This window comes from Magallana gigas, chromosome 6 (genome assembly GCF_963853765.1).
Source record: "Magallana gigas chromosome 6, xbMagGiga1.1, whole genome shotgun sequence".
Classification (NCBI taxonomy): Eukaryota; Metazoa; Mollusca; class Bivalvia; order Ostreida; family Ostreidae; genus Magallana; species Magallana gigas.
This window is the reverse complement of record NC_088858.1, coordinates 33,881,808-33,948,246: the sequence shown is the minus strand read 5'-3', so window position 1 is coordinate 33,948,246 and position 66,439 is coordinate 33,881,808. Positions and strand designations below refer to the sequence as shown.

Here is a 66,439-nt window from a genome sequence, read left to right as displayed (position 1 = left end):
TATACTCATGTTTCTTGTATCGGAATTCCGATGTTAAAATAAAAACAAACCAAAAATACATGTACAATGAGTCTTTCCATACAATTATACATTCTCTAAATGGTTTTTGTCCTCAACTACGCATTTACAAGGGATCCAATAAAATAAGCATTCTGAAAATGTTGCAAACAAAAATCAATAATTCAAATGAGACTTTCAAGGATCACAATTCTTGATTGTAGGGCTTCGTATTTATTCCGTGTTTGTTCTGGCTTAGTTTCAATTCATAAACGAAATATATACATGATATGGGTCAAATTTGGCCCCCATATATATTTCGACATTTTTAAAATTGTTTCTGGCACTTTCGATAGTTTTTTTTAGAAGAGTTGATGACTATGCAAGATATATTTTGTACACACTTTTTTATTCATTTGCTCTCGCTGGCAGTATATGGCGTCAGAAGTTCGGTAGAAACTAATAAATATTAAATTATCCTATACAATAGATATTTATAGTTCCATCTAATGGTATATCATTTGAAAAAAAAAACCCATTGCAAAGCCTGGACATAGACGTCGACAGCATATCTCTAAAATATTTTCTTCCATAATCGTTATTCAAGAACATACAATTGTTTCAAAATTTAAAGGATAGCAAAGCTGACGGGTTTTACTACAAATCGATTTAAGCTGAGTTTGTAGCAAAATATAATATCAAAATGAAATCTTACTTAGTTGTAAGTGCTTGTCGAATATCAGATCATTAATTAAATTTTCCTTTGTTATTTAACCTGTAATCTTCATTGAAGCAAATTAAACAATCATGATAATTATACTTTTCAAATTATTCAAAGAATGTTTTAATAATTATGTATCGTCCAGACTGAAGCGGATTTTAGCAAATCAATTGTTTTCTTTTTGGACATCGGTAAAGTTGAAAGTCATCTAATTCCATGAAAGATTTTCACACTTGCATCTTATCAACAATGAAAGCCTTAATATGAGGTATATATCACCAATGTTAACCCCTTGAAAGCGCTGAGCATCACTCAGCGCTATATTGTCGTTATTATTAGACTTCTACTTCCGGTGCATCGAATAACTGCCCCTTTTAGCAGAAATATAAATCATTTAAACTAGTTAGGGAACCAGTTTCAATGGTTTACACGCATAACTGCAAGGGCTTTTGTGAATCTAATGTGCAGGGCTTACTAACATCATTGCAGTGGCTGCTACGCAGTGATTAGTCACACCGAGTGCTGATTGATTAAATTGTGATGAAATTTCAAATGCACTTGTGTAAATTGGAATTCTGGGAAGGAATTACTAGACAGTCCGTGAATTCGAAGAAGTTATGAAACTGGTTAGTTTTTTTTTAGGTCAAAGTGTCCATCGTCGCATTGTATACATGTACACTGCTACACACTTGTCTCCTCACATCCAGTTATAAAAATATATGTATATCGGCATATTATTATTGAAACTATTTATATCCTGTTTTTATAGAGGGGTTTCTGGTTTATGTGGGGGTTTCTTGTAACCTAAAATTTATATTACACTGGCTGACTTTCTAAGCTTTTAAAAAAGCTAATCTTGTGAGAAAATATAGTGCGTAAACAGAAGCTGAAATATAGAAAAGCTAAATTCAGCTAAATGCAGTACATATGTACAAGAAGATTCAGAACATCAATTATTATGGTCAATGTATATAAAAAATGTATATATTTAAAGATAATAAACTTACAACAACAATATAAAAGTGCAAACATTAGGCAAACAAACGTATTTGTTTTCCCTCGGACTGAAATGTCATACTTTCATTGGATTAAACATGACACGTGATTGCCTCATATATCTCTATGTAAGTTCTTTGAGGATTTATATTAGGCAATATGGCCGTCATTGGCCGCCGCCTCACCTACTCATCTCGATATATCATATTATTTAACACAGAAGTCGTGTTCAGTAAGTCCTTAAGATATTTAGAGTAGTTACCCTTTGGAATTATTTTTAAATTAGAGTAGTTGCCCTTTGAATATTGACGTCACATTATTATGTCTGGAGCAGAGCAAAATGGCAGCGTCGAAATTTGCTCAAATCTCTGCGGAGGTTTAAAATTGAATGGCAACAAAACATTGTTAGTAATATGGGTGAAGCGAAGATTTTTTAAGTGTATTTGAAAGGTGGTATTGATAATTTTTAATAGTTTAAATGAGTTTAACTGGACGAGATGTAATACATCTTGTACATGGCTTTGCGTAGATCACCGCTATTTGTGAATGAATATGTCGCTTGATAGTCCGAGGGAAAACAAAACACTTATTAGGTTACATGTAGTTACTGACTCACTACGAAAATATATTGGGTTGATCAATCTCATAGATGGCTCGGCTTCGCCTCGCCATTTATGAGATTGATCAACCCAATATATTTCCGTAGTGAGTCAGTAACTAACCTAATAAGTAATATTAACACGTCCCACACAAGGTCCAGATGTAAAATAAAGTGTAACAAATTAAGGGCTTTTATATATCATGATTCAGACAAGTGTCTGTTTACAAGTCGTAGATTCGATTTAAATAAACTTAAGTGTATATGATAAATCATACTATACATGTATATTTAAAGGAAACCTAAAATCGACCAAATTTTCTTAATCAAAATTAATTTAAATTGAATAATGATACATTTGGATGAGTACAACTTCAATGCCATTTTGACTCTTCTGGGCTTGGATACTTTCAATTATTATACGTTATACGTTAGATAATTTAGTATCTATACGTTAGGTACTTTCAATTATTATACGTTATACGTTAGAATCATTTTACAGATTAAAAAAAAATCCTCTTTGATTAATCATGAAGTAAGGAAGGAAGGAATTGGTTTTTATTTTGTACTTACTTGATACAGTACAAGAAAGTCCTCCCGTGGTTGAGGAAATACAACTCTGACCCAAAGGACACGGTGTATTGCCACAAGCTCCGGCCAAAGAAATGGTTTCCTAACAAGCAAGACGATCTTGATGTAGATGATTAAAAGAAAACTTTGCATTGCAACTGTTTTTATATTTTCAAATTGCAGTTTCCTTTCTACGTGTATATCATTAGAAACATATTACAAAATTTCAAAAAAGCAATTGAATTTAAGAAACACAGATTCATATGCATTTCAATACAATAAAGTTAAATTATAAAAAAAACGTGCCTGTGAAAAAGAATTCCTGGAGATATGAATAAAATCGTCCGTTTCGCTGGTATTTTCCATAACTTTGACTGTGGCGGTCTCTGACTGTGAATTCAACTCACACAATAGTTGATTTTTACTAAAATTGATCGAGAGACAATCAGTATGAACAGAACACAGTTTTAAACACTGTTTCTGTCCAATTGGACTCTCTCTTCTAAACTCATAACCAATGAGTCGACGACCGGATTGAACTGATGCAATCCAAATCATTAGAATAAAATTTTTGAAATCCATTTTCTAATAACCTTAGTTTTGTTTCTATCTTATTTCCTCAATCCGTGTCACTCTATATCCTATGAAATTTTAAATGAACTATATATGTATGCTTCCAAAGATACAATCGATATCATTCTATCTTTATAAAGCATGTCAGAATGCTACAGTGACGAGTCCAGTAAAACGATTTGAAAAATAGAAATTGATTGTTCTACTCTGTATTCTGCTAAGTCATTAATTACTTCTTTTGAGTTAATCGAGCATAAAATTGACCAAATGCATAAACGTAAAATAACTAAGCACTTGATACCCGGTCACCCTGTGTATAAACGCAAATTCAAACTTAATAATTTACGTAGTTACTTAAAAAAAAATTCATAATAGTCATTAATTCGCATATTTGATTTATCAATATTACTAGGTATCATATAATAACCCATGAATAATTTAAGAGACGTAAAGTTATAACTATCGAACTAAATCATCATTGTATGAACGATTTATTACCATTAAAATCATTTTGATAATACCTCAACAGAGTGCATAAAACATAACACGATAATTTGAACCGAGAGGTATCCGTAAATGTGTACATAACCCCCCCCCCCCCCCCCCAAAAAAAAAAAAATTCTACAAAAGAATTTTTTCCCTTACAAAATCAATTTTACCTTTATTAGATTTACCTATATTTGATTAAAGTGATAATGTGATAGTAAAAGTATTATGTCTATGTGCAGTTATTTGTTTTTTATTTTTTGTATCTTTCGTTTTGTTCAATAGAATCTTAAATTCGTATCATTCAAAGTTTTACTCTGCAAGTTAATCGAGTTCTTTTTTATCTGTAATTTCATTGGTTCATATTTACCAATTATATTGAAGCTATATGTATTTATAAGTTACCTTCTGTTCTTATTAAGTAAGAGCAGTACACCGTTTCTAGAATATATTATCCAGCCAATATTCGTTGCATCTTATGATATGTAAATTTCATATTAACTTATGTTTCACTTCTCGGTGTAAATGCTAGGGTCTGGTTTTAATTTAATTGCATTGTCAATACTAAAGTGTATTTTTGTAATTACAGTTACAATACTTGGAATGTGTCTGTAAAGTTCAAAGTTTATCTTTTTACAGTTTGCGCTGTTATTGATTTTTTTTATAGAACGTATAATGTACTTGTGGTAATTTAAAGCTATTGTCTTCTCTTTCATTTTGTCAGTTTTCTCAAATAATATATTATTTTGTAGGTCAATGCATCTATATTTTCATTCTACAAATAAAGTCATCAGATACCCAGTACTCCATTTTCATTTTTCCTTGACTAAGGTGACGTGAATGAATTATAGTTTGAATATTTTTATATTCAACCAAACAAATAGAATTAAAATATGCATCCTTACTATAATTTGGGGATAATGAACAAAAATATTAATACTTATTAGAACACTAATCTACGTCTTTGAATGTACAAAAGAAAATGTTCAATTAATCAATTTCTTTCTCTTTAAATTCCTTTTATTTGATTTGATGCATGTATTTATTTTAATCATCTAAGTAGTAACTTTTGCATCTGCAAAAGGAAAGGTCCGTATTGAAAAGACAAAATTCAAACACAGGTATCAGACACAATTGAATGAATATGCTATAATTCGTCTTTGTCCCTTTTCAAACTTTGGAGGAGGTTCTTAAGTGTATTTATTTCCCTCATAAGGATAGGGGAATAGATGGACGACTGTATTTTCTTTAGAGTTCTCTCTGTCACATCATAATTGTTTCGAAGTCTAGCATCACGTGCGTCTGTAAAGTAGTAAAACATATCTTTAAACCGATATCAAAGAAGCATGGATTAATTTTTCTTTAGAAAATTCAACTTTTCACTAAGTGTATTTCCTGTTTTGAAAGGAGGATGTCATCGTATTATTATTCCTAAAAGAAATGTTCATTTATTATATATATCATTTTTTTCTGTTTTCTTTTTTGTTTCTATAAAAGGGATTATAACATTTAGGGCTTTTTACATGCAGGATGGTAAAGAGAAAGGACCAAAGAAATCTTCAGTATAAATCATTTTGTCATCAATATTTTATGATCATCGTTGGTATTTGGTTATACAATATGATACTTAAGAAATTAAAGGAGGTGATGAAATTAAGAAATATTTAGAAAACAAAAATTACCGTTTTTCAAAGTGAGAACCTCCACTTTAGCTTTAGCGGAGACAATGTCATTGTCGTTTTCGCTTATGTTTTGCTTGATACATCTTTCCACGGCTTTATGAAACTCGTCCACGGCCTTGCTAAACAATTGTCCAACCTCAATGTGCGATAAAGCGATTTGTAGTTTTTGTCTGGCAATTCTCTGATTGGTTTTCTGAAATAGATAACAAACTTACAAAGCTCTTGATTGTACAGGTATGATTGTACTATTTTTTGTCTTTTTGTCGTTTCAAAATAATTAGACCTACATTTCTTTTTTTAAACAACTAACTTTTTACCATACAATTATATTTCGGGTAGTCAAATATCAAAAAAATACACGCACTTGGTCTTTAAACTGGTTTCATCTAAATATTTGAACTGAAAAATTCTTTATTAATTTTGGTGTTCGAAACACCAGTCGATAAAAAAAACTTTACAATTCTGATAAATATAAATAATTTAGTGCAAAGAAGAATGACCTTAAATCATAAATGAAATAAATATTGTATTTATTTCATGTCGTTTTAATTACGACGTGAAGACTGTACGTAGACATTTATGTAGATGTAAATACCTCAGGTTTCTTTAAGTAAGTGCTCAGCAGGTAGTTACAAACATTAACTCCATGCATATGATGAGCGATGGAAGAAAGAGATGAAGTGTTGGTGCTTTCTTGTTTTTTGCAGGAAAATATTGTCAAAGCATACTCTCCTTCCAAAGGGACCTCAGTTTGAATGACGACCATGCATGTACTACTTATCATTTCAACCCGAACGTGACTTCCCAGATCCTTGGAATCGGTGTCATTGTGATGCAACATTGCTATAATTGATTTTTTCTCAAAAACACTTTGAATTGTAGTGAATGAAATGTCAAGTTTAGTTTTAGGTTTTACAGGAACAAATCCATCAGGATGCGACGGTGTAAACAAGTTGGCCTCTGTAGTTGCTGGACCTGGACCAAATCCGATACGTCCAGGGTCAAATGGTAGAATGTGGAAATGTTGCTTTGGAGATCGATTGTCGATGCGGAACTCTGCAATTCTAGATAGCGTTGAGTTATGGGGTGCACCGTAGCAACATAATTTGAATGTTCCTTTCATTGGTAGGCTTATCTTAAAACGCCACAAGTCACCACATCGCACCATTGCAACCAGTTTGGGAAGGGTTTTATCTTTAAGCAAAAATTTGATGTCCTCATCAGTGTTTTCACTGCCTTCTTTTAGATATAATTCATACCATAAGTCGATTGTGTTGGCGTTCTTTATCGGTGCTTGAATTTCTATTATCACTTCTCCATTCGTACTTTGTAATAAGCAGGATTTTTCAGAAACCATTTTCAAACCTAATCCAAAAAATGTCGGAAATAGGTAGGGCATCTCAAGAAATGATTCTCTGTTGATGGGTTTCTTACCGAATTGCCATTTGTCATTATTTGGATGACATAGGTATATGAATTCTTCAGGATCTGGGAAAATATAGTATTCTTTGAATGCCTTTTTTAAGACTCCAACTGATTCTTCAACCTTTTCAAGGACCGATTTACCACTCCCCTCAAGCTTCATCCATCCCCCTGCATTATAGCCTACTAAACTTTTGCAGACCCAATATGGATGCACGATTTCCCACCTTTTGTCTACAAATACGGATGCCCAAGTGTCCCTGTACTTTGTGTCATATTTTCCAGCATCATCATTCAAATTTAGTCCATCCCCTGGTTGGTATTCTCCGGCTTTTGATATTCCGGATACCCTCACGCATTTTAGCCCAAACGCTCTGTAAAATGAGTATTGGATGTAACGTTCTCCAATTAAGAACAAGTCGAAAACACATATTCTTTTCTGATGTTTTAAACAACATGATTCATATTAAGTTGACATAAGGTCTCTATGAAGAAAAAATACTCTTCCAAAAAGACAATTAATTAAAAAGAATCAATGACAATATCCTTTTGTAGCTAATGATTGATAAGAAAGAAAATGAATGGAATGCAATTGGACCAATTTTATAAAAACGAAAGATTTTTTTAAATTTGAAATTCTTTTTAAGAATTTTAAATGTCTTTAACTTTAATTTGAATTACGTCTAATTTACCTGCAAAGTACAGTAAAGAAAGTGACAAAGAGTGATTGTTTTTTTGAAAGTAAAGAAAGGAACCCCTCAGGAGTGTCTCGAGATGGAGTTCGATCAGCAAAGTCATCAGGGTTTTGTTCTCCTAGCCATACAACAATTGCCCGGACGGTCAACTTCTGTTTATTCTCATGTTCTACTAAACCATTGAGAAGATAACTTTTCAAGTTTTCAAAACTGCTAGCACACGCTTGAGAAGCCTGAATAAATAAATAACACTCAAACTTCATGCAGAAAACAGACCTCTTGACAGACATTAATTTGTAATACTAAATTTACGACGTGGTGAACAATTTTTTCAATTGATTTGATAAGACGTTTACATACATTATATGACTTCTTGCTAGATGTAAACGAGAAAACCAAATGATTTATCATCCTTTGTTATAACCAATAAGAGTATTTACCTCTTTTGCTCTTGTATCTATGTCTTTCACGGTAAGTTTATGTGAAACAGGTTTGCTAGGTCCTGGAATTTTTTCACCAAAATCCTCGAATTCTGGAGACCAATTATCAAAAAAATGTGCATACTTCTTTCTATCTTTACAGACGTTTATTGCATTTTCATGTTCCAAGTCTTTGTATTCTTCCAATTCATCTTCAATTTTTACCTAATGTTTTAATTAGAACATGTATTAGTGACGAATGCATCATATATGTTAATGAAAATACTATAAATTCATATTCAATGTAATTTTTTCAAAAAACAAATTAATGTTAATATTATCCAAGAGTTTTTCCATCATATTTTTATTGTTACTTACAGTTTCGTTTGCCTGATCTGTTCCTATAAAAATGCAATCTAAACCTAGGTACTTCTCGGGTTCTTCTTTGACAAATGGTGAAGGAGATGGCGATAATACCATTGGTATATTGCTGCTTGTGCAACCCATTCTACGCTTATTTTCACCATGTATGTACCGAAAGGTAAACTTCCTTAAAGTGGCGCATCGTCAGTCTAGTTGATTTTAAATCCACATATACATGTTGTCGACAGTATATACAGGTGTTAAAGAAGGAATAAGGAATTCCCAAAACTCATGTTGTCTTCAATATATGCAAAAAAAGGAATTCCCCAAAACTATTTGTTAAAATAAACTGTCCTTGAAAATTTTTTATAAGGATCTTCTTATCCAAGAATCAATAATTTGCATAAATTTTTAACATTAGTTTACATAGTATGATGAATTGATTCATTCAAAATATTAATATTTTCTTTGAAATATTTCCTGTCTGTTAGCTGTTCATCTAGATCTGTATACTATTACATCGACTGTTAGTACAGACGATATTTGAAAAGATTTAATATTCATTTGTTATCTTTCTATTAATAATCATACATCAACAACTGCTTAAATTCAAAAAATGAAAAATGATTTTTATAATTTATGATTTTAATTTATACTTTATGATTTTAATTCATATTTATTTTAAAAAGAAATATATCTATGTGTACTGCAGACAATGGACAAAGTTGGAAAAGTTTCAAAGGTTTGATCAATTGAACTTGAGAGTCTTGAAAGTAGTTTATTATTTTTTCAAATGGAAAATTGACAAGAAAAGATAAACAAGCATAAAGCGTCGGTAAGCAACGAGCTTTCTCAATTGCTCTACACCCGTTAAAGTAAATAATTCGATGTTTCAAATGAATAACTCATATCAGTTAAAACATCCAAATTACAATTGAAAAGATTACAAAGTAAATTTCACAACGCATTTGTGATACTTTAAAAATGGGTTTGAGGTTCGTTTTATCATATTTATAATACATCAAAGGTTTGATATTTTGAGATAAGTTTTAAAAAATGTTTTAAGACTTAAGATATGATTAGATTTGAAATTCATAAGCTGTTTGTCTATCGTAAGATTATCACATTTACATTATTTCTGGTCATTTTGTTTGTAAAGACAAAATTTGCCAAAATAAGAGGTTTTATATAAAATGCACTTATTATGCGGTTATAAAAGACATTATATCATTTGTAAATAAATCAATTTCTGTCGATATCATGCTATTCGATTGTTTAAAAGAGAAGTTTATAAACGTTTATTATCTACTTACAGTAATAAATTAAATGCAGTGAGTTCGTGCATCGATACAGCTAACTGTACATTACCTCTATCAGCGTTCAAAGCTATAAAACAAATCTGTTTCCATCCTTATAGGTGAAGAACCTAGGCTTGGCTTATCAATAAACCTTTTTAAAGGCACACTTTTTAGGGGTTTCAACTAATTGTAATTGTTCATGGATGTTTAAACTATATATTAAAATTTGGATAGGAAGATATAATGAATATATGATAAGTAGGCCATTACTTAGCATATTACATGTACAATATATTTATATCTACCGCGTACTCTCTTCTTTATTTCTTTAGAAAACCGATTATGATTCATGGTTCTACAGAAGCTTACAGAGCTGAAATCTACAAGATCCAAATTTTACCAATTTGTCGATTGGTTAAAACCTTAAGCGACGTAAGAAAATCACGGACTGCACGAATGACGTCGGACTAAAATTTCCATATATAGAACATTATTCATTTGTTCTCCCTAACGCCCGAACAACGCTTCGGTGACTTTATCTACTCTTATATACTATGTACGATTAATTCAGTATATCTATATGAATAGCTAAATTCATAATACGCAATTGCTTACATGTACATGTGGTTTCAAAATATTTTGATGTACATGTATATATGACATACACTGGGTTTCGAAACATGTTCTATCAACTCACTAGGTTCTCACTCTAGATGTACAATGTACATGCATATAACTTAACTCTTACTTTTTTAACTTTCAAATATCGTCTTTCAGCTGCTATCATGAATGAGTTCAAATAAAATAAGATTTCTTTATTTAAAAAGTGTTTCTTTTGTTCACAGGTTTTGGAACAACATTAACATAGGTGCAATTTTTGTTTACTCAATTTGTGTTTTTAAATAAAGAATCAAATTAAGGAAGTTGGCTCCTAAAATAATAGTAATGTCAATCATCCGAAAACCACTTAGATATAAAGATGGAGACCTAAAAAAGTTCATTTATTTTTTTGTGACCCATGTCACATGCCATTTTCTGGAAATATAGGGCCAAATACAGTAATGATAATTTTTCTGAAATGTTTGCCAAAATTTGACATGAAAATTAATAGTTTGAAGAAATCAAATAAATATTTATAGTTGAACAATTATTTAGCGATGGTTTTAATACAATATAAAGTTGAACACATGTAGTGACTATAAAAATAAAATTTCAGTCTAAGTTTGAAATTTCTCGCTTTACTGGTGGCTTCAAAGGCAAGTACATTATGAACATAACAAGAGATGTTACAAAATTTTGAGTAATCTAATTATAACGCAAATTAAACAAATTATGGAAATGTCATCTTTCCAAAACTTTGCATACAAATAGACATACATTTAATGTCTCATTTAAATTAAAACGAGTAAGGGTCGCATCTCAAAAATTGAGATATAGCATGAAAAAAGCTTATTTTAGGCCTAAATTGGAGTTAATTTTTTCTTAACTTCTATGAAATATAAGCTAATTATTCCAAAATATATAAAACAAATATCAAAATATTGCTTAAATATGTTTTAGAACATCAATAATATATCGTAATACACAAACTATTCAGAAGTTTGGTCTGCGATGATAATTAGGAAGCTAATTAAAGAAACAGTACTCTCAAACTAGTGAGTTATGAAAATTGCTCATTTCCTTCTTCAAAACCTTCCGCCATAAAATATAGTCCCTTATTTAACTATGTAAAAATGTAATTTTTTAAAAACAATTTTATTCAATAAAGTTTATTTGGCATCGTAAAATATAAATATACTAAGATAATTAATATGCGATGCAGAATTTTCAGACTAGAGCTGACCTAAAATGGCTACCCAAAACCTAAGGAGTGAACCCTCTTAAAGACGTGGCCGTCTATTTCAGTTATAGAATACTCGATTGTAGGCATATTAATACCCAGTATGAACACTCCAAATAAAATCAATAGTATATTTTAGGTCAAATGAAACAGGAAGAACGTGCGATTTCGTGAAAAATTACTCATGCCAAACAGCATGCTTACAATTTACTCAATGCGAGATAAAATACATTTCGATTTGATTGTTATTTTTTAAATGCAACAAATTGAACTTGGGAGTCAACTTTATATAACACCTCTATTCAAGTGTGGGGCTTTTATAAAATTATTTTTATTACCCTGCTTTAAAAAAGTGAATTGGATAAACCTTATCACGTAATACATTATTACGTTAAGGATATCGTTTTTTATATTATGGTAAATTGTGTTCATGATTGTCTCTAGTAATAATAGTAAATCATGCAAATTTACTTTTAAAAAACCTTATCAAATTAAACATTCAATTGACGAAGGGTTTTCTTGGTATACAGAGAAATTATTCATGTTTGCAGTTACGTTAATAGGCTTTCATTATATACAAAACACACAATTCAGCAATATTTCTTTAAATATTTCTCTAAATAGATAAAAACCCTCTCCCAAATAATAGATCATTGGTAAAAAAAAAAATAAAAGGTTTAAATGTTCGGTATTATATATTCAATACTTTTTTCAAATTTCGTTTTAAACTAACACACGAATTTAAATTTGACTCAATTATAAAGAATGATTGACTGGAAATTCCAAATCTAGATACAACAGTGACTGAAAAAGTCAACAGCGATCAATAAAAATGTGTCTTGAATAACTTCCTAGCTCTTAAAGAATTTGTTTTCTTTACCTTTGTAAGATCATACCTAACACGTCGATTTAGATAAGAATGAAATGCTTGATTGTATGATTTTACGAGGTCTCGATGGTCTAAGACATTTTTCATTTCAATTCAATGGTTTACTGACATCACCATGTTGGCATACAGTCAAAATGAAATCAAATGACTGTAACATAAGGGCTACAGCATGCAGGACAGTTTTATACAATACTTTATAGTCCCTGGAACTGTTTACTCTGCATAAAACATTTATCCGAGTAGATACATAGACGTTTTGTAGTATTATAATCACATGGATTAACAATTTCTTTTATGGGATCAATACCACAGTACAATTTATCATTGAAAATATCACAATAATGAAATCGAAGATTGTCACACACAGGACAGTAAAGTACAAAATGTTTTCATTTTCGACTAATAATTTTCAAACATAGCATAAACGTTTTTCCTTTGGGATAATTGGTTTACAATTATTTTAGACTCTTTTTATGTCCTTTAAGCTCTGTATAAAGATACAAGAAAATGTTCAAAATTTAGAACTAAATTGTATCAGTTTTTCTCAATTCTTTAATATGTACATGTAACTAATAGATTGTAGCCCAAAAATTATTTCTGAGAATTTAAGTTAGATCTGATCATCGTTTGTTAGGTAACCACCCAGTCTCCCTAAATCATTTCACAAACAGTATATATCATTACCCAAAATCTGAATTGATATCAATTATAACTTTCTGTTTGAAAAAGATTGGATAAAATGCACACAACATAAATTTATAATGTTTAACAATCAAAGCATTTATGTTCTAGGATACCATTAAAATAGAGATAAAAATGCAGATGGTGTTTTGTTGCACACACACCCTTCTCGCTGGTGACATGTAAACGTGTCAATCTGCTCCATCTTACACTGGTGATGATAAAAAATCTTGATTATGTGCATGTATCACTAACAACTCAGGTTTTGATATAGGTCATGTTGATGATCTAAAAGGTATTTTATTCTTAGTAATCCCAGCAAAAGTAAATAAAACACTTTTTACTTAAACCCGTTCCATATTCTACTTTGGTGTATTCTATATTAATTCATTTTTTTTATTTGCAAATCGTCAAAAAATCTTTAAAAGGTTGTAGATAGGTTTAAAACGTTAAAGTCGGATATTAGTTTCAAAGTTCTGTATTCTTCATTATTTTACGTGACTTTTGGTTTCAGTGGGATTACTCAGATGTTACCCATGACTTCACTCATTTTTATTATGCCTTAGTCAATACATGGATAGGTAAACTTGTACAAAATTTAAGGTCTTCCAACATCTATATGAACACCTTATTGATTACTATTTCAATGAGGTTCAATCAGGATATGAACATAATTAACGTTAACTCAAAATTTTTCGAAGCTCTAACTAAATGAAAAAAAATCTTTTTTCATTTCATTGTGATACTTTAGCCCTTTGATGACATTTCAGGTCCAAAGTTACATAATGGATTAATCTGGCACCCAGTAAAAGGCTTTTTTGACAAATCTACTAGTATTTCAGTATCACTGCAAAGTATACTGTCTGTGTTAATTTTAGAGCCAATCAAGACTGCTTTTAATTTCGAACTGTTACATTTTTGTCAACACATATTGTGAAAATTCGAACACAAAAGAGCGGTTTTTTTAATCATTATCTAATTCATCCAGTAGACTTGTAAATAATTTATGGTCCCCTGATATTTGTAGGAACACCTAACTATCGTTCTAAAACATTCTTCTGTGTGTTTTAGTTTCCGCTTGAAATGTTAAGCTCTGTCAAAATGTCTTGCAATGATTTTAGATTACAACTACAATATCCATGGTTATTTAATGTAAAAATTTGATTCAATGGTATTATTTAGATTTACCAATAGCTTCGCTCAGTTCTTATATGCCTCAGTCAGTGCTTGGATAGTAAGACTTGTAAATAATTTATGGTCCCCTGATATTTATAGGAACACCTTGCTATCGCTCTAAAACATTCTTCTTTGATTTTTTGAGTTTCTGCTCATTTTAACACTGATTCCTTTCATATGTTTAGCCCTGTTAACATGTGCGGTGATGATTTCAGCTTTAAATTACTACATTCATCTCAGCTTTAAACTACTACACTTGTGATTTTTTGATGTGATATTTGTTTCAGTGGGATTATTCAGATTAACTGATTGCTTTGGTCATTTCTTATACTCCCCACTTAATACTTGGATAGGTAGTCTTGTATATAATTTATGGTCCCCCGACATTTATATACCTTTGTATCGTTCTGAAACATTCTTCTGTGGTATTTATTACTTTTTATTTCAAGATCTGATAACATGTCATGCGATGACGTTTTCATATACTTGTTTTAGTAAAAATCCCTATCCGGTCTTGACTTTTTATTCTTTCATTAAAATTCAATCAAAAGTTTTCTCTAGGGGAAATATCTGTAACCAAGACTGACAGAACTTATAGTAAGGCACATTATTAAGTTGATCATTTGGAAAGGTGCAATGGTCTTTCAAATTTCAATTTTTTATATCAATATATTGTATAAATAGGATATTTGATTTGAAATCAGGGGAAAGAAAGAGAAAAAAAATCAATGAATATAAAAATATAGTACTCTTTATTTTGTTTGCTAACACTTGTTAAGACTTCCAATAACTCATTATATCAGTAAGAATTTTTGATTGATGGACGAGTGCATTTCTCCTTTAAAACCCATTCATTTCTGATACGAGGTCAATAATAAAACAAGAACACATTAAATGGACTAGAAATGAAACGCAGCAGATTTAATGTATATACTGATACAGACATTATTCAATATAAAAATAAAGTTATAAGTTGGACTCATAAAACTGAACATTATTCAAATTTTTAACGTGTTTCTAGCCTTACGAGTCACCCTAAAGTGGCTTTAACATACTACTATATAAGAAACCGGTTTCTATTGAACCGCGTGACTGAACATACCTGTAAAGGTATTCGAAATGAAAACTTTATATTTCCGGAATACATTCATTAAAATTACCAAGTAGAATTTGATTTCTGTTCCTCAAACGAAAGAAATCACATTTCTCAAAGAGTAACAGTATTATGTGCATTGCCATTCATGTAGTTTCAATATCAATATTGCATTTCATTACCATTGTCTTTTTATGACATCGAGGATGGAGAGTATAGTTTGTTTTTCTTGTATGTCCTTCCAAATTGTGAATGCACTCGTCCATCTATCGAAAACTCTTACTAATATAATGAGTTATTGCAAGTCTTAACGAGTGTTACAAAACAAAATACGATATTTTTATATTCATTGATTTTTTTTCTTCCTTTTTTGTTTGTTTGTTTGTTTGTTTCATAGAAGAAAACAAATATAGTAGTTTCTCTTCTCTATAATTATCTTAATACACGTAGAATCTTATATCCAAAGTTTCGAGCCAAGGTTGTAACTGATTAAGTCTATATTTCTCTTAACTTCACCGTTACGAACACGATAACAATGGTTGTGTTGTTATTGTCTGTTTCTCTGTTTTGGCTAAGTTTTCTAATTCCAGAATCATGCGACACTATGGATTGCAAGTTGGATCATGTGTTGCATATCGTCTTCAAACAACAAGGCATTTTGGACCAACAGTCCAGACATATTGTTGCACTAGAGAAACAACTGTCAACCATGTCTTGTACGAAGGATAATACGGGTCAAAATCAAATGAAGTCCGGGATAACAACAAAGGATGTCCACATTACGCAGAGTTCAATGTCAGGTAAATGAATGCATTTTTTAAATTCATGTAATTGTTATATCAAGGCAATATCATTTTAATTATTATCAACTTTAATTTAACGAAACGGGCCATTAAGCCAGTCATTTTGATATATTTTCTCTGTTTCGCATTGATTTTCATTCCAATATCCAATGCATCCGCAGTTTAATGGGGTTTACAAAACCAATTGAAACACCCTTTGAAATTCTATGTTCATCTCTTTACGAGTTTTTTTTATTAGTCATTCACTCGTTTCAGTGGTTCTATTTTGTTGTTTTGTTAAGCAGTTTGAACGTGACTAAAACATGACAAAAGTTTAACGAGACCACAACCAAACACAAAAAACGTCATAGAATTAGTGGTCAAAGCAATCTGACGTTGTGTTTTAAGCGCACAATGAACACTACTGTTATCAAATACACAGAATTGATAATCTTCTGCAAGAAAGCAATTTTATCTCTCGGAGGAAACGATAGTCTTGCAAAAGAAATAATATGGAAAGGATTAAATCTTAATAATATTAAAGAATGAACTATTTCAGATAATCATGAATAAGAGTATACGGAACACAACATGTTTAATAAGAAATGTAGGAAGAGAAAAGGTACAAAAAAAGAATTCAGATAATCTTAAAATGAATATTTATATTGAATTTAACAAAAAAGGATCTAATGCTGCATATTCTCTGCCTTGCCAATGCATTATTCTAAAAATTTTAACTAAACTTTTTAAAATAAAATCACGATGCGTCATGGACTGTCTTAAGTAGAGGGTCTACTATTGTGTTGACTTCAGACAATGGAGTTCTCTTCAATCAAATCGCTTTGTTGCTGTTTCTACAGGCAGAAAATCTCTTATTCATATATCTTAATTATTTTCCCTCCTTTGTGATTTCTACAGGCAGAAAATCTCTTATTCATATATCTTAATTATTTTCCCTCCTTTGTGATTTAACTTTTTTAGGAAAGCGAAAAGATATTATTATCCTGCCTTGAATTTTTTTTATGAAGCAACAGAAGAGACACAAAATATCTTAAGTAAGTTTGATTTTTTAGGCTTGGTTACCATATATCTATAGCATCAAGCTTATTTCTTATAATCTTAAATATCGTTAAATGAATAGTTAGGGAAATGAATAATTAAAATGTTAACAAAAGGCAAAAATCAATATCGAAAGAAATTGAGTGGTTGTATGTGTTTGGTTGGGGGGGGGGGGGGGTGAGAGGGGGAAGAGACGCAAAGAGTGGAGCGACTGGGGAATCCAGTAAATAAAATCATTCATATGAACCCTAAACCATGGATTTATATATATATTAACATGCATTAAATATTTTCATTAATATTTCTCAAAGAAATTTCAATTGTTCAGATTATAGTTTGAACTGTTTTACTGAATAGATCCGGTTTAAAACTGGTAAGAATATTATTTACAAATGTAATAAGGGCTACGGAAGTGTATTATTGCAACATTAAGACTTTTTCACACCTTCGTTTTCACATCTAGCTTGCTCCTCATAAACAGAAAACACTGTGATTGCGAAGATGTAAATAAAACAATAAACATAAATGTAAAAATATCGCTTACCTAAAGTGTTCGGACAAAAATATAGATACAAGAGGACAACTAAACAGGATAATGTTTTAACACTGTAATTGCGTTGAACCATGCATGCTTAAGCTTGCAAAACTTTGCAAAACAGAATTAGGGGTATATTTTACAGATTAGTGTGTAAAATAAAGATCGATTGAATAATGTAAATTCTGCACATGCGAGTGTAAAATACAAAAAAAGTTTCAATGTGACACTAATGCGCTATAGAACATGATGAATTCTCAAAATATTTGTTTATAACAAACTGTGATTTTTTTTGGTATTAATTCCAAATGATACGTGTCGTACGAATTAAGGTAGATCTACAGTGTGCATGATTGTACGTTTGAAACAGCAAAATGTGAATGAGAGTGTCGAATATTTGTTAACATGTACGAAAGGGCGTAATGCATTACCGTAAGTTTCTGCAAAAAGTGTTGTATTTCCGAAGACCCCCCCCCCCCCCCCCCAACTGTAAATTCAGCTGACCACAAACATAAAATTCAATCTATCCACCAATTGAAGTAAATGGGTAGAAAATGACGAATACTCCTGTCAACCATTTAAACTAAAATGTTAATACGGCCACTATATATAATTCACAAAATGTTTGAATTAACTGCTTATATATTAATAAATAAATAATTCATACAGACAAAACATTGTTTCTCTTTATTTTAAAATCGATCTCTGAGAGGCATTGCTATAACAGATGCTTATAATTTATCCACTGGCATGATACGATCGTACTAAAGACGAAAAGGGCCACTTAAAAATATTTTATCTCGTAATTACGAGAAAAAATCTCGTTATTACGAGTTAATTGTCTTCTTATTACGAGTTAATATCTCGTTATTACGAGTTAATTATCTCGGTATTATGATTTAATTATCTTGTTATTACGAGGAAAAATCCCGCGATTACGAGAAAAGATTTTTACTAGAAAAGATCTCGTTATTACGAGTTAATTGTCTCGTCATTACGAGAAAAGATCTCGTTTTTACGAAAAAAAGATCTATTTTAAATGGTGCGTTCATTTTTCTATTCTTTTCATTTAAAGTGTATGAACTACTGCAATGTCTATTAATACCATACTTTGCATTATCATCATTTAAAAGCGTACACATAATTTGATATAAAATCGGACCAAGCAGTTTTAAAGAAAATTCAGAATTACCAAAGCAGATTGATTAATAAATTCATTGAATTATTTATCAATGATTAAGAAGGATATGTGTTATTTGTTTTCCGACTCCTAAATGTTAATATACAAATTCGATTTTCAATATACTTGTACGTTTTGCATGAACATATGAAACACAATTCGGGTAAATCCTACATATCCATGACTAAAAAAACTATATAGTCATTAAAGTTTTCTGTAACTATAATAGAATTGTGACGATAGGTCTACCTGATATTTACTTCGGAGTTGGATAATATATATATATATATATATATATATATATATATATATATATATATATATATATATATATATATATATATATATATATATATATATGATTAAAAAAACCCTGACTTTCCTAATTTTTTATATGAAGTTTATATAATTGTAAACAGAAGCAGGACAATGAATTTAAACATATTTTAGCTGTTTCTCGCCCTATCTAATATTCGATTCATATCAATTGTAATTGGCCGATATTTTATTTGATCAAGTACCTCACCCAAAAATAATCGTTTATTATGCCATTGGAGTGGGTCTATTTGTTAAGGTAAAACATAAAATGTATATGAAATAATTTAAGGTATAATCAAATATCGGTATATCAAACAAATATATATGCATTTACATTTCACATCTGTCAGTTGCAAATGCTTCAAATTCAAAAACGTTTTTGATATATCAATTTCGAACAAAGGAAAGGCAGTTTATAAATATTTTTATAAAATAATCAATGACAGCGAACTAGTCTTATTGATCTCTGGCATAGGAAAATTTCTAAATTGTTTTTATTATAAAAATCTGACTATTAGTATTTTCAAGGTATTCATAAAAAAATTTCCTTGAAAAACAATGCATCTGAATACGTTACATTGAATTTATCGATTATTTTCAGGTACTAAATCTAGTCAGTGCTGATGGTTTTCCACCCATGATTTGTGCTTAGATCCAAACACTGTTTCACTTCCTTTTTGCCAGAGTAACCGCATTGGGAAGTTTATAAAAAATCATCTCCCAAAATCGGCCGACACATCCGAGTAATTTGGTACACAATACTAGTATCATGCAAAGATAAATCATGTACATGTATGCATAATCGTACTTGTACAATGTATATTAAATTCAATAAAAAAAACTATCATGTTGATTGACGGTCATATCTCGAATTGGCCATATCCCCAAATCACATCCGTACGATTTTCTGGTCCTGCTGTTTGATTAAAAGAAGGGCGGAGATATCAATGGTTTACAGTTTGATTCTGATAAAAACAAGATACAGGTATAAAACAGTCTCTCTCGCCCCACTCTCACTTCCACACACACGCTCTCTCCAGTCCCACTTTTTCCATCCCATTCTCTCTCTCTCTCTCTCTCACTCTCTCTCTCTCTCTCTCTCTCTCTCTCTCTCTCTCTCGCCCACCCTCACTCTCTCTCTCGCCCATCCTCACTCTCTCTCTCTCTCGCCCATCCTCACTCTCTCTCTTGACCCACTCACTCTTTTTCTCACTCTTTCGCCACAATCTCAATCTTTCTCTCTCGCCCTCTCTTGCCCACACACACTTTCTCTCTCTTTCTCTCTCTCGCCCCTTTCTCACTCCTCTCTCTCGCCCTTGAATCGATATCTTGCCACACATTTTCACCCCCACTATCTCTTAAATTTTACCCCCTCTCTCTCTCGCCCCACCATCTTTTATTTCGTATATTTTTCAGTTCTTTTTCAACTTTGTCTTTGTTTTCTTTTTTTACCGTCCCCATGTTTTCATCCCTATACAATGCAATTAATGGAGTTTCCAAATCTTTTTCCTGTTTTTCACTTTCTGTTTTCCGATAGGATGCATACGATATAGTTTGACCTCTTATAGCCAGTTTTAATGTTTCCCAGAGTAGTTGGTCGTTAACAGAATATTGTATCGTTTCACTGTCTGAGAAAGTTTCATAGATACACCCTTGCGAATGTGTTCGGAATGTTTTCTTTATCGTTGCTAAGTTTATAATAAATCCAGAGGTGTTCGAATGAAAGTTCACGATACTTCCCCGAGATTTTTCCAGTTTCTGTGAAATTTTGAGCGGAAGTATTAATGTTCGGATAATTTTCGCAAAATACGTTAGAACTGGTCGTTTTTTATATCATATACTAATTTAATTTATGTTAAAACAAGAAAATCTATTAAAATATATGTCTTATTTCATCATTTAGCGGTTATTTAAACTAAACGATGATATTCATAACAGAGTTATCGTTCGTGTTCAACCACTCTACACGTGGTTGATAATATAAACATTGAGCTGCTTGATAAAATAATAGCCAAGTTCGATGCTTTTGGTGTGCAATACCATGCTTTTAAAAAAAAAAAAAGAAGAAAGAATAGATGTCTGTTTTGTATAAAAACTTGGTATATCGAGCCATTTTCAAGGAAAATTCTGTATAAAATAGTATAGTCTGTTTCACTATTGATGCTATTACTAGTTAAGGCGAGGATCGAAAATCAATCCTGAGGAAAGATCGCTACTCAGCTTGTTAATTGATGCAACTTTATAAGTATATAATCTCTTTATCATACAATTAACTGTTAGATTTCCAGCTACCTTTTCTGCGTGGTTGATCTACATATTTAAAAGAAAGTGTTCAGATCGGTACGCATACCCAATATCTGCATTAACAGTAAAAAGCTGTTGGGAAGAGGAGACAATTGCAAGGAAGTAATCATGTCGGGCCTGTTTACTCTGTGGCCCATGCCAGGTGAAGCGTGAAACGGAAGGGTTACGCTTACTCCACACATCTACAAGGTCGTGCTCAGAAATCATCTGTAGAACCCTCTCTCTTGCTTTTTGATTGTTCTTTCTCCTATATAGTTTTGGTTCATGGGAGTAGTCAAGCGGAACATTGAAATCTCCCCCAACAACAACAGACTAATTCCCGAGCGTTTCAATGTGTTTTGAGACAATCTCAAAAAATTCAGGTGCGTCTACATTTGGACCATATAGCACAACTAATGAGTGCTTGATATTGAAATATTTTATATTAAGAATTAAAAAATTACCCGATTCATATTTTAAAACATCTAGAACCCCAAATTTAAAAGAATGTTTTATCATATTAGCAACACCTCTGCTATTACTCGAGTAGGAGTTAAAAATGCTTTATAGCCCCACTCATTGGCTCAGCATTGTTCGACTTCTGGTAAACTATGAGTATCGACAAGAAGAGTAATATCATATTTATTTCGACATTTTTCAAAAACATCTCGTCGTTTTATATGATCTGGCGCCAAACCCCGACAATTCAGACAACCAATCTTAATAGTACTCATGTTTACAGTGAACATAAAAAGACATGCAAAAGACCGGCGGATCATCGTACTAGAATGTAAAATGAATTGTACATGCAGACATGCATAGATTGATGCTTTTCTTTAGTTCTTTCGTTAATTAAGGGATTTTTTGGCAAACAGAAATTATTTATGATTGCAGTTACTTTAATAGGCATCCATTATATACAAAACACGCAATTCAGCAATATTTCTTTTAATATTTCTCTTAATATTGCTCATAATAGATAAAAACCCTCTCCCAAAAAATAGTTCATTGGTAAAAAAATTGAAAGGTTTAAATGTTCGGTATTATATATTTATTACCTTTTTCAAATTTTGTTTTAAACCAACACACGAATTTAAATTTGACTCAATTATAGAAAATGATCGACTGGAAATTCCAAATCTAGATACAACAGGGACTGAAAACGTCAACAGCGATCAATAAAAATGTGTCTTGAATAACTTCCTAGCTCGTAAAGAATTTGTTTTCTTTACCTTTTTTAGATCTTACCTTACATGTCGATTTGGATAAGAATGCAATGCTTGATTGTATAACTTTACGTGGTCTCGATTGCCTAAACCATTTTTAGACTATTTTAAACGATAAGATCTGTATGAAGATACAAGAAAATGTTCAAAATTTAGAACTGAACAGTATGAATTTTTCTCAATGGATTAATATGTACATGTAAATAATAGAGTGTAGCCCAAAAATTATTTCTGAGAATTTAAGTTTGATCTGATCGTTTATTAGTTAACCACCCAGCCTCCCTAATTCATTTCACAAACAGTATATATCATTATCCAAAATCTGAATTGATATCAATTATAATTTTCTTTTTGAAAAAGATTAGATAAAATGCACACAACACAAATTTATAACGTTTAACAATCAAAGCATTTATTTTCTAGGATACCGTTAAAATAGAGATAAAAATGCAGATGGTGTTTTGTTGCACACGCCCCTTCTCGCTGGTGACATGTAAACGTGTCAATCGTCTGCATCTTACACTGGTGATGATAAAAAATCTTGATTATGTGCATGTATCACTAACAACTCAGGTTTTGATAAAGGTCATGTTGCAGATCTTAAAGGTAGGCAAAACGATTAATTAGATATATTATTACTGAAACAATACTCACACCCCTCGGTATCAAGAGTATTAAAATAATTTCTTTTAATACTTCGAAGTATTATTGGAAATTGCAAACTACCCCCCCCCCCCCAAATAATTTAGAAAAATACAAAATGTTCCAATATTTTACTTTCATTTCTGACTTTAAATCTAAATCTCAAGTATTCCAATTATTGATGTATACTGTGGAAAAATTGGTATGGTCATTTTTTAGCTTCGTTGCATAAATGTATCGTAGTTCTCTGTCACGCTACATCATACAATGTAAGTATAAAGTCCGCTCCCTAATGATCAAGTTAAAACCAAATTATCTTTGGAAATCAAATTAAAAGATAAACGTTACAAAATATATGTTTAAAAAATCAAACCCTATAAACTATGTGAAAGATTGTTATAAGATTGTAATAATAGCTTACGCTTTTGACTTCTAAGATTCATAAACATGTACATATAGCACTGTACTTATATGTTTGGCAATCAAGGAGACATTTAACATTGTTCACTTTGCTTTATTGGTATTTAGTCGATAGCTCTCATCTGATAACCTTGGTTTATTGATTAAAACCGGTCATAACCCATTAAAAATCATATTAGGTTGTGAAGGAATACATGCACGCGGACAGTGTATTTTTCTAAAAGACGCATACTGAGTTTATATCTAATGGCAAATTATTAAGCGCATTAAGTGTATTTTATTTTCAGTAATGGCAGCAAAAGTAAATAAAAACACATTTTTTTTTATCCCTACGCGTTTCATTTTCTACTTTAGTGCATTTTATGTCTAATTCATCTTTGTTATTTGCGAATCGTCAAAAAAACTTTAAAAAGTTTGTAGATAGGTTTAAAACGTTATTGTCGGATATTAGTATCAAAATATTATATTTTTGCTTAATTATTTGATGTGACTTTTGTTTTCAGTGAGATTACTCAGATATATGCCTTAGTAAATACTTGGATTGGTAAACTTGTACAAAATTTAAGGTCTTCCGACATCTATTTGAACACCTTATTGATTACTATATCAAAGAGGTTCAATCAGGATACAAACATTATTGACGTAAACTCTAAATTTTTTTCGAAGCTTTAGCTCAATGAAAAAAATATTTCATGTCCAAAGTTACATAAAACATTAATCTGGCACCCAGTAAAAGGTTTTGTAGACAAATGTACTAGTATTTCAGTATCACTGCAAAGTATACTGTTTGTGTTAATTTTAGAGCCAATCAAGACTGCTTTTATAATTTCAAACTGTTGCATTTTAGTCAACAAAATTGGGAAAATTCGATCATAAAAGAGAGCTCTTTAGACTTTTTTCTAAACCATCCAGTAGATTTGTAAGTAATTTATGGTCCCCTGATATTTATAGGAACACCTTACTATCGCTCTAAAACCTTCTTCAGTGTGTTTTTTTAGTTTCCTAGTTTCCGCTTTAAATGTTAAGCTCTGTCAACATGTCTTGCGATGATTTTAGATTACAACTACAATATCCATGGTTATTTTACCTTTGTAAAATATTAAACGATCAAAAATAAACTTCATATTTAGAATAAAACATTGTGTTATGTTGATGGTTTAAACTTTTTTTCATTTGTATCATGATGGCAACCAAAAAAGCCCATTTTTTTGGACTTTTTTTTTTTATATTTGACGCATACTAATAGTCAGTAAAACAAGATTTTTTATATTGGTTTCGTCTTTGATAATTCTTATCTTTTTCAATGTCTTGAAATTTGTAACATTCATTAAGACAAAAATAATTATTTATAAATAACGGTTATGTTTTTTAGAATTGTAATTATATATTTTATATAATGTATATCAAACACGTATATAAATCATGTACTATTTATTTACCTTTGTCCACAAATGTCCATCAAGTCGTGTATGGTCCAATGTAAAGCTCTAAAACTTCAGTAGAAACTTTCTTCTTTTTTTTTTTATTTTTTCTTATGTAAAAATACTTACAGTAGGTAAAAAATTGTTTACATTTGAAAGATTTACCCAACAAATCGAAATGAAAGAACGATTTATTTCATATTGGCAGTTCCACTTTAATACATGTAACATGCAGTGCTTCAAAAGGTTTAAATTTTGCCATTCGTTTGCTTAATACATTTCAATGTCAAGTCTGTAAAGGTCTCCAAGCTATCGATGAAAATTCGTCCACTTTATCATAAATCGTCAATACAATATTGTGCAGTTTTTTTTCCCTTTTATCTAATTGATGCTTTGATGTATATCTAAAAGTGAGTCACTAAAATTAGAAATTTTGACTTTTATTTTATTTCATAACTCATCAGTTTGAACTTTAATTTATCATATAAAAATTAACGAAGCTTCAAAGAGTGCAGGATTTTAAATATTTGAATATTTGATAACTAATTTCCTTAATGGAAAATTTCAGTTTTACGATGATTTATAACTGTTAAATTTACTTGTGTCATGTTGTAAGGTAATTTTTCTTTCGTTTATGAAATTTTGAAATTTATATAACATTTTGTTGATATATTTTATTTATACTTCAGTCGTTTATATGCCTGAAGCAACTCTTTCTATTTACAATCTACGTTTTTAACCAATTCCCCAGTTTGAATCAAGATTGTGTTCCGTTTAATCTGCTCTATTGCACGTCACTGTACATTGTATATTTCTCAAATAAGTGTTTAATTGTGGGTTTTGGATGATATGAACAAATCCATTGTATGTGATACTGTAAACGAGTAAGCTTTTTTAAAGAATGGTGATGTATAAACATATAATTATACTTCTTTAAGCAACAAATAAAAGTTTGCAATCTACGAATAATGTTCTTTTTATTTTTAGATAAAAAACAATCCAATCATTTTTTTCTTTTAAAGTTTTTTTGTTGATATTCAGACACTCTTTTTCTTTAAAATCTAAAATACTTATATATACTTATATATGTAAACGACAAAGAAAGATTTTAAAAAATGCATTTTCATTCATCTGCAGAGAAAATTTCTGATACGTAAAAAAAATTAAAGTCAAAGGCGTGTAACGAACATAACTGAAGAAAAATACTATAATTCCTCTTCGTCTTTTTTCAAATATTGCAGTTGGTTTTTCAATGTATTAATTTCCTTTGTGAGGATAGGTGAATAGATGGACGACTGTATTTTGTTTAGAGTTTTCTCTGTCACATTAAAATGTTCTCGAAGACCGGCATTACGTGCATCTATAAAGTAAAAAAAACAACATGTTTTAAAATCATTATCAAAGTTGAATAGCGTATAACAAAACATATATTTTATATTTTTTTCTACAGAAACCAAATACTTTAATCATAATTTTGTACATTAGTTTAAAGTTTAAGAAATGATATTTCTATATCAGATTAAAATTTTATTTCTCTTTTTCAAAACTATGATATACTCATAACTAATTAATAATTAAAAGTCATTTCAAACCAGTCTAAATTTATTTTTTGATTAATTTTTCATTCATCATATCTTTGTTTTGTTTCACAAACTGAATAGAAATATCCCTTAAATATCTTTCAATTTATGGGGGGTTTTTTGCATGTAATAAGATTGTTATTTAACATAAACTTTCGTTATACATTATACTGCCATCAATTGTTAATCATCGTCATTGCTCGGGTATGATTAGATATATTTGTAGTTAAAGTAATAAAATGCAATATGTATTAAAGAAAAATATGTGAAAAAATAGGTCACCGTTTTTCAAAGTTAGTAGTTCTACTTTAGCCATTGTAGAAACAATATCACTGTCATTTTTGTTTATTTTTTGCTTAAAACAATGTTCCAAGGCTTTATTAAAGTCTTCCACGGTATTGTCAAAAATTGGACCGACTTCAATCTGCGATAAAGCATCATGCAGTCTTCTTCTTGCAATTTTCTGATTTGCTCTCTGAAAAAATCTGGCTTCTGTAGCTGCAGGACCTGGACCAAATCCAACACGCCCGGGGTTAAATGGAAGAATGTGGAAATGTTTTTTCGGAGCGTGATTGTCAATGCGGAACTCTGCTATTCTAGAGAGTGTTGATTTATGGGGTCCACCATAACAACAAAGTTTAAATGTTCCTTTGATTGGTAAGCTTATCTTAAAACGCCAAACATCGCCACATCGCAGCATTGCAACCAATTTTGGAATATTCTCAGCTTCAAGAAAACCTTTGATGTTTTCACCGATTTCTTCTTTACCGTCTTTCAGATATAGTTCATACCATAAGTCAATTGTGTTGGCGTTCTTAATTGGTGCCTGAATTTCAATTATCACTTCTCCATCTGTACTTTTCAATAAGCAAGATTTTTTAGAAACCATTTTCAAGCCTAATCCGAAAAATGTTGGAAATAGGTAAGGCATTTGAAAGAATGATTTTCTGTCAATTGGTGTCTTACTAAGTTGCCATTTGTCTTCATCAGGGTGACATCTGTGTACGAATTCTTGAGGATCTGGGAAAATATAGTATTCTTTGAACGCCTTTCTTAAGACACCTACTGATTCTTTTACTTTTTTAAGGACCGATTTCCCGTGATCCTCAAGTTTTATCCATCCTCCTGCTTTAAAGCCTACTAAGCTCTTGCAGACCCAATATGGATGCACGATTTCCCACCTCTTGTCTATAAAGACAGTTGCCCAAGTGTCTCTATGATCTTTATCAGATGACCCATCGTTTATTCCATCCCCGGGCTGATAGTCCCCGGCTTTTGATACTCCGGGTACCTTTACACATTTGAGGCCAAACTCTCTGTAAAGAAATATTTGATTAGATAATAAGATAAAAATCAACCTGCTGTCAACTTATACAATAATGAAGTATTTAAATTTCATATTCTCATACTGAACTGACTTAAATAAATCCCTTAACCATTATCCAGTTAGAAATGGTGCCAATTTCATTTTACAAATGTTGATATAAAACAATCGGATTTATATATTTTAAAATAGAGCATAACCGTAACATACTTAAATGTACACGTATGTTATGTTCTTTTTATGACAAAGAAATTTATCACTTTGATAAATTTATGATAAATATTAATATAACGTTAAATCTAATGGTAAATGACGTCTTATTTGCCTGCAAAGTACGGTAAAGAAAGTGACAAAGAGTGATTGTTTCTTTGAAAGTAAAGAAAGGAACCCCTCAGGAGTGTCTCGAGATGGAGTTCGATCAGCAAAGTCATCAGGGTTTTGTTCCCCTAACCATATCACGATTGCTCGGACGGTCAACTTCCCTTCGTTTTCGTGTCCGGCCACACCATTGAGAAGATAATTTTTCAAATTTTCAAAGCTGCTAGCACACGTTGAAGGAGCCTAGACATGATCATATGAATACTAATCGATACCAATCAAAATCGTAAAACAAATAGTTCACCAACATTCATTTATTATACTAGTTTTCACGACGTATAAGAATGTTTAAACTTGAATGGACATTCAAATGCCCAACTACTGTCAATATTTAAAAAATCTTAGCTATTTTTAAGAAACGAAAGTGAGGATGTATATACCTCCCGTGCTCGTGTATCTATTTCATTCATAGTGAGTTGGTGTGAAAGAGGCCTGCTGGGTCCTGAATCGTTGCCTTCTTCATCAAGATTCTCCGGAATCGGTGACCAGTTATCAAAAAAATGTGCATATTTTTCTCTATTTTCGACCACATTGATTGTATTCTGAGGTACCAATCCCCTGTATTCCCCCAATTCATTTTCAAGTTTTACCTTGTGATATAATTGATAAAAACACGTATCAATGATGAATTTAAAAAATAAGAAGAGCATCCTATACAGTGTACACAAAGCTGATCTTTTTATCTTTCCAGTATTCTTATGATGAAATAAGTAAATATATATATAAAGGAAATTCTATGCGGTTTTGAAATACTAATCATGTTGCTACTGCTTTACAAAAATGCAGTTTGAAACATTTAAAAAGAAAAAAGTAAACGAAAACATATTAAAAAGCAAGAATTTCGTCACGTACCAAGTGTGAAACTGTCATGTTTGTTTTAAATTACATGTAATAAAAAACTGTATATATTTTGAACATAATCTTTATATATTGTTTTTTTTTCAAACCAGTAGATTTGCCCTTATTTTCATGAAATGTTACATGTTAACTTATACATACACTATAATAGGAAGATTTTCGAATATCTGAGAAGGAACTATAAACCTACACGTATTTTCGTTACATTTAGGAAATGGGGTTAAAGCGTGGTTTACTTGATTTCATCCATTTTTCAGTCATTTTCAAAATATAATCCAGAAGAAACTTCATTCATTTTAGTTGGACTTTGCGGAAAGCAAAGTCCTAACTGTAGACATGCGAATCGCTAATGTTACTATAAATTGCACAACTCCAGCAGTAAGCAGAAAATTGAACAGCGTCAACGTAAAAGCTTCTGTTATACCAAATGCTTTTTTTAAAAACTAATATTTTTTATTTGGTGTGTGAATAGCTGCACACCGAAGAAATGGAGGCAGGGTGATTTTACGAGGATTATATATATTTATATTTCATATATCTAAACAATTTAACAAAAGAAAATGGTCATGCATTGAAAAAATTGATAAAGACTCTAATAGTTCTGAGACTATGATATAATTGTGTATATAATGTATTTCTGGAACAGTTGTTGTAAAGCATAAATTTACTTTTTTTCTTTTAGAGTTTAAAGTCCTTTCAAATATTATATACACATGAAAATGATCAAATATATGTATATGTGTATAAAACATCTTTATGTCAGTTTCTCTTTAAGTGTATGCCTAATGAAATGCAACAACATTAGCTGTATTCACTTCATGAATTTCAAATTAGTTAAATTAAATTTCAATTAAATTTCAAATCCACGTATTTTAGACAAATATTTGCTGACAGAATTAGTGTTGTGGCCATTCTATTAACGCTTGTCTTAATAAATTTCGGGTTAAAATATTTTTACAAACACTTTATTATACTTACGGTTTCGTTTGCCTGATCTGTTCCTATGTAAATGCAATCGGAACCGCTGGAATAATCATCGGGTTCTTCTTTTACATGTACATGCACCACATGTGGTGCCACAGAGGGAGGAGGAGGAGATGGCGAAAGCACCACCGGCATATTGCTGTTCGTACAACCCATATTCTATGGTCGTTTTAACACCATTTGTGTTAATGCAGATCTCTTTAACGAAGGACTGTCCGAAGTCTATGTAGGATTTAAATCGACATTTACATGTTACCTTCAATAAATATAAGCAAAGAAGCAGGAAGAAAGAATTCCCCGAAATCAGATACAATGTAATTGAATAATTCTTCCTTGTTTGGTTCTTTAAGAGTTTAATTCTATAGTCCGAAGTTTAGATGAAAAATAAGTATTATTTATTTATGATTATTGGCTCACCTAAAATGTTCTAATTCTTTGCCTAAACTTTAACCATGGATTATTTATTTATTTAACGTGTAATGTTGTAGAAAAGAAGTTTATCAAAAAAAATTTCATAGGCTAATCTTTAAACGGTATCGTGAAAGATATTCATTAGAATTCCATACAGAAGGATTATACAACATTTCAGGTTTCTATCATAAAAAAACCCTCTTAACGTTTAATATCATTTTTTTTTAACACACTTGCAGACAATATAAGTAATGGAAAGAACTGTTAAAGATACCAAGACACAATTTTGGATCAGCATTTAATTTTTATGCATACAATGGTTTACTTGTGCGTCTTGAATACTTCACCAAAATTTAAAAGTTAGAAATCAAGTTACATTCAAGATACAGAGGGAAAAGCCATTGTTATGTAAACAAAAGCTTGAGTCTTATATTTGTTTATAAATGATATTCAGTTATCGTTTTTTTTTTGACAAAATAACTTTTGACAAACAAGATAAACTGATTCAATGTTTTTCTAAATAATTTATCAGCTTCAACAAAATATTAGATTAGAATTGATACCAATACGTCTGTAATCAATAAAAGGACTCGAGCTTTGTTTACAAAACAAAGAATTCTAACCTCTGTATCTTTTTTGTTCCCGATGTTAAACTTTCAAAATTTGAGAAAGCATTAAAAACATCCACAGTGACCTTTCTAGACATTAAAAATGGAAACATAAAATTTGACAAATTTGAGCTCAAATTGTGTCCAACTCCCTTTAAATTAAAATCTTAAAAATGCCATTTTAAATTAATTAATTTTAGAGCTTTTTTGTCATTTTTAAGAAGGGTAGACAAAAAAAAACACTTCACGTTCTCTTTTGCATTGATCTTGTTCAGTTCTAATGATTTCTAGAACTCCAATATTTTTTGAAAAATTTTATTTAGATTAACATAAAAATTCTTTTGAGAATTTTATGAATTCATAATTTCTTTGAAAACCAAGTGAAATTTATTTCACATTTATAATATAACAATCTAATGTGTTATAACTTGATATTAATTTTATTTTTACTTGCAAATATTTTTCCTCATATGGAACTACTTAAGGACAGGACACGTGCATTCTGTGTGAAATGTTCAAGGTCTGAAGAGGGCATATATTTAAAGAAACAATGTCACAGCTTAAGCATATAGGCTGACAGAGATCGGACTTTATCAAACGTAAAAATAAGCACAGGATAACAATGTTAAAAAGTCGGTTGGTACATGTACATGAACTTGCTTGGCCATAAAATAAAATCCTGTGAATCCCGAGATTAATGCTATTTGGTACCGCCTGCAGGGAGGCAGGCAGGAGTTACCTTCTCTTGCACATAGATTTATCTGCCCTTGATTATTTATATTCAATCGTTCTTGAATTAGTCGCGAACTTTTGACTCTTCTTTAAAGGAAGATAGAAATCATAAAGATGTAAAAAGCGGCATGGTTGTGAAATGTGTTGGCAGCGTGCATGCTGCTAAGCAGCTAATTACTAAATATGAAATAGATAGCCAGTCCCGCTTTTGTATAGCTCGTGAATCTAAAGGTTTTAGTAAGATCGGTAAGTAAGTTCAGTGTACTATAGGCCTTTAAGTACAAGTCTATATTATAGGGACATTGGGGCCTACACGTTGTCTTTCGCTACAGATAGTTCGATACGTTTTGTGTTTAAGACTTCATAGTAAGTTATAATAAACTGTGCGATTATTTGTTCATGTTGTTATGAGTAATCAGAAACCCTTGGCTAGCGAAGATGGTTTTTCAAAGGTGTTAACTAGGAAGTATAATATTACTTATAAATGGTAGTGAACAATAGAAAATCAATAACTTTCTGATATAAAATACAATGAATCAGGAGAATTGTACTTTTATTAATAAAAAGAACATGAAGATTGACATGTTTGTCTTTTTATATACATGTAGAAAATTAATAGTTATGATATTTTTGATAATGTCAAAATCTTTTTCCCAAAAGATCCCAATACAAAAGGTGGTGTCAAAATCTTTTGGGAAGTGGTGGACGCAAGCAGAGGCCATGCACTGCCTTTTGATGGAACCCCTTTTACCATCTTGGGGTTCCAAGTAAGACAGTGCATGCACGGTCCAGATCGTCACAAAAAAAAGTCTATACAGGTCAGGCTTAATTTCCCTTTTTGATACAGTTAAAATAGAAATCATGTTGAATAAAATTGGCAGTCTGAAAGGACTATGTGCGGTATGGTCAAATAATTGCCCCCGATTTCAACCAATTTTTAAATAGTTTCGTATGAAAATGAAATCTTCACAAATCATTGTAAAGAGGATACCTATAACTTTAATCTTGATTTTAGTCATCATTGCTCACCCGCTGTTTATCTATGACGTCACTTAAATGACCTAATTCCCACAAATTTGCAAACAAATGAAAATATTCTCATTTTTGCACTATATTTTGCATTCGGAAGTATAGAGCGCAGGTCTGCTCAAGTGCGATTTTAACATATGTTTTTCTTCAGATAGTTATACATATTATTAATACTAAAAAATGGTACTTGAGCAAGCCTGCGCTCGATGTTTCCCAGTCAAAAAACCATCGGAAAACACCCATATTTTGCTACAAAACATCAATTTATCAAAATAATGCAATATTCATGACGTCATTTCTACATTATGACGTCACTGTGGTGATAACCTTTTACACCTTTATTTCTAATATGATTTTAACTATCTTTCACCTTATTTTAAAGCTCTTTCTAAAACTTTGATTTTGGGGGGCAAAAATTGCATAAAACCGCACTTAGTCCTTTGTATGAAGAAATAGGTAGGCAATATTTTTTAAAATAATTTTTAGGAAACCTCTGCTGTGAGACAATTGTTGCAGCCCACCAAGAAAATGAATTGCCCAGCCTCTATTCATGTAAAGGCTGTTCTGAAATTTCCTGAGTTTAAGGTAAGTATTAATGTAAAATATTTCTCATGATCAATTGTGTATCATGCAAATTGATAAGAAATTTCCTGAGTTTAAGGTAAGTATTAATGTAAAATATTTCTCATGATCAATTGTGTATCATGCAAATTGATAAGTTTTGTAATGTGTTCTTTCATACTGGTAAATATTTACTGTGGTAGATCCCAAACCACCTGAATTTCTAATTAGGTGCTTCTAATTGAGCTACCTATGTTGGTAACACAGGTTTGTAAAACAAACTTGTAAAAAATGAAAAGCATTACTATGACTTGTAGATTTAAATGAATCTGAAATAATTGGTAACATTGATATTTTCCAGATTGAAGGAAATGATTCAGCTTGGAGGAGAAAACAGCTATCAAAACTCCTCCGCCAGAGGTTGTCTGAGGAAGGACCTCTTGTGAAAAACCTGGAAATTCACATCACCTTACCTGACCCAGGAGATCACAGAAATCATTTAACTGGAGAGGTGAAAGTCTATTCATCACTTAAACATTAATTTTGTTTAAAGACTATGTTTGATATGGTAAAATATGTACCTTCTTACCCCCTCCCCTTGGCCATTTTAACTTAATAATAAATAGCATAGTATCAAAATAAAAGGTTCATGAAGCAATGCATAGGATGTCTATCACATTCATTGTGCAATTAATTGTTATTGTCCAATAATTTTTTGATAAAATGTCAGCAAAATATTGGCTAATTCCTGCAAGTTTGAAAAATTGAAATATTGTAATTTTTCCTTTTTCTTTTATATATTATATTAAATAACTCATTCCAGCTCACCTTGACTGTAAATATATGTAATCCATCTAGTATACACTTTATCATTTTACTCACTTTATAATGAAAGATAGATATTGTTATATAACAGTAACTTGATGCAAAGGGTTGGATCACGTCGAGATGCCAGGCGTGGATCAGATCAGATCAAAGTAGATGCGAAGAATCAAGTTTGTTCTGATTTTAAAGATTAAGAGAGATAAAGTTTAAGAGTTTAATTAATTAGTTTAAGAGAATGGTGATACGGAATCAGAAACTCATACTTGCATAGCGTGGAATCCAGAAAATCGGATCACTTTCTGTAAAATTGACATCATGAAAGAAAAATTCATGGGTATATAATGAAAATTGTTACCATAAGCCTGAATAATCTTATATGAATTTTTTTTATTTTACCTCAATCTTTATAATGTTTAGTATGAAATGTTTGTAGATTTCAGGACTAAGCCAACCTTTAGATGAAGCTGTTATCTCTAAAATTCATGGCTTGGTACATGATGGTGTCAGAAGTATTGATGAGATGAGGAGACACTTGCGTCTCTTTGTCCAAGAGCACATTCAAACAGAGGATACCATAATTTCAGAGTTGAACAGAAGATACTATCCCACAAACAAAGACATAAGAAACCATATGTACAGGGCACTTCGATTTTGTCAGTAAGTAATATACTGGTCACTTATTTTTCGTATAATATTGAGAACCATATATGATTATTTGCCCAGCCACTACCAGTAATTAAAAGAAAGTTACATATGTAAGTGTGTATGAGTGTGATAACCTGTACAGTTTTATAAAAAAATCCCCAACTTATTTTATTATACTTTCATGTTAAATACTGATATCTGATTGGTTAAGATGCAGTTGATAATCCGTTCTATTACCCTCAGCATTAGCAACACACTTGGCAACGGGTAACACAACAAATTGTTACATGCGCGTAAACTATGCGCGTACGGTTCGCCATAGAAATGTCATTCAGATATAAAAGCAGTTAAGTGTTCTTTAAAATTAAGACATTCAGTATAATAAAATAAATAGTGCCTTTTTAGGAGGGTAAGAGTTGAAATTGACATCCTTAAAAAACCATTGTCAACCTCCGCTTCACGTCGGTTGACAATAGTTTTCTCGGGGTGTCAAATACAACTCTTACCCTCCTAAACAGGCACTATTTATATAATGTTACAAATGCAATAGTCCTGCTGGTTTGAAAACCAGCGCCAGATAGCTTATATGGTAGAGCTCCAGACTAGAGATTCAGCAGTCTCTTGTTAAGGAGGCCAACTTAAATTTTCATTGGGTATGTTTGTGCGCATTCTTGTAAAATACAGACTGGTGTATTTATACTTTTATGAATTTTTTTTGGTATCATTAATAAAATTGAATACAATAAATGAGAAACAGATATAAATGAAAAAAATTTTTAAGCAAAATTTTATTTTGTAAACAATTTTTTCATTGTATGGTAGGTGTCAGCAATGCCATTGTGTTTTTATGACGTTATGATAAAACACTTTGTAGGAATACGTTAAAAGAATACAATAAAGGAATAATCTTGTGGGTATTTTTTTTAATTTTTGAATAAATCTATTTTACCAATCTACATTTGTAATACTCCAAATATATAGCAAAACTTGGTGCATTTAAATACTTTGAGATGACCCCCACTAAAAACCAGATAACAGAATGTAGTATTTTTTTGCATATAAGGTAGAAAATGATATTACAAATCACATATTACAATTTGAGAAAAAAAGCTATTGTAGTTTTGTCAATTTCCTAAGTATTCTTACAGTAAACAAACTTTGAGATGACCCGTAAAAAGAACCAGATGGTCGATTTTCTTGAACTTCGCATGTGGTTAAAAATAAAGAGTTTTACTAAAGTTGTTTTTCCTCAAAAATTATATTTTATTATACAGGGCACTATAAAAATTAATTATTATTTTATATTTATTATGTATGTATATGGTGTGCGTGTGTGCGCTGCGACACACTTGAATGTATCTTACAATGATATTTATTTGATTTAACACATCCAAAAATGTATTTAATTTCAATAATATTGTACATATATTAGGTTTTCAACTGAAGATCAAGAAAATATTCAGCACATGGTAAAGGAGTGGGAGGCTGCCAACCCTGCTGATCACTTTTATTATAGGCCACAGTAAGTAAATCATGTTTTAGGAATCATCAAATCTGTTGATAAATTGATCTTTGACGTCCTCATTTGATGTTCCCAAAACATTTATATTAATTAGGGCCCCGCAAGGATTTGCGGGTGCCCTATAGTAATCACTCTGTCCGTCCGTCCTTCTGTCCGTCCGTCCGTCTGTCACTCTTCCGTCCACAAATTTCCTGTTTTTTTCTAATAACTTTTTTTATGGTTGCCCAATCAAGTTCAAATTTGGTATGGTAGTTCAGTAGGCAGAAATACATATTTTGATGCTAAGTTTGGTTCTCTATGTCTTCTGGTTTGGAGCTGGGGTGGTGGGGTAGATTCCTAACTATGCATAAGAAGAATGGGCAAAGAGAGATAACTGCTGAGAATGAATGGGCAAAGAGAGATAACTGCTGAGAATGTTACCATTGTATACATGGAAGGCTGTGCAATATTTGTCCTTTGGGATTAATTAACCTTCCACAGGAAGAAAATCCTAAGCTTTATCTTTATCTGTCACATTGAGATTAATAACTGCACTGCCTGTGTCTGCAAATGAACTTTGTTTTGAAGTTAAGGTCAATTTTGAATGATGTGTAGTATTGTGTACATTCTTTGAAATATGGATTTGAAATATAATATTCATATTTTTTTTGGTTAAAATACCGTACACAATGATTTATGATAGTTTTATTGAATAGAGGCAAAGCCTAGGTATCATTGCATTGGTATCAATTCTTTGTTTTTTTAACAAATTTTATTTCATCCCATGTTAACCCACTTTATCCCGTGGATATGACTCATTGGATATTTTTTTGATATTCCACAGTTGTGACTTTCCAATGGGATTTGCCTAGGCATAATGAAGTAAAAATAATGTAGAGTTTTATAAACAGTGTAAACATTGATTGCGGTGTATAAAATATGGGATAAATAGAATCTCATGATTTGTAGTATAATATGATTTTTATCCAACTTGTGTGTTTTTTATCCCCTCACTAAGGCTCAAGAAAAAAACACTTTAATTGTTGGATGAAAATCATATCCAACTACAAATCACGAGATCCTATATATTCCAGTTCTTTACATCTTCTGCCGGGCATTTATTTTTCATCATTGTTAATATAAAGAGGATGGAATTCAAAGTTTTTTTCACTTCTCTATATTAATTGTCATAGCGGGGCCCTTCCTGACTGGTCAGTTTTCTAGTTAAATTTATAATGAAACACATTTTTTAAAGGAAAAATTGCACAATTTTGTTTTCAGTGGATTTGTTTTCACTGCTGGATACATGATCAATATATATGAGATAATAAAGCATTAAAGAAAAAATATATTTAGAAGTATTGAATTAGTTCTAGATACGATAATAATTAGGGCCCCACAAGGATTTGCAGGTGCCCTATAGTAATCACTCTGTCTGTCTGTCTGTCACTCTTCCATCCACAAATTTTCTGTTTTTTTCTAATAACTTTACTTTTTTTATGGTTGCCCAATCAAGTTCAAATTTGGTATGGTAGTTCAGTAGTCAGAAATACATATTTTGATGCTAAGTTTGGTTCTCTATGTCTTCTGGTTTGGAGCTGGGGTGATGGGGTAGATTCCTCATGTATACTAGGAAGGCTGTGCAATATTTGTCCTTTGGGATTAATTAACCTTCCACAGGAAGAAAATCCTAAGCTTTATCTTTATCTGTCACATTGAGATTAATTACTGCACTGCCTGTGTCTGCAAATGAACTTTGTTTTGAAGTTAAGGTCAATTTTGAATAATGTGTAGTATTGTGTTCATTCTTTGAAATATGGATTTAAAATATAATATTCATACTTTATTTTGGTTAAAATACCATACACAATGATTTATGATAATTTATTGAATTCTAAAATCAAGATATATATTAATTAAGATATCCTTTTTCACTATTTTATTTTTTAATTAATTTTTTTTCTGCCTTAATGCTGTTAATTTTAACAGGTAATCAGATGATAACCCCATTCTGTCATTTCTGAAAAAAAAAATTCTTATTGTAAATTTAGAAGAAAAGGATGAGAGAGCAGAACAATAAACCCCCTGGGATTAATTATTTTGCCTGCTGCAGAAAATTTAGAGGCTTATCTCTATCTGTCATATGAAGATTAATGAACACCTTTGTCTGCAACTGATGTTTGTTTTGAAGTTGAGGTCAACCCTGGGTGATACAATGTATTTGCATTCACTGAAGGCTTGCATTTTATAAAACACCTGTTTAAATCTTTTTTAAATACACATTTAGTTTAGTGTTTTTATAAGACATGAGGTTATCCCTGTTTTATGCAGATACAAGGTTTTAGACATTCAGGAATTATCTTGAAATTTTAAAAATACAGTTGTTACTTATAATTTTCATATTTTTTTTTTAAATGTAATCAAATTAAACTCTCATTCCATGAGCTGCACCCTTATATTTTTACCCCTCAGTTTAACACTTTAATTGTTGGATGAAAATCATATCCAACTACAAATCATGAGATCCTATATATTGCAGTTCTTTACATCTTATGCCGGGCATTTATTTTTCATCATTGTTGATATAAAGAGGATGGAATCCAAAGTTTTTTTCACTTCTGTATATTAATTGTCATAGCAGGGCCCTTCCTGACTGGTCAGTTTTCTAGTTAAGTTTGGTAAAGGTTAGTAATTCTTATGAAGAATGAAATGTGAAATTGAATTGTTAATTTGATCATTCAAGAAAATCTGCTTTGTACTCATCTGCAATGCCTGCATGTCGAACCTTTTACAGTAAAACTCATTTAGTAAGAACACAGGTAAAGCGAATTCTCTAATTTAGCCAAAAAAATTTGAGTTCAATTCACATTCTGATAATTAAAAGTATCAAAGAAATGGCATGTTTTATTTTTTATTTTAAGCCCCAATTAGCAAAGTTATAGTCTGGTGAAAGAAAACATGTACATGTATATAGTGAATTTGCTATAGTTATTATAACAAATCCGACTACAGATATAATCATTGGTCCCTAGGACTTCGCTATAACCTAGTTTTATACTGTATTACCATGATTATACCCCCATTCCCTTGTGTGTGCTTGTGTCTGTAACAAAGATTTCTCAGCAAATATTAATTGCAGCTGTTTGCAATTGAAATGTGTTAACTAACGTTTTGTTAAGCTTGCCATATGTAGGATTTATTTTTTAACAAATGATACGTCATCTTCCTGTAAAATGCTTCAGAGCGGGGTTATCAACAACAGTCAGAGCATTTACTCACAGAATTGTCTTGTTGTTTCAGGTTTGCAGGGGAGGATAAAGAATTGAATGGAGTAGACTCTAGATCTACAGCGACATCCAAGTCATTGCTTTTTGTTCATCAGTCTAGCTGGCAACAAGATCTTCTCATGAAATATGGAGATGAAATCTGTTTGCTTGATGCCACTTACAACACCTCCAAATATGACATCCCTCTTTTTTTTCTCTGTGTGAACACAAATGTAGGATATTCCATCGTTGCTTCATTTGTTGTTGCCAATGAGAACAGAGAGAACATAAAAGAAGGACTGCAGATGGTGAAGGAATGGAATCCAGAATGGAATCCCAAATACTTCATGACGGACTTCGACGAGCGGGAGATTTGGGCAATTGAAAATACCTTTAAAGGTAGCTATCTCGTAAACATGTTTTACTGCACGAAAACATAAAAGAAACCTCATTTTAAATGTCTTTATGCAATATTACTCAGTTTTTTTAAAAAGTAGCACTGATTTGATTGAAAACATGAAGGAATCTTTTTTACATGCAATACATTGATATATTAAATGATTCAATGAAATATGCATTATGTCAAATGAAGATTGATTCCAGAAACATTACACAGACTATTTATTTTTTCCAGATTGTGAGAGTTTACTCTGTGATTTTCACAGGGAGCAGGCATGGACCAGGTGGATAAAAGATGGGAAACATGGTCTAACTACTGTCCAAATGGAAGTTCTTGAACTGTAAGTTTATCTTAGTTGGTACATATATGATTACATCAACATTAAGGTATATTTATATTTGTTTGCTAAATCATATTTTTGTATTATTGTAGGCTCAGGAAAATAGCCCATTCAGCTACCGAGAATGAGTTTCATGGTCATGTGCAGAATCTTAAATTTTCAACTCACTGGAAAGAAAGTACTTTGTTACAGAAATGGTTCGAAGGGAAATGGCTGAAAAATGCAAAGGTAATTCAGCTCCTACAAATATTATCATTTATACAATTTTTATACAATGCAGAGTATATGTGATCATTGTTACAAGTGAATTAAAATACTGGTACATGATTTGATTAGAGTTATTGATATCTTGTGAAGAAAGAACCTACTCTTTGGTTAATAATGTTTTAACAATTAAATTAGATAGTTAATTAAAGTACGTTGAGAGAGATATCGAAATAGTTATGTCAGATGCCCAGATGGGGTTAGTAAAAAAATCATTGATAACATGATCACATAATATATTAAATAAACAATCATAAAATACAATTATGTACCATGGAATATATATATGTAACTCTTATTAAACATTGTTTCAGAGGTGGGTGTGGTGTTTTCGGAGCTCGCGATTAAATACTCGAGTCACAACCACAAATGGGTTAGAGAGACAACACCAAGAGTTTAAGAAAACATACTTGGCCAAATACAGAGATGGATCTCTTTCTTCAACCTTGTCTGTGTTGATTTCGAATTATTTGCCAGAATCACACAAACGGTAAAAGATTTCCTTATAAATTCTACATATATGAATTTTAAAATTAAAAAAATTGTTTACTAAGAACAGGTCAATTAATACGAATATTACCATTGTTAGCTAATTGCTGTTGTAGCATTATATGCAGATACTATTAACTCATGTAAAAACATTATTTCAATAGTTAAATGTCAATTTTTAACCTTTTAACAATCATGATTAATAATTGTGTGTGTGTGTGTGTGTGTGTGTGTGTGTGTGTGTGTGTGTATATATATATATATATATATATATATATATATATATATATATATATATATATATATATATATATATATATATAGTTTCTAAGCTAAATTACCTTATGACATATGAGGTATTATTGACATTTCACAGTATGACATATTTAGGCTCATTTTTTACTTATTAATTGTAGGATTTTAATGAAATTCATTATAGTTCAATGTAATTGTTAATTGAAAAATTGAAATTAAAAAAAACAATTTGTTTCTCTATTTTGTTAATTACTGGTATAAGTTTTTTAAAAATTGTTTTTGTATTGCATTATAGATACATTCAGTACAATATTCAGAGCTTGGGGGAGTACAAGAAATACTCAGCTCATATTCCTGAATTTTTGCACAACAGGCCAAAATTTTTCTTGGAACATTGCATGAAACGAATTCCACCAAAATGTCCATATCTGCCTGTTACTGCAATAACATCTTTGCCAAGTGGAGAATTTCGTGTCCCTAGTTCTGATGGTAAGAACTTCTACATTTTGGATTTGGAGAGAAGAATGCCGAGCTGCTCATGCCCAGATTGGAGTAAATGCCACCTTCCCTGTAAACACATGCTCAGCATCTTCTTTCATTTCCCTGGCCATAGTTGGGAGTTTTTACACCCAGATTATACAGAATGTCCACACTTCAAAGTAGATAGAGATATCCTTAAACAAGCTATAGAGGTTTCTCCACCAAGAAGTTCTAGACCAAGGACTGATGAAATTGATAATACTGATTTTGAGGCAGATAGAGAAGCAGAAAATGATATACCAAGAGCAAAGTCAAGTACATGTATCAAATCAAATTTAAGACTGAACTGTATTCAATTGTTAAAAAACATCTCATCTTCCATATATCTTGTCCCCGATCAAGAACAGCTGGTTCATGTATATAAAAGTCTGCAAGACAGTTGGACTTCTATGCAGAAATTGGTCCCCAAGCATAAAGGTCTTCCAGTGAGAAAAACTTCTTTGATGGTAAAAAGATTGCAGACAAAAAAATACCGATCCCTTCCATCAAGAAGAAAGAGAAGGAAAAAACATAAACCTCAGGGGACGAAGAGTAGAAGAGGTATTAAAATTTTTATATCATGATGTAAATGTAATATGTACCTCCTAGCATTTTTTGAAGAGAAAAACTTAATTCAAGCTAGAATAATTTTCTCTAATGGCTAATGTCCAAAAGGTATTAATATAGCAAATTTCAAGATTAAACACATTATACAGTTTTATAGTGAATAGTGAATATTAGCTAAAGTGAATTTAGTATATACCTGGTAACAGCAATCTTTATTAAATTTCTTTAACTATACACTTGTTGAAAGAATAATTTGTATGTTTAAACTATGTATAAATATTTAGTTTTATATGAACCTGCAGTGCAAGAAGAAATTCTGATAGGAACAGAATCTGCAGAAGATCCAGAATTATATGGGCAGAGTGTTACTGATGGAGGAACTGAAAACCCACATTGCAGTGAGTATTTTTAACCGGGTTTACCAAAGGAAAAATCCGGTTATTGAAATGGTGAATATGGTGGGCGGGCAGCTGCCAAAAGGGTACCCTTATTTAATAGTGTTGCACATCTTGTATGATTTAATAACTTCAAATAATTATACATTATTTTAAAAAAAAATGTCAATCTCAACCATAGTGCCCCAGATAGTATTTTGCTTAAAATGAAGCCTGTTTAACTATTGGTCTCATGTGTAAATGTCATTAAATGCCATTTTGTTGTACTAAATCAATGTATTGAGCATCATTCGGCATTGAGTTGCTAGGCATGCAGTCATCAAGCAAACTTTACACAAAGGTACCGGTAATATAATATAAAGCATGTCAATCGTATCTGGTCATTAGGGCTTGCTCTGCGGACAACCTATTAAGAGATCAGTCTGTCCATTTGAGATATACATGTATTGCCCAGAGCATATCTTCTCTCCCTTTGGCCCAATCTGGATCATACATCACCCAAAGGGTGCCTTTGGTCAAAGTGTGCAGTGATTTGATGGATGTTTGTAGGTCAAGGGTCAAGGTCATATTGGACCACAGAAAAAATCCTAGAGCATTTATACTCTCCACTTAGTGTTCTTTGGCTCCTACTTCACATAAACAGAGCTGTTGGGTAAAGATTTTGCAGTACCCTTGAACAAAGTTTAAAAATCAAATGTGAAGGTCATAGCAGATATCTTTATAACCCAGTTACAGACCATGAATTATTTCCCATTTGCTTAATCATGCTCAAATTGATAAAAGTACTTAAAGTATAAAGGGGTAATGTGTTCTCTTTCTATGTTAAGGTCAAAGTAAAATTCTCTGAAATGCTTTTCATCCTATTGTCCATTATTTGAGTGATCACCATTTCAATGATGTCTAGTTTTATTTGTAATGAATAGGAGAAGAACTGTAGGTTAAGGGGATATAAATAAGAATATATATAATTTGAGACTTATAAACAATTGTAGATGTATATTTAATAGGAAAGAATGAATGAACATATTAATGCAAATGAATGAAAATACATAGCTGGACCAGAATTTGAACTAGGACCAAGCAGCTCTAGTCAGGAGATCTATCACTGAGCTACCCTGGCTGTTATGAATTGTTCAAATAGCCCTACTTCTAAATATCTTATTTTGTAATGATCACTTCCTTTTATTTTGAATGAGTATCATATTTTCTTAGCAGAATCAAATTGCAGTAACATGTTAACATCTATTTAATGATGCCTAAATAAATGTCAATTAAATCCCAGTTAAAAGGAATGTGGGATAATTACATGTGAAATGGTATTAGAATTGGACCTGAGCTCAAATTATTACATATTTTATTACACAGAGAATTCACGAGGAACACAAACTATATATAAGTTGAGAAATATTCTTTAAAAAAAATATTATTTTAAAAGGTTTTGACTCCAGCGTTCCTGCTGAAAATGCTGCCGTGGACAATAGTCTTGGTAAGAAATTAAAATGAAAAGAATGTTTGAAGTAATACACACAGAAAGACAAATGAAAAATGTGTGTGTCCTTTATATTTGTAAAGTGAATGTGTTTTATAATGAAAAAAGACTAGTTTGAGTACTAAACAATACAATTTTACTTCTCAGTTGAGGATATTTGGGCTCAAAAACCAGTGGGTCATCTGTGTAGCAAGATAGGACCATACAAACTGAGTGACAGGTCCTTTTACTGTTTAAAAACCATGCTCCCAGATGAGGTAGAGTATTAAAATTGATATTTTTTTGGTTATGAATTAATGTATTATATTATCAGTATGAAGCTTTATTTTTTTTTATTGAAAGACTGAAACAAATGCCAAATTAGACATTTTCTCCTGCAACTGATACATACATTTCAGATAATTGATGCATATACATATCTGCTTGCATCATCACAAGAGGTAACTGTTACTGGTTTTTTATTAATGTTTTGATAATTTCACAATTTTGGTAGCTGACAATAATATAACACTGCTTGTAACATGGCGTTTGATTGGATAGAAAAATTAGTTAAGTTTGAGTATAACCTGGATTGCATGTCACAAGAAACGTCTAATTGCACCAATGTCAAAAATGTATTAATCCGCCTGACGTAACGTTTGAATTTAAACAGATTAATATCATTTTTAAAAGTATAACGCTCTCAATTTGTACAGTTAATTACAGAAGAAATGAACTCAATATCTATCCAAATTATACTCATTGAACCTGGGTTGTAGCAATTTAAACTTTTTTATAAAGCGTAAATTGACCCAACATTATAAGGCTATACTCATAAAATTTGGGTACACATTGAGTTCATTTCGTAAATAACTTGACTTAAGAAAGGGTAGCAATCATAGGTTATTGCATATGTTGCTTAGAACCAGAATATATACTCTGTCCCAAGATATTTATGCAATCGTATGTTATTTAAAAGAAATAAACATTAATTGTTTTAAATAATTATTTTTAAAAACTACCAGATTTGTTGATATTGTATAATTTTTCAGTATCTTTAATCCTTCCTTATTAAGGCATTTCACATGCCTTATTCACCCATCTTTGATATTTTTCATAGAGCAAGCATGTGTATCATATCAATTGCACACTCATGACTGCAATATTCAATGGAAATGCTGAACTGCACAATTACCTTGCTGAGGTAAGAAAATACCCAAAATTATTTATATAATTTGAAAAAAAAAAGATTTAGAATTTGTATCATATGACACTTAATAGCAATAGATGTTATTGTTTAATGGTGTCATTAAGAAATTAATGCTAAAACTTATATAAATAATCAAGATATTTTGACGTGTTTGTTTACTCGAAGTGTTGTACTTTTTAGCTTAGTTGAGCTGCTTTTTTTTGTTTATTTGATTTTGCATTTTTTTTATACTATTCTCTCTGTCAATTATTAAGGTAAGAAAATTTATAACAATATACTTTTCAAACCTGTCCTATTTTTTATTGAAGGTGCTAAAGTTGGATGACTTTGATGTGCTATGTGGAGCAGTTAATGAAGGATCTTGTCACTGGTGCCTTGTTGTGGGTTATATTCATCATTACTTTGAATTCATGCATTGCTTTTATAAATGGCATGGAGGGGGATTTGTTGAGAATTCAAATATACATGTAGCAGAATTTGTTAGGTTTTCCTGCAAATTCAAAAAGTTATTGAAAGAGATTTTCAAATGGAATTCAACATTGATTGGCTGTTTGAAATTTTACAATTAACATTATACAATTTACATGTAAATAGGACAAATATGGCTCATACTTGAAGATAGATAATCAATATGACTAAAACACATAAAAGGATATCCTGGTATTTTTTGCTCTAGCTGCTTTAAGTGTAATATTACATGAATACAGTGAGGAGCAATATAATAAAAACCAAGATAACGTTTGGAAAATTTTATTCCGGCCTGTATTCAGTGTCACAAGATTATGTTGTAGTACATCATGCCAAAGGATCAGATCCTATACTACTTAAATCCACTTGGAGAATCATCGTACCGATTACTGCGAATTGAAGAAAAGTGGAAGTAAGTTCCCTTTTTTGTTGATCATACAATTTTAGATATGATGTATGAAATCATGTATTGCTAATTTCATCGTACATGTACATATACTGGTATATCTACCAACACTTCCTCATTTCTTTAGAAACTTGTTATTTGGAAGAGAAAATTTAGGCATATCAGAGAATCCAACAGAGTGGTTTGTCCATAGCAAAAAGCATGCTCGTCAAACAGATTCCACATCATGCGGTGTTTTTGTCTTAAAGGTATTTTACTGTGGTATAGTGTAATCACAATGACCACCCATCTTTGTGCATTTGTAGACTATTTCTAGTTCTAAGAATAAAAGCAAACCATTGATTATTCTGAAAATTTGCACATTTCTTCTATAATTTACAATGTCAATACATTTTATAAAGTACTTTGCATTTGTAATTTGTAAGATTTGACACAATTTCACAAAGTATTTTTTTAATTACCGATTATATTTTTCTGCATGCAGCTTTAGCCATGACTAAACTTAAATCTTTGGTCATGTGAAAGGTCAAATAACCTTCACGAAGAACCAGAGTTTTAATTATCAACAAATTCCATTAAATTTGTGTAACAAATATATTGCACATTTTTTCTTTTGTTGGTTCTAGTTCCTTGAATGTATGCTTGCCGGGGAGGAGAATTTAGATATTGATATTACCGGAAGAATATTGGACACAAGAAAGTCCATTGGACAAGTTCTTTTAAAAAACAGTGGTAAATGAAGAACGTCAGGAATAATGTTAATTTAATATGATGATGTTATTACAAAAATATAACATAATTGAAGCCCTGTCTTAAACTAACATTCTAATGATTAAGCTCAAAGTACTTTCGTTGCTTTTATTAGAACTTACTGGTAATTATAAGTGCATTTCAAATAGGATAAAGTAGTACGTAAATTCAATGCAAATTAACAAACTTATACCTTTTATCTTTTTTCACAGATGATTTAGAACAGTATTGCAGATATTGTTATACAAAAGAGTCTGAAGAAAGAGGGACACTGGTATTTAAACAAATAAAAATGATAATTAATGGTCCTCTACACCCTCTGGAAAAGTTTGTCATAGAAATTAATCCAATTTTTTAACATCCTTTCCAGATATGAAATTCAATCATGCATTTGACTTCAAAATAATGGAAATCATGTTCAATTTTAAACAAGAAACAAATTTTAAAAATATTCATAAAAATAAAAGTTCCTGCTTTATTTGAACTCGGGACCTGTGGGTTAGTAGACCTAAGCTATACCCACTGTGCGACAAAGATAGCTAGATACCCAATTTTAGTGACGTAAACAGTTTTACAATGAATTGAAATCGGCATGTTATGACGCAATGTCCTAAAAAGTAAAAGTCATAGGGTGTTGAGGACTCTTTAAGTTCACCAGCCAAACTACATATGAATATAAAACTTTTTTTTTTTTCAAATGTGTGTGAATTTTGATCAAATACTATTAAAAACAAGATTAAACCAATGAAATTATTTGAAACGATTAGATCAATAAATTTATATATGCAGGTACATATCTCTCTCTCTCTCTCTCTCTCTCTCTCTCTCTCTGTATAAATATTTAAAGCTTTCTTTTTTAGGTTTGCTGTAGGCAATGCACTGGATCCAAATATTTCCATGTCAAATGTGAATGTTCCTTGCATCCTGCTGCAAAAGGAAATAATGGCCAGAACAATGTATTATTTTTTCTTTTGAGCATGTATAAACCGTTATTATATAATTTAGTGTAGTGATTATCATTATATACTATCATAACTTTTTTGAGGGATAAAAAATGATATACTTACTTGGACTCAATTTCATATGTTTCAGTTTAAGTCCATGCAATCATAAAAGGGCAAACTTAGATTTTATAATGGAGTATATAGTAATTTAATAGAAATGTATAATGCAATGCTTATTGTTTTGTTTTCTTTATTTCAGTCTAGTATGGAATACCAGTTGAGAAAAAATCCCACTAAGGTAGTTATGTATAATAAATATACATGTATTAGTAGTTCAATTGTTTACAAAGTTGTGCAATAATTGAGAACATACATGTAACAAATAGATGATAGGATCTCTTTACTTTACCCTGCGATTGCTTTCAGAAAAGAAAGAGAAGTTCATATATATATTCTGACTTAAAAGGAAGGTATAAACAGTTTATGCATGCTGAAGTTTTTGTTTTAAAAAAATATATGTTTTTTAATTTTGATTTGAAAACTTTATTTTTTAAGTTTACATGTAATTTTACCTTTTGACATCACTGAGAGTGGGTTGTGATGTGTTTTAGAATTAAATTCACTCAATGTGAAAACTTTTTCTCATATTAAATTGAAACTTTATTTACTTTTAAAGTGGCTAAACTTTAATTTCACCAGTTTCTTAAATCAGCAGAACAAAAACTCAAATCATTAATATGAACAAAAGCTCTGTACTGTAAGATATTTTGCAGTTCATAAGTCCCAATCACTGAGCTATGAAGATATTCAACCAAATAAATTATGATGCAAACAATTTTTTATTTAGCAAGCAGCTGCCAAATAAATGCATTTAGTGATATTTTCCTCCCTTTCCTTCATTATTTTTATTATTGATTTTATTGAGTTAATATCATTATTAATCATTTGTAAAGAAACTTCATTGGCATCCTTTAAGAATTTATCATTTTTATGCCCTGTCAATAAACAGTATTAAAGCTGCTTGCAGGTTCAATTTTTTTGTTATTACAGTATCAAATAATTTTCCATACAAACCCTTTGTCTTAGAAAGTTATGGACATTCTCATGCATATTTACACCAGCAAAATTGGTCTCCTTTCAAAGTTAGAAATATTCAAATTAAATAAAATAATTCCTTTTTGGGCAAAGGAAATAACAATTAAACCAAAATGCATCAGGGGAATATTTAGAAAAGGGAATCATTTGGTTTTGTCCCCCAAATGATTGGAGTTATTCAACCAGCATGCTATGCATCGATTGTAAAGAAAGCAAACTTAAGATGGAATAACACATCGTCATAAAATGGCTGACCTCTGGTCGAAATGACATTTTGTTTTATGAAAAGGACTTTATTGTCTGCAACTTATAACTTACCTTATAGCCAAGTGGATAAAGTGTCGGGCTTGTGATCGGTACATACCGAGTTCAAATCCCGCAGTGGCTTTTGTTGTTACTTACTTTTTTTTATATATTCATTTTTTATCCCCAAAATGCAAATTTTTTCGCTTATTTGACATAAAAAAAAAAAAAAAAATATATATATATATATATATATATATATATATATATATATATATATATATATATATATATATATATATAATTTTATTTTATAGTTTATTTATCATTATATCTTTCATAATCAAACAATTTACAGTTAATTTGAGTGACTTTTTTCAGGTGAGTTATTCCACCTTAAAAGATATTTGCAAACAAAACGTACTCAGGTATAATTGTAATTTGCCTGAACATTACAACCTTTATTAATAGCGATGTCAAAGTCGTAGTACAACCATACTTGTCTCGATGTCAGGGGTGAATTTTAACATGAGGCAAAATAACACGATACCCTTTAATGTTGTGTATTTTATTAAAAAAATTGTACATATTTTTTTCATTGAAATTTGGCTTAATTGACTTGGAAAACTACTGCAATGTCTATTATTATACATATTCTTAGCATAACCAAATATCTTTTAAAAGTGTGCACAAAATTTGATATAAAATCGGACCAGCAACTTTAAAAGTGCATGCACGTAAAAAGTTGATGTGAAATTTCGATAAGAACAAGAAAAATAAATTCATGTGATGACTAACTATATTACTACCTTAATTTTTAATCCGATCTCTGAAATGAAATTTGTCATTTAGATATACATGTACCTCAAGTCAACAGTCAAGAAACTTGCCAGATACTACATCATCTCCAAAACAGCCATTGGACCATAGTCTTTCATGGCTTTATGACAGTGTGCATGCTTACGTTAGTATATTGATTTGTAGTATATATATTATTTCAGATAAAAGCATCATCCATAATGAAGTTAAAAGACATTTGTATATTTTGAAGATGTCAATCAGTACTGCTGTTTAAAAATTTAATCTATAAGAATCTTTATTACACATGTACATGGGTTTTCATTTTAGACTGAACAATGTAAAAGACTTGTCAATGCATTATGTCGATTAAGTCCAGGAAGGGACTTAATGAAAGGAGCTTCAACAGTCTCAGGCCACAAGATATCAGTGTTGGTATGTAAAATAAGTCTGGTAGAATTTTCCGAAGTTATGCTGATCAATATACCATCTACACCGTATATTATGAGATATCTATGAATTAAATTTCAGTTTGAGAATCACATCAAGGCAAAGCTTACAGAGGTTATTAGATTGAAAGATGGAAGATCAAGGTGAGTACATGCACTGTGAAATTACAATCCGGAATTATTAAGTATTAAATAAAATACTTAATAAATCTGATCCAAACATAATTTAATCAATAAGCCATTTTGCTAATTTGCTTTTATACCTATATAAATACATGTATGTATTTAAATATATGTTAAGTAATATTTGTTGTAAAATCACTTCTATCCATGCAAAATACTAATACTGAGCTAGGTTTTGCTTTATACATGTATATATGTCAAAATTTGTTTTTTACATAAAGCAAGAGATCCTCGTTGGTTTGTTTGTGGAAAAATGAATTTTTTTCCCACTTATTTGCATGCAAGATAATGAATTGGTATTGTTATGTAATTGCAAGCTGTTATGAACCACATTGGCGGCATGTAAGATGGATTAAACGGCAGCCACTTAATGAGCATCTAGAGATGAGGAATTCTGAAAAGGGAATTGAGGAAAGAAGTAAATTTTTTGGAAAGGTATGGTGCTAAATCACTTAACAATTTATGTACAAACACAAATTACTCTCTCTCTCTCTCTATCTCTCTCTCTCTCTTTGAATACAAACTGTGGTTAATGGTTATATTTTAAATATATATCTAACTTTTTCAATCAGGGTTGGAAAGAATTATATGCATTGGTTTTGGAAGAGTTTGGAGTCTTCAAGCCAAAAACAATAATGTAAGTTATCTATAGCGTAATGTACAAGGATCATCAAATAAAAAGAAGTAGTTTTAATTATGTCATTTAAGTGTATTTAATGCTTACAATGCTTCAGTAACCCATTGCCATTAGTTAATCAAACTTTGAGCTGTGTTTACACATATACATGCATGTTTCTTTATTAATGCATATTTGACTGCACCAGCTTTACCACCATTAACACTTACAGTACCGATCAGATCCAGCCTACCACCAGAGTAAACCCCAACTAAACCCCAGGTTTACTTGGGGTTTATTAGGAATTGCTTGTGGGTTCAGTTGAATGGACTGAAGTGTGAAGCAGACCAGTCTTTTATCTTACCATCTTGTAATTCCTGCCCCTTGTATATTCCTAATACATATGTAGTGTCTGCTTTCAGGGGTATACTTCTGATTGGGGTCTACTCTCTGTGTCATCTCAGGGTTTACTTTGGGTTTACTCTGGGTCCACTTTAATAAACCCGAAGTGCACAAACCCAGAAATTTAGTCAGAGTTTACTTTCTGTTAGGTTGGGTCTGATCGGTACTAATATATGTTAACAAATTAACTTATGGACATTTTCCATCACATACAGTTGTATTTATTGAAGTGTCATTCAAGAATTTTAAATATTTATTCTAATGTCATTGAAATTGCATTTATCTTATTTTGCTATTTCAGAAGAATTGGTTATTGCCATGGCCACTATTTATCCATGAAGGAAGACAAAAATGAGCCACTCATGGCTACTCTAGAGGATGAGTAAGTGTTGATTTTGATGGTGCTCCTGGTCTACTCTAGTAATAAACATATCAGGTTGTCCTTCTGTGTATATATCTCCCTGCTTTTGGTTTCTTGAAGATGTGAATTTTATGAATCGGAAATTTCCAAGAGCACGTTTAACCCCCTCCCCCTCTAGATCCAGATTTAAATGGCAAATGATAAAGATATGATGTCTGTGAAATATAATTTGTATTAGATCAAGATTGACTTCAATGTTACACAGTATAAGGCAGAACAATTATGTGAACATAGATAAGTGTATATTTCCATATAATAATTCTTTATGAATGAATGTTATGATGTGGAATCAGATTTATTCCAAATATACAAGTTCATCATATTTGTTTTTATGTTTTAGGATGGGACAAAATATGAATGAAGGTGTTCGCTATTTCAAAGACGTTTTGTTTGTTGAGTCAGAGATTTTCGTTGCCTCCCTTGTTTGGAATTTGACATTATTGGAAGCTGAACGTCGTCTTTACCCTATAAATTAATTTATGTTATACGTGTATTTGTAAAGATAATATATTTGTAAAGATAATGTTGATTGCTCACTCCAATTTATATGTTGTATATGTATTGGTAATGTCGATTTGTAACTGTTGTGCTGTATTGATTGTATTTTATTTAAACATTTATTGAAAAAAACCTTGTTTTAAATCAACCATGAATATCTCTGATCACTGGAAGTTAGACCAGTGGTAGTATTATAGGAATTTTACTTTTCTATTTTGAATATGATAATATAAATACAAGATATCATCAAAAATAGAATAAAATTTGATTCATTAAATGAGAACCATAATTCATTATGTTGTGGACCATATAAAAGAAAATAATTCTTTGTCCGAATTTCCTGTCAGCTTTATACTATGAAATGTATATTATGTTATGTATGGTAATATATTTGAAACATGAATAAATGATGATAATCAATATGTTTATATTGGGGTATCAAATTTACTCAGAGAGAATACTGTAGTCGATTAATCAGAGGCTTTAGTTGAGCGATAATCGAGATGATTTATTTAAATTTTTAATACATCCACTTATTTTTCACTTTGTGGAGTAGTTCCATATATTTCGCGGATTCCCTGAAAATCGCCGTAAACAGACTGTTTCCCTGTGAAAAGGTGCGTCGGTTCGATGAACTGATACACACCTATTCGGAACCCTTAGTAATTTTTGTTAACATGGTTAACCAAAGGAAAAAAATCCCAAATATTGCGAACAAAATCATGAATATTATTAAGGTCAAGATCTAGTAAATGAAAGGTGCCATAAAAATTCTTTTAATGATGCTTCATAACTGTTACAATATCTTTGTTTCATAGGGTGTACCGGGTCTTAAATTTTTGGTAAACACGATTCAAAATCATGTTTTATACAACCGTTTTCTATGAAATATGTAGGATAAAAGTAACAGATCTCGGATTTTTGTCCATTTTTGACTAATGAAATATATCTAAAATGCCTACAGTCTCTCCAAGAACGGCATTAAACAGGCTCTTGACTTCCTCTTTAAAATGATGTCAAATTGAATATAGGTATCGGGATTACTTTTCCCGTCATTTAATATAGAATGTCAAAATATTGTTTAAGGTAGTCCTATACTCGGCACTAAATGGGCTCAATCATTAAAAGCTTAGCTTTAAATGATAGATATACATTCTAGCAATACATATACAAAAGAAAATATGTATGTTTACATGCTAGTTTGTTTGTTATCACCTCTCAGACGGGTGTACCCCCTTGCGAAAATTATTGACAATTATGAAATTTGCCAGACGTCCGTTTTTCCTAAAAATAATTACCAATTTTGGGAAAATTAGAACTGAACATACAAAATAGAGTATAAATATTTATTTAAGCCATATCTCATCAATAATTTTGCGCAAATTTTTGTAAGTAAGTTCGCTTTATGGACCTGATGTATCAAAATAGAATACAAAAAATGCAATGCTAGTATCGCGTTTGGTAATTTTTTTACTATTTTATGGACTCAAACTTAAATTCATGGTGTTTATTCTATAGATTGACATCTTAGAAAAAAGATTTGGTAAAATAAATTATATGTTGACGGATTACTTTTCACGCTATAAGCTCTAAACCAAGTAGACCCTGACGAGAAAATCCGTAAAAATCACATTTTGCTACAGTTTTCTGCATAGATCTGTCAACAATGTTAGATATCATTTAAACATTAATTAATTGACGATTGATTAAATTCGAAATAGCTTATGTCTCTAAATTAAACCGGTTTTAGTAAAAGAAAAAGAAAAATTCGGGGGGGGGGGGGTCAAAACGAAGAAGATATAAGCATACCTGAGATCCTGGTTAATCAAAAACTTCGTTTTTCATTTTACTTTAACAAAATCGAGTTTCTCAACATTAATCATTTCTATCTCTCATAGAATACATATATTACCGTTCTAATTGCTTATTATTGCCATTGTTTACAACAGCGATGTAGAGCAAAATCAATACCGGGTATCAAAAACGCTTTGTAAAAGTCGGACTAATATTGTAAAATCCGTATTATGACGTAGTGCGATACTCGGACTACTTTAATTTTCTATATAATTCCTTTAAAGCCGTAAATTACGGGAAAAGATTAATCAAATCGATTATGACGTCATAATGGTTCTAGCACCGAAAGGTCAGCATGGAATCATTTACTACATCTTGCCTACGTCACTATGGTGGCATATCTCTGCCCCTTGTGTGCAAGTTATTTTTAAATTAATTATGTCGATATGCAAGATAAATATGTTGATATGCAAGATAGTTATGTCAACATGCAAAATAACAATGTTGACATGCAAGAAAACTACAATCAAATAAGAGTTATAAAAATCTCAAATATCGCCCACATGTGACATCCAAGATGCTAGATACGCTACTTACTGATGTCAACATGCACCTTATTTATGTTAACATGCAACTTCTACATGTCTACATGCAACTTATTTATGTCGACATGCAACTTGGTTATGTTGACATGCAAGATAGATATGTTGACATGCAACATTTATGTTGACATGCAACTTAGTTATGTTGACATACAACTTATAAGTTGCATGTCAACACATTCATCTCGCATGTAAACATAACTAAGTTGCATGTCAACATATTCATCTTGCATGTCAACATAAAAAAGATACCATCTAGTATCTTGGATGTCACAGGTGGGCGATATTTTGAGATTTTGTATAATTCTTATCTGATTCCAATTTTCTTGCATGTCAACATAATTATGTTGCATGTTAACATAATTATCTTGCATGTCAACATATTTGTCTTGCATGTCGACATATTTGATAGAAAAATAATTTGCACACAAGGGGCAGAGATATGCCACCATAACGTCACAATACGACACGCGTGCAATTCAATTTTATTTACTTAGACGTTATATTAATTAATTGTAATTTGTTGAATACACGAAGAATTATGTTAACTTGAACTTTTTATGATTGATTGCATCGGTATAATAAAACAGTTAAAGGATACTATAACCGCCTGGATTGTACCGTATGGGGTATTTTCCGTACCGGGCGATTAGTAGGAAATTAGCTCAACACTCGCTGTATTTTCCACATTTATTCCAGTTAATAACATAATCATATAAACAGTTACTATCCACTCCGTACACATTAAAAAGGGGAAACTCGCTTTTTAATAATTCTAACTTAATGTTAACCTACATATGACAGTGAGGGAAAACGTAACGGATTAGACGGACGATTTGTATCTTGACTCTTAACCTCTAGCTATCGAACTCTATTAAATAGATTAACTTACAATCATCTCTAAAACATATAATATTATTTTACTGGCGTGACCCTCTAAATAATTGACATGTATAAATCATCCAATCAGAGAATATATTTCTTGATCCCTAACTGACCATTGTCCAGGTAAACGCCCATTTATTCACCTGCGTTAATCCGCTAATTGTTATGTAATTGCATTAACTCTATTAGTGTCAAACACACATTTCGTAGCTGAAACCATTGTCCTTCAATCCTGCCTTTCTAATAAGTATCTTTCCTAAAGCTACACTTAATTACTTTGATGTCCTATTTCTTTGTTACAATTAAAACGTTTGATAAACATTAATTTACATTCTATCACATCACAGTCAGGAGGAATTTCACGATAATTAAGAACAGTAAATAACGTTAATTTACCAACAAGCTAAAACTATAGAGAATGTTCGCCACATGTAAAATATATATTTTACCTGGTGATAGATACCATTGGGGGAGTCAGTAAGATTCCAGTTCCCCTCAAGCAAATGTATTTCCCCCGGCTTAGCCTCGGGAAATACACTTGCTCTCGGGGAACTGGAATCTTTTTTACTCCCTCAATGGTATTCTTTGATTGTATACTGTCCTTTTCAAATAAACAGTGATAAAGTAATGCTATGGTCACATACATCGTGTCTTTACATCTGGTGATGTGGGACATTCATATGTTAATATTAATGTACGTAAAAGTACATGATAATAAAAATACTTTCATCGGTTTAGAATTTTAAAATTGATATACCGTGAAATCATTTTTATTCATGGAAGTTAGTGTTCATGTGAAGCCAAATTTATTTTCTGGTTCATGGGGACGTAATTTCGTTTGTAGCAAGTCCGGTATAATTTTAATACACATTTAACAAATGCTGGTATATATACGTTCGTGGGAATGTAAATTCATGGGCTAACCACTAAAGCCACAAACATTGGCCCCTACGAACAATGATGATTTCACAGTATAAAATTTACAGACATATTTGTCTTAACGAATATGTTTTAAAGTCTTTCGGAAAGGTAAAAATAATTAAAGCTCAGACAAGATTCGAACTCATGACTTACAAACTCGTAGTTCACGCTCTAATCTATTGCGTTACGCTGTATGGTAACATTGTAAGGAATAAAATATTTAGAAAACTTTACTTGATTTTATTGATAAATTCGATGTGAAGTACTCACAATATGTAGGTGCCCCTATCACTTTAAAGGTCAGTGGTCATAAACTCACATGGACTATATACATTTATTTGAAAAAAATACGAAGACTTATAATTTGTAACCAGAAAAAAATTAGCAATGATTTCAATCGATTTGAATTGAAAAGTAATTCATTAACTCTAGTTTATCTAAGAAAAATTAAAAACTGCAAAAATGCGATAAACTTTGTGCCACTTAAACCATCAAATGTGGAAAGTAATTTTTCTAAAAATGGGACACATATCTAAACAATATCTGTTTATAATAACGTACAATAAACCAATGCCCTGTATCATGTATCGTTATTTAGACCACCACCCTTGCAACAGGTACCGTACTATAAACCACCTCCATGCAACATCACCGCCCTGCAACAGGTACCGTACTATAGATCACCGCCCTGCAACCGGTACCGTACTAGAGATCACCGCCCTGCAACAGGTACCGTACTATAGATCACCTCCCTGCAACAGGTACCGTACTATAAACCACCTCCCTGCAACAGGTACCGTACTATAGATCACCGCCCTGCAACAGGTACCGTAATATAGACCACCTCCCTGCAACACGTACCGTACTATAGATCACCGCCCTGCAACAGGTACCGTAATATAGATCACCTCCCTGCAACAGGTACCGTACTGTAGATGCAGGGAGGTGGTCTATATTACTGTACCTGTTGCAGGACGGTGATCTATAGTATGGTACCTGTTGCAGGGAGGTGGTCTATAAGTACAGTACCTGATGCAGGGAGATGGTCTATAGTACGGTACCTGTTGCAGGGAGGTGGTCTATAAGTACAGTACCTGATGCAGGGGTATGGTCTATAGTACGGTACCTGTAGCAGGGCGGTGATCTATAGTACGGTACCTGTTGCAGGGAGGTGGTGTATTGTATGGTACCTGATGCAGGGAGGTGGTCTATATTACGGTACCTGTTGCAGGGCTGGTACCTGTTGCAGGGAGGTGGTCTATAGTATGGTACCTGATGCAGGGAGGTGATCTATAGTATGGTACCTGTTGCAGGACGGTGATCTATAGTACGGTACCTGTTGCAGGGAGGTGGTGTATTGTATGGTACCTGATGCAGGGAGGTGGTCTATATTACGGTACCTGTTGCAGGGCGATGATCTATAGTATGGTACCTGTTGCAGGGAGGTGGTCTGTAAGTACAGTACCTGATGCAGGGAGATGGTCTATAGTACGGTACCTGTTGCAGGGAGGTGGTCTATAAGTACGGTACCTGTTGCAGGGAGGTGGTGTATAGTATGGTACCTGATGTAGGGGGGTGGTCTATATTACGGTACCTGTTGCAGGACGGTGATGGTGATCTATAGTACGGTACCTGATGCAGGGGGTAGTCTATAGTATGGTACCTGTTGCAGGGAGATGGTCTTTATTACGGTACCTGAGGCAGGGAGCTGATTTATAGTATGGTACTTGTTGCAGGGAGGTTGTCTATAAGTACGGTACCTGAAGCAGGGAGTTGGTCTATAGTACGGTACCTGTTGCAGGTAGGTGGTCTATATTACGGTACCTGAGGCAGGGAGCTGATTTATAGTATGGTACTTGTTGCAGGTAGGTGGATTATAGTATGGCACCTGTTGCAGGGAGGTGGTCTATAGTATGGTACCTGTTGCGGGGAGGTGGTCTATATTACAGGCACCTGTTGCAGGGCGATGATCTATAGTACGGTACCTGTTGCAGGGCGGTGATCTATAGTACGGTACTTGTTGCAGGGAGGTGGTCTATAAGTACAGTACCTGATGCAGTGAGATGGTCTATAGTAGGGTACCTGTTGCAGGGCGGTGATCTATAGTACGGTACCTGTTGCAGGGAGGTGGTGTATAGTATGGTACCTGATGCAGGGAGGTGGTCTATATTACGGTACCTGTTGCAGGGCGATGATCTATAATACGGTTCCTGTTGCAGGGAGGTGGTCTATAGTATGGTACCTGATGCAGGGAGGTGGTCTATAGTATGGTTCCTGTTGCAGGGCGGTGATCTATTGTATGGTACCTGTTGCAGGGAGGTGGTCTATAGTATGGTACCTGTTGCAGGGCGATGATCTATAATACGGTTCCTGTTGCAGGGCGGTGATCTATAGTATGGTACCTGTTGCAGGGCGGTGATCTATAGTATGGTACCTGTTGCAGGGAGGTGTTCTGTAAGTACAGTACCTGATCCAGGGAGATGGGGTATAGTACGGTACTTGTTGCAGGGCGGTGATCTATAGTACGGTACCTGTTGCAGGGAGGTGGTCTATAGTACGGTACCTTATGCAGGGGGTAGTCTATGGTATGGTTCCTGATGCAGCGCGGTGATCTATATAATGGTACCTGATGCAGGGCGGTGATCAATAGTATGGTACCTGTTGCAGGGAGGTGGTCTTTATTACGGTACCTGATGCAGGGAGCTGATTTATAGTATGGTGCATGATGCAGGGAGGTGGTCTATAGTATGGTACCTGTTGCAGGGCGGTGATCTATAGTATGGTACCTGTTGCAGGGAGGTGGTCTATAGTATGGTTCATGTTGCAGGGCGGTGATCTATAGTATGGTACCTGTTGCAGGGAGGTAGTCTATAGTATGGTTCATGTTGCAGGGCGGTGATCTATAGTATGGTACCTGTTGCAGGGAGGTGGTCTATATTACGGTACCTGTTGCAGGGCGGTGATCTATAGTACGGTACCTGTTGCAGGGAGGTGGTCTATAAGTACAGTACCTGATGCAGTGAGATGGTCTATAGTACGGTACCTGTTGCAGGGCGGTGATCTATAGTACGGTACCTGTTGCAGGGAGGTGGTGTATAGTATGGTACCTGATGCAGGGAGGCGGTCTATATTACGGTACCTGTTGCAGGGCGATGATCTATAATACGGTTCCTGTTGCAGGGAGGTGGTCTATAGTATGGTACCTGATGCAGGGAGGTGGTCTATAGTATGGTTCCTGTTGCAGGGCGGTGATCTATTGTATGGTACCTGTTGCAGGACGGTGATCTATAGTATGGTACCTGTTGCAGGACGGTGATCTATAGTATGGTACCTGTTGCAGGGAGGTGGTCTATAGTATGGTACCTGTTGCAGGACGGTGATCTATAGTATGGTACCTGTTGCAGGGAGGTGGTCTATAGTATGGTACCTGTTGCAGGGAGGTGGTCTATAGTATGGTACCTGTTGCAGGGAGGTGGTCTATAGTATGGTACCTGTTGCAGGGAGGTGATCTATAGTATGGTACCTGTTGCAGGGCGGTGATCTATTGTATGGTACCTGTTGCAGGGAGGTGGTCTATATTATGGTACCTGTTGCAGGGCGGTGATCTATTGTATGGTACCTGTTGCAGGGAGGTGGTCTATAGTATGGTACCTGTTGCAGGGAGGTGATCTATAGTACGGTACCTGTTGCAGGGAGGTAGTCTGTAAGTACAGTACCTGATGCAGGGAGGTGGTGTATATTACGGTACCTGTTGCAGGGCGGTGATCTATAGTATGGTTCCTGTTGCAGGGCGGTGATCTATAGTACAGTACCTGTTGCAGGGAGGTGGTCTATAGTATGGTACCTGTTGCAGGGAGGTGGTGTATATTACGGTACCTGTTGCAGGGCGGTGATCTATAGTATGGTACCTGTTGCAGGGAGGTGGTGTATAGTATGGTACCTGATGCAGGGAGGTGGTCTATATTACGGTACCTGTTGCAGGACGGTGATGGTGATCTATAGTACGGTACCTGATGCAGGGGGTAGTCTATAGTATGGTACCTGTTGCAGGGAGGTTGTCTATAAGTACGGTACCTGAAGCAGGGAGTTGGTCTATAGTATGGTACCTGATGCAGGGGGTAGTCTATGGTATGGTACCTGATGCAGCGCGGTAATCTATATAACGGTACCTGATGCAGGGCGGTGATCAATAATATGGTACCTGTTGCAGGGAGGTGGTCTATATTACGGTACCTGATGCAGGGAGCTGATTTATAGTATGGTACCTGTTGCAGGAAGGTGGTCTATAGTATGGTACCTGATGCAGGGCGGTGATCTATAGTACAGTACCTGTTGCAGGGCGGTGATCTATAGTATGGTGCATGATGCAGGGAGGTGGTCTATAGTATGGTACCTGATGCAGGGCGGTGATATATAGTACGGTACCTGTTGCAGGGAGGTGGTCTATAGTATGGTTCCTGTTGCAGGACGGTGATCTATAGTATGGTACCTGTTGCAGGGAGGTGGTGTATATAGCACGGAACGTGTTGTAGGGAGATGGTCTAAAGTATGTATGATACCTGTTGCAGAGCGGTGATCTATTGTGCGGTACCTTTTTTTCAGGGTGTTGTCTATTGTACGGTACCTGTTGAAGGGCGGTGATCTAATATAATAGCAGGGTAGAACATTAGATAATTCAAAAATATCTTTTTTGTCAAGCACTTTATCAAAACCTTAAAATTGTATAATTATAATAAAGTGTTATAATTATATTTTGTCTGTCCCAAGTCTGAAAATGTGAGGATTTCCCCCTATATTGTTTTCTTTGGTATCTGGTAAAGAAAACCCTTAGTAAACATCTCAAACATACACCAGTATACTATCCGCACGCTAGATTGACGTTCCGCCTTCTTATTCAAATAAAACAATGACCTACATTTTTACTTAATTGATAAGTTATGTTTATAATGAAAGTCTTATTGACAATTTTTTATAATGTTTCCAAATCGGCAGCTCTGCTTGAAACTTCTTTTTAAAGGATAAATTTCAATTTCAATTTCGGTGTTCAAAAGGAGCGAGATCGTAGTGTTTAGAAAATTTTGCAATGTAATCTACTGATACACTTTACAATTACACGTTTTTATAACTGACAGTTGGCTAATGAAAATTAAAACCGGAGATCGGGTTTAAAAAAAAACATAAAAGGATACACATTCTATTCCCATACTTTTCCGCATTTTACAAAAGGAAAATTTTACAAAATAATTTACAAAAATGTCCTTCTATTTACCATTTTTTTTTCTCTAGATTAACATGTAGATGTGAAATATATAATTTAATTTAAGAATTATTTTATTCAAGTATATAGATACATTGTCTGCTGTTCAATCCATTTCAATGATTGAAATGGATTGAACAGCAAGCATAATGCCTATTTATGTTCTCTCCTGTACTAGTCAAGGTATTATATGAGTAATTATATAATTTTATATAAGATCTATACATATATATTGCAACTGAATTTTGTATAATAGATTAATATTATAAATAGCATTGGAAGGAGATACAATGCAAAAAAAATTAACAAAACAGGTGAAAAAAATACGATTGATATGCTTAGCCATTACAGAACTAATATGTGTACGAGTTAATATGTAACCGTTTGTAAGCGAGATAACTCATACCAGCATATGGAAAGATAACTCCTGCCTGCCTCCCTGTAGGCGGTACCGGATAGTCACAATCGAATCCCGAAGGGATTTTCAGAAAATTTAATCAAGCAGTCGTTTCTTTCATCGAAATATTCTGTTTACTATCAATCCAATATTAAACAAAGGTGTTCCGATGAAAGGAAACAGAAACAGAAATGGATTTCGATTTAAATATCGAGTTTTTGATAAAACCTCTTACAGATGCGTTATGCAGATTAAATTGCCTACACACCTTAAGTTCTTCAAAATCAATTTCTTTTCATAGATCATTTTCCTTGACAATATGCTTGGTTCGATCAATCTTGTGCAGCAGCTTACATGGAATTAATTCATTTTTTTTTTTGGATTTTAACATCAGATATTAAGACGTCAATCTGCTTTATAAAAGCGTTTTGTTTAAAAATTATAATTGTTGATTTTAATGTAGTTATTTAAAGTTATATGCAACTACGTTGTTTTTTTTTTGTGCCGTGCACACGTGCCTTAATCGTTGAAAGAACGATTTGAAATGCCAAAATCGAGATAGAACACGAACTGACAGTCAATGACGATTAAATACATGCTGCTTCTTCTTTTTATAAACTCTTTTGGAATCAGGGGGGCATGTTCATGAAGCTATCTAAAGACCAAGATATGTCTCAGATTTATCTTATGACATATGTACACTTAAGTCGTAAGAGAGTTTCTCGAAGCCGTCCAAACTTACGACACCTTCTAAAACTCATCCTAACTTTAAGACATCGCAACAGTTGTCTTATCCTCAATAAACTATACAATAAACGTGTCGATTGTGAATCAGTACTTCTTAAAATAGGAGAAACTGATATATACACCACGTCTTTTTTAGTTTGTAGCATATAAATATTAATTACACCTGTTTATATTTTAAAAGAGTTCAATGTTCAATAGATTTTATCGGATCGATTATTGATCAGTTCGATTGTCTTTACTCGTTATGGAAATGTTCAATTCTTTTTTTTTAATAATATTTCATGAAATGTTTAAAAGTTCATTTAATGTATCGTACATATGTTTCAGGATCTCTTTTAAATAGAAATTAAAATTTCTTGTTTGAGTGAAGTTTAAATGCGCCCATAATGAAATTCTTCAAAGCCAGGCGTCTGTCCACATTTTCTAGAAAAGGCGAAAGGGGTTCGAAAGATTTCAATGACAGTAATAAAATTAAACATAAAGGAAACGACGTTAAGTCCTTCGGGGTTTTCAGTTTAATCCAAATTATGTTTGGAAATTAAAAAATGAGATATCCATATTAGTGTGAATTCAAACATTCAAAAAACAAAAACTAGTTAAAAGAATGTAAATTATCTTTATACGATTTGTATTCTTCTTGTTCAAACTACACACTGGAAAAATGGACAAGCAAAGAGACAATTGACCTTCTGCACTTTCCTATCTAGTCTAGAATAAGTTCAACAGACTTCATCTCATAAAGACTGCTCATTGATATTTAACCAGCAATAACTAAATTACCTAGATCTATGCAGGAGGTGATCAGAATGTATACGTTAATGCTGTTTAGGTATTTGCTTAAAGATGCATTTATGATTTACATGTAATGGCAAACATAAATGCATTTAGCAAAACACATTTTTTTCCAAGCAAGGCTGAAATCAATAAAAAAGATTTTGTTAGACTACAGCGACAAATGTTTCATATTTTACCTCAATTCATTTGATTGTCATCTTTTATTTACAAATGCCAGCAAATTTGTAATAAATCTTTTATGAGCTCTAATGTATTCCATAACAAGTAACAGAAATGAGAAGGATGAAGGATTTGAAATATTTATTGTTTTAATCAACTTTGTTATACGTATCTTTATACGTGGGCTTTGATGTATGGTGAAAAAAAAACTCAAAATTAAAATAAAAAATATATATTGATTACAATCTATCCTACAGTCGAAAGATTAAATCAACATCATAACTTTCATTTGATATGATTTTTACACGTAAGAGCATATCAAACGCATACATATACGAGGGTTGTCCCAAAATAGTGTAGACAAGTGGCGTTATTTAATACAAAATGCTAAACAACATATTTCAGTAGGACGAACGTTAGACAACACGTATTACAGGAAAGTTGAAACAATACTGAAAATTCAAATCTGTACTTTATTTATTTCTTGAAAAAAATGAATAATAAGTAACAACAAGTTTTGTAAGGCGGTGCAATGTGCGACGTCGAAAATTTCCAGTCTTTACGTTGTTGATAGAAACTCCACATCATTTACGATAAAATTTAAGTTTTATTTCCGAAAAAATCTTGAAAAAATATTTTCTTTGAAAATGTACCCTGACTGTACATTCAACATAAAAATTCTAGCATTGTTTTTTAAAAATATTTACTAAGTACAAAAACATGCCGACTCCAAACTTTCCTGTCATACGTGTTGTCTAACGTTCGTCCTACTGAAATATGTTGTTTAGCATTTTGACTTCCATTTCTAACGGTCGGGTTTACTTTTTTCACCTATTGTCATCAGACTCGTCCGAATATTTTCAATGTTGTAGGACTACTTATTCACAAAATGCAATTCTAAGCGATTTTGTTAATATTATTTTCTTCAATGGCCGCTTTGGATTTGTTTCAAGGTCTTTACAAAATTTTATCAGTTACAGCTGCGCCACCTTAAACGCTGACGTCGTCATTTTATTACGAGTTAACACCTCAACTTGTTACAAAATGCGCTATAAAATCTTTAAAAGTTTTATTATAGCCAAAACGTTTTCTGAGTAAATAATAGAGTTATAAACAAATATAAATGTATTTTTTGTTTCAAATTTTTCATTCAAAAAGTCCTTTTCCTAGCAATTTTTAATTCATTATGTTGATTTTAACTTTTCGTTTTTTGACATTGCGCCGCATGTCGAATTTATGATCTAACAATTTATTTAATCTCAAACAAAATTTGATTTCAAAACATAATTTGACTGCAAATTTCTTAAACCCATTTGTGGCACAAGTTTCATCTTCCTGTGTCTTCGATTAACTAAATAACGCCACTTGTCTACACTATTTTGGGACAACCCTCGTACAAATGGAAAATTATTCAATACAAATAAAAAAACATACAATACAAATGGAAAACAAGATATCTGTGAGCCAATGCTCACTAGTGATACCCCCGCTCTGATGTGAATATGCAAAATAAGCAAAGTCGACATTTAACAGAAAGCTGGCATCCGATTGGTACAGAAATATATCCCACAATATGACATGCCTAAACAAATAGTGTGTTAAAATTTCAAGCATCTGCGATAAATAGCTGCTGAG

General features: G+C 32.1%; 4 protein-coding genes, 2 long non-coding RNA genes and 1 other non-coding gene across 7 annotated transcripts in view; 3 read left to right on the top strand and 4 right to left on the bottom strand.

The window, feature by feature from the left end:
• The window catches only part of LOC105348198 (uncharacterized), a 7,348-nt gene extending 4,361 nt beyond the window's left edge, over positions 1–2,987 (bottom strand). Inside the window, exon 1 of the long non-coding RNA XR_903518.4 lies at positions 2,886–2,987. This is a non-coding gene — a long non-coding RNA (uncharacterized lncRNA). The remainder of the gene's footprint in view (positions 1–2,885) is intronic.
• Positions 2,988–4,953: 1,966 nt separating this feature from the next.
• On the bottom strand, positions 4,954–7,183 carry LOC136269503 (lim and transglutaminase domain protein ltd-1-like). The gene is made up of 3 exons (XM_066088773.1): positions 6,219–7,183; positions 5,624–5,816; positions 4,954–5,243 (listed from the first exon to the last, which is right to left on the bottom strand). The coding sequence occupies exons 1-3, from the start codon at positions 7,020–7,022 to the stop codon at positions 5,089–5,091; spliced, it is 1,152 nt and encodes a 383-aa protein (XP_065944845.1). The 5' UTR covers positions 7,023–7,183; the 3' UTR covers positions 4,954–5,088.
• Positions 7,184–7,222: 39 nt separating this feature from the next.
• Positions 7,223–8,807, bottom strand: LOC105348200 (uncharacterized). The gene is made up of 4 exons (XR_010715022.1): positions 8,538–8,807; positions 8,181–8,384; positions 7,738–7,973; positions 7,223–7,419 (listed from the first exon to the last, which is right to left on the bottom strand). It is a non-coding gene; the product is annotated as an uncharacterized protein (transcript).
• A 17,323-nt stretch (positions 8,808–26,130) lies between these two features.
• LOC105338339 (uncharacterized) lies at positions 26,131–30,715 on the bottom strand. The gene is made up of 5 exons (XM_066089147.1): positions 30,484–30,715; positions 29,028–29,237; positions 28,595–28,830; positions 27,228–28,261; positions 26,131–26,725 (listed from the first exon to the last, which is right to left on the bottom strand). Exons 1-5 carry the CDS (start codon positions 30,643–30,645, stop codon positions 26,571–26,573), a joined length of 1,797 nt encoding a protein of 598 aa, XP_065945219.1. The 5' UTR covers positions 30,646–30,715; the 3' UTR covers positions 26,131–26,570.
• Positions 30,716–32,785: 2,070 nt separating this feature from the next.
• On the top strand, positions 32,786–46,163 carry LOC136276371 (uncharacterized). The gene is made up of 16 exons (XM_066088258.1): positions 32,786–33,058; positions 33,756–33,854; positions 34,192–34,341; positions 35,089–35,312; positions 36,733–36,822; positions 40,102–40,466; positions 40,702–40,807; positions 40,900–41,035; positions 41,386–41,561; positions 42,111–42,895; positions 43,204–43,299; positions 44,732–44,782; positions 44,933–45,042; positions 45,184–45,225; positions 45,885–45,968; positions 46,155–46,163. The coding sequence occupies exons 1-16, from the start codon at positions 33,020–33,022 to the stop codon at positions 46,161–46,163; spliced, it is 2,562 nt and encodes an 853-aa protein (XP_065944330.1). The 5' UTR covers positions 32,786–33,019.
• Positions 46,164–46,293: 130 nt separating this feature from the next.
• LOC136276589 (uncharacterized) lies at positions 46,294–51,751 on the top strand. Its single transcript, XM_066088961.1, has 11 exons — positions 46,294–46,354; positions 46,766–46,854; positions 46,976–47,096; positions 47,475–47,580; positions 47,811–47,872; positions 48,459–48,554; positions 48,802–48,840; positions 50,733–50,844; positions 51,009–51,113; positions 51,210–51,271; positions 51,628–51,751. Exons 2-8 carry the CDS (start codon positions 46,772–46,774, stop codon positions 50,808–50,810), a joined length of 585 nt encoding a protein of 194 aa, XP_065945033.1. The 5' UTR covers positions 46,294–46,354; positions 46,766–46,771; the 3' UTR covers positions 50,811–50,844; positions 51,009–51,113; positions 51,210–51,271; positions 51,628–51,751.
• Positions 51,752–51,871: 120 nt separating this feature from the next.
• LOC136276588 (uncharacterized) lies at positions 51,872–53,586 on the top strand. Its single transcript, XR_010715107.1, has 3 exons — positions 51,872–51,947; positions 52,630–52,710; positions 53,090–53,586. It is a non-coding gene; the product is annotated as an uncharacterized lncRNA (long non-coding RNA).
• The last annotated feature ends 12,853 nt before the right edge of the window (positions 53,587–66,439 follow it).

What these genes read in the sequence shown, in the direction of transcription:
- LOC136269503 (XM_066088773.1), bottom strand. Translation starts at nt 7,022, where the DNA reads ATGCCCTACCTATTTCCGACATTTTTTGGATTAGGTTTGAAAATGGTT. An exon ending in CTTACTTAAAGAAACCTGAG is followed by an intron (nt 5,817 to 6,218) that starts GTATTTACATCT and finishes TATCTATTTCAG; the next exon opens with AAAACCAATCAGAGAATTGC. An exon ending in GGTTCTCACTTTGAAAAACG is followed by an intron (nt 5,244 to 5,623) that starts GTAATTTTTGTT and finishes ACTACTTTACAG; the next exon opens with ACGCACGTGATGCTAGACTT.
- LOC105338339 (XM_066089147.1), bottom strand. Translation starts at nt 30,645, where the DNA reads ATGGGTTGTACGAACAGCAATATGCCGGTGGTGCTTTCGCCATCTCCT. An exon ending in CAGATCAGGCAAACGAAACC is followed by an intron (nt 29,238 to 30,483) that starts GTAAGTATAATA and finishes TTATATCACAAG; the next exon opens with GTAAAACTTGAAAATGAATT. An exon ending in TTCTTTACCGTACTTTGCAG is followed by an intron (nt 28,262 to 28,594) that starts GCAAATAAGACG and finishes ATTTCTTTACAG; the next exon opens with AGAGTTTGGCCTCAAATGTG.
- LOC136276371 (XM_066088258.1), top strand. Translation starts at nt 33,020, where the DNA reads ATGCACGGTCCAGATCGTCACAAAAAAAAGTCTATACAG. An exon ending in TGAAATTTCCTGAGTTTAAG is followed by an intron (nt 33,855 to 34,191) that starts GTAAGTATTAAT and finishes GATATTTTCCAG; the next exon opens with ATTGAAGGAAATGATTCAGC. An exon ending in CAAATGGAAGTTCTTGAACT is followed by an intron (nt 40,808 to 40,899) that starts GTAAGTTTATCT and finishes GTATTATTGTAG; the next exon opens with GCTCAGGAAAATAGCCCATT.
- LOC136276589 (XM_066088961.1), top strand. Translation starts at nt 46,772, where the DNA reads ATGCCAAAGGATCAGATCCTATACTACTTAAATCCACTTGGAGAATCA. An exon ending in CTGAAGAAAGAGGGACACTG is followed by an intron (nt 47,873 to 48,458) that starts GTATTTAAACAA and finishes TTTCTTTTTTAG; the next exon opens with GTTTGCTGTAGGCAATGCAC. An exon ending in TGAGAAAAAATCCCACTAAG is followed by an intron (nt 48,841 to 50,732) that starts GTAGTTATGTAT and finishes TTTGTCATTTAG; the next exon opens with ATATACATGTACCTCAAGTC.